The sequence below is a fragment of the Eucalyptus grandis genome, chromosome 2 (genome assembly GCF_016545825.1).
Source record: "Eucalyptus grandis isolate ANBG69807.140 chromosome 2, ASM1654582v1, whole genome shotgun sequence".
NCBI classification, from domain to species: domain Eukaryota; kingdom Viridiplantae; phylum Streptophyta; class Magnoliopsida; order Myrtales; family Myrtaceae; genus Eucalyptus; species Eucalyptus grandis.
This window is the reverse complement of record NC_052613.1, coordinates 654,811-725,463: the sequence shown is the minus strand read 5'-3', so window position 1 is coordinate 725,463 and position 70,653 is coordinate 654,811. Positions and strand designations below refer to the sequence as shown.

The 70,653-nt window shown below is 40.8% G+C and overlaps 7 protein-coding genes across 9 annotated transcripts; 5 read left to right on the top strand and 2 right to left on the bottom strand.

Annotated features, from left to right (window-relative positions):
- The first annotated feature begins 145 nt into the window (after window positions 1-145).
- Window positions 146-850, top strand: LOC104416980 (putative calcium-binding protein CML19). Its single transcript, XM_010028310.3, has one exon. The coding sequence runs from the start codon at window positions 352-354 to the stop codon at window positions 781-783; it is 432 nt and encodes a 143-aa protein (XP_010026612.1). The 5' UTR covers window positions 146-351; the 3' UTR covers window positions 784-850.
- A 17,013-nt stretch (window positions 851-17,863) lies between these two features.
- LOC104416970 (putative calcium-binding protein CML19) lies at window positions 17,864-18,603 on the top strand. Its single transcript, XM_010028299.3, has one exon. The coding sequence runs from the start codon at window positions 18,087-18,089 to the stop codon at window positions 18,516-18,518; it is 432 nt and encodes a 143-aa protein (XP_010026601.1). The 5' UTR covers window positions 17,864-18,086; the 3' UTR covers window positions 18,519-18,603.
- A 10,850-nt stretch (window positions 18,604-29,453) lies between these two features.
- On the top strand, window positions 29,454-30,218 carry LOC104416960 (putative calcium-binding protein CML19). The gene has a single exon (XM_010028292.3). It carries the CDS (start codon window positions 29,701-29,703, stop codon window positions 30,130-30,132), a length of 432 nt encoding a protein of 143 aa, XP_010026594.1. The 5' UTR covers window positions 29,454-29,700; the 3' UTR covers window positions 30,133-30,218.
- A 1,343-nt stretch (window positions 30,219-31,561) lies between these two features.
- Window positions 31,562-33,697, top strand: LOC104416929 (uncharacterized protein At3g27210). Of its 2 annotated transcripts, none has more exons than XM_039306546.1 (4): window positions 31,562-31,908; window positions 32,085-32,462; window positions 32,733-32,816; window positions 33,016-33,697. In XM_039306546.1, the coding sequence occupies exons 2-4, from the start codon at window positions 32,312-32,314 to the stop codon at window positions 33,327-33,329; spliced, it is 549 nt and encodes a 182-aa protein (XP_039162480.1). In that variant the 5' UTR covers window positions 31,562-31,908; window positions 32,085-32,311; the 3' UTR covers window positions 33,330-33,697. The 2 variants fall into 2 exon arrangements, with proteins under 2 accessions (XP_039162480.1, XP_018721668.2); XM_018866123.2 differs by having other exon boundaries at window positions 31,975-32,462.
- A 191-nt stretch (window positions 33,698-33,888) lies between these two features.
- Window positions 33,889-40,687, bottom strand: LOC104416942 (conserved oligomeric Golgi complex subunit 2). 2 transcript variants are annotated; one of them, XM_010028277.3, is made up of 11 exons: window positions 39,832-40,687; window positions 37,690-38,025; window positions 37,018-37,179; window positions 36,761-36,860; window positions 36,455-36,661; window positions 36,134-36,242; window positions 35,754-35,954; window positions 35,467-35,571; window positions 34,517-34,642; window positions 34,289-34,423; window positions 33,889-34,204 (listed from the first exon to the last, which is right to left on the bottom strand). In XM_010028277.3, exons 1-11 carry the CDS (start codon window positions 40,565-40,567, stop codon window positions 34,091-34,093), a joined length of 2,331 nt encoding a protein of 776 aa, XP_010026579.2. In that variant the 5' UTR covers window positions 40,568-40,687; the 3' UTR covers window positions 33,889-34,090. The 2 variants fall into 2 exon arrangements, with proteins under 2 accessions (XP_010026579.2, XP_010026586.2); XM_010028284.3 differs by having other exon boundaries at window positions 37,690-38,020; window positions 39,875-40,686.
- Window positions 40,688-41,213: 526 nt separating this feature from the next.
- Window positions 41,214-45,009, top strand: LOC104416910 (probable ubiquitin-like-specific protease 2A). The gene is made up of 7 exons (XM_010028246.3): window positions 41,214-41,475; window positions 42,748-42,832; window positions 42,915-43,082; window positions 43,174-43,302; window positions 43,418-43,505; window positions 43,592-43,705; window positions 43,787-45,009. The coding sequence occupies exons 1-7, from the start codon at window positions 41,418-41,420 to the stop codon at window positions 43,847-43,849; spliced, it is 705 nt and encodes a 234-aa protein (XP_010026548.2). The 5' UTR covers window positions 41,214-41,417; the 3' UTR covers window positions 43,850-45,009.
- A 2,416-nt stretch (window positions 45,010-47,425) lies between these two features.
- On the bottom strand, window positions 47,426-49,812 carry LOC104416919 (cytochrome P450 94B3). The gene has a single exon (XM_010028256.3). It carries the CDS (start codon window positions 49,421-49,423, stop codon window positions 47,879-47,881), a length of 1,545 nt encoding a protein of 514 aa, XP_010026558.2. The 5' UTR covers window positions 49,424-49,812; the 3' UTR covers window positions 47,426-47,878.
- Window positions 49,813-70,653: the final 20,841 nt, after the last annotated feature.

The window sequence follows — 70,653 nt, the reverse complement described above, 5'->3', positions numbered from 1 at the left end:
CAAGACAATCCGCACGTAGCGTAGACAGGGTTGAAATTCCATGATGCCTTTTTTGGCGGCCGCTTGAAAACCCATCGCCTTGTCAAGCTTGCGTCCGCACAGAAATCTATTCTGTCCTTCCTCTCTCCTTCTCTCTCTCTCGACTTTTTTTTTAAGGGAAATCTCACAGCAACTTCTGCGCTCTATCCCCGCTGCTCTCTCTTCCGTGCCTCACGCGGTACACTTACCATCTATATAAGCTCCATGCTCGACCATGCAAAATCTCAACTCCGCCTTCGCTCCTCTCTTCTCTTGGTTCTGTCTTTCTTAGTTCTAGCTGAGTAATCTCGCTTTTCGGTGTAACGTCATAACATGGTGAGGCTAGCTGAAGCTGAACAGTACGAGCGTGTGTTCCGGTGCTTCGACGAGGATGGAGACGGTAAGCTTTCGCCTTCGGAGCTGAGGCGACATGTGGGCTTGACCGGCGGAGAGCTGCTCCTGAAGGAAGCGGAGGTCACGGTCGAGTCACTGGACTCGGACGGCGATGGCCTCCTGTGCTTGGAGGACTTCGTTGGGTTCATGGAAGGTGGGGGCGAGGAAGAGAAGATGGGCGACTTGCGAGAGGCGTTCGGGATGTACGTGACGGACGGGTGCGGGTTCATCACGCCGAAGAGCCTCAAGAGGATGCTCTCTAGGCTCGGGGAGTCCAAGGCTGAGGATGACTGCAAGGCCATGATACGTCATTTCGATCTCGATGGAGACGGTGTGATCAGCTTCGATGAATTTAAGGTCATGATGATGTAGACATTTCCCTGTACATGAGCTCGAATTATTGTTTGATTTCATATTATGGAACATCCGTTCATATTGAGCTGTTCTTCTTGCTTCATTTAAATGAGTTTCTCCGACATTTACAGTTCAGGCAATTTGCTAACTACCCACCATCTGAACAGCTAATATGACTGTTTTTGTTGGAATATAATACGCGAAAACTACATGATCTTACAATTTACGTGAACACAAAATTACCAGAGAAATAAACGAAAAAAATAATAAGGATATCATAAATTTATGTGATTCGGTCCGAATATCGGTACTTACGTTCATGGGAGAGCTAGCAGCAAATAATCCACTATAATAAGATAATCAAAGTTTACAATCGTTCACACGCTTGGGTATTTCTCACATCTAAATTTAACTCCAAACCCAATGTATTTATAAATAAACAACTCACTTAGATATAAATTCACTGCATAAAATTACTGTGCATTCAAGCTCGAAACAAAAACACGCGCAACTCTCTTCAGCTTGACATGTGCGGGTTGCGGCTCCTTTTCCTTATTCTACTTTCGTAGGGCTTCGGCAGCACAACCTCTTGGAGACGTTTGCTTTGGAGATGTTTGCCTTGTATATATGTAAAAGTCAAAGTCTTGACTTGGGCTCAACACCCTTTTTTTTGGGCTCCACGTGCAAGACTTCCTACACGCAGCTCTCTTTTCTCTTGTAGGGTTTCAGCCGCTCTACGTGCGGCTCTCTTTCATCAACGTGGAATATGTGCGCCCAAAGTCAAATATTTGACTTTGGCCCCAACCATGGATAACTTGCACGAATTCAACTCCTCTGGATAGAAGAGGAAACTTTCACTCATTTTATTTAATTTTCCTCGTTTGTACAGCTATAAGGAGTCCAAGAAAAATAAGGGTTTCTTCATCCAATTTTAAAATCTACTTGAAAAATCTGTATTAACAAATTCGATTTAACAAATCGTTATCTGAATTCAAACTCGAGACATTAATTTAACAATTCTCCACATTCACTCGATGTTTGAAATCAAGTTATAGTGCTCATCATCCATGCCGTTCTCCCAACACCTTGATGAGCGCTCATTCTCCATAGACGCTAATAGAGCTCAAGCAGAGCTTGAGCTTCACCAAAGAAACAGACGTAGTCATTATGTTTGTCGGGTTATTTGCTGTAGCAATCTTTTTAATAATAACATTACCCTTAGTTAAGACATCTCGGATGAAGTGGTACCTGATATTGATATGTTTCATTTGCTCGTGATAAACTAGATTATATACCAAACATATCGCACCTTGGTTATCACAGTGTATATCCACACTTTTTTTTTTCGGTAAAGGTAAGAATATATTGATAAGCTTTGGACAAATGTACACAAACGGCACCAAAACTTACACTCTAAATGCAAACAAAAGAGTGGAAGGGAGCCGCGCAAAAGCCTCAAGAGGCAAGGACAGAAAGAGCGCAAACAACAGACACAGCCTAGCCACCAGATTCAGCCACCAGACCTCCATGGATGCCTGGGAAAAGGCGTAACGTTGAAAATGAAACCCAGAACATCCGAGCTGGAGATGACCGAGCAGGATCAAAGGATAGAAACCCCTAAGGGTTAAGTGAAGATAATTGGGTCAAGATCCCAACCCCTCTGAAGACGCCGATTCCTTAGAGTGCTAGGGACATCCTTGTAGGTAATTGCTTTATCTTTAACCATCTTTATCAAATGGTTCTTCAAAGTGGGAATATCAAGAGATTCCCCTCGGAAAATCATAGCATTTCTCTATTAGATAGCAAAGAGCTCTAAAGGAATAGCGGAAAAGACTATGAAAGAAGTCCTTACCAGCAAGGAATTTCATAGCCCAAGCAAGGTTTTTCACCCAAGTGCCGTTCCTCCACGGCAAATTGCACCTAGTTTCCCAAAAGTAAATAATGGTATTTGAAATATTGCAATCAAAGTACAAATGGTTGGTCGAGTCTGGCTGAGTATTACAAAAAGTGCAAACCGAGTAATCAATCCTTCCATATGAGAGAAGAAGTGACTGCGTTGGCAAGCGGTTTTTAGTAATAAGCCACAAAAGGAATTGAAACCAATGGGCTAAATCCTTATCCCACACAAAAGAAGTCCAAGGTGCTTTGGCTTTAGAAGCTCTGATGACGTTCCAAGCAGAAGCTACGGAGAAGGCCCCCGAAGAATCTTGACGCCACACAAAACGATCGCTATCAACCGAAAGAGGAGGAAGCGAGAAACCACAATTCTCCAACCGCAATTTACAGGATCTTCCAGCATAAGAATATAAAGAAGCCACAGTCGCCTTTGCAGGAATGTCAGGGTCCAACAAAAAAGATTGAGGAACTTGTAGATGAAGAGGGCCACAAGGCAACCATCTATCGAACCACAATGAAATAGATCGGCCGTCACCGACCTCCCAACCGAAGGATTGTCTACAACAGCCCCGAAGTTGAAGGATCTTCTTCCAACTCCATGCACAAACCGAAGGCTGAGGGGCAACCCAGAAGTTATGTTTCTTTAAAAAGTTGGAGTGGATCCAACGGCACCACATAGATTCCTTATCCGTAAAGAGGATCCAAATAAATTTCAACATTGAGGCTTTATTACAATCCTTGATAGACCGAATACCCAGGCCCCCTTCCTCCTTAGGCAAACAAACATCCGCCCATGAGACTTTAGCACCTCCCTTATCCAAGGAGGTGCATTTCCAAAGAAATCTATGAAGAATGCTTTCAATCCCCAGGATAACTGAAGAGGGCAAAGTGAAGACACTAGCCCAAAAAGACTGAATAGCGTGAAGCACTGACCTTATGAGCTAAAGTCTCCCAGCAAAAGAGAGGAACCTGTGGGACCAGGAGCAGGCTCTCGCGGTAATGCGGTCAATTAACTGAGTACAGTCAGCCTTACTCAACCTCTTTGAGATGATCGGCACTCCAAGATACCGAATCAGGAGTTTACCTTCCTGAAAGCCAAATGCTAGGAGGATTCTGTTGCACAAAGCAGGATCGCCTCTCGAAAGAAAGATGTCGCTCTTATTTTTGTTGGGGAGAAGACCACTCCATGAAGAGAAAATGTCGAGGCTTCTTTTAAGGATCACAGCCGATTTCCAATCTGCTTGGCAAAAAAGGAACACATCGTCTGCAAAAAACAGATGAGTAAGCTTGGGAGACTTACATCTCCAATAACATTTAAACTCTTTAGCCGAAGACCTTTGGTTCAAAATTCCCGAGAAGATTTTCATGATCAATGTAAATAGATAAGGTGACATTGGGTCGCCCTGCCTAAGGCCTCTGCCTCCTGGGAAGAAGCCATGAAGCTCCCCATTAATAGAGATAGAGAACACCGGGTGTGCGTACACAAGCCATAATCCGACGAATAATCCACGAGAGAAACCGGAAGGCGGTAAGAGTAAGCTCTAGGAAATCCCGAAGTCCACGGTGTCATAGGCCTTGCGAAAATCCACTTTGACCGCACATCTTGGGAGGTATAGGTCTAGGTGGAAGCCTGCAAACAGCTCTTGAGCCAATAAGATATTATCCCTTATTCTTCTTCCCTTTACAAACGCATTCTTGGACGAACTAACAATATCCTGAAGTACAGGTGCAATTCTATTGGCCAAGATCTTGGTGATAAGTTTATAGATAGTATTGCAGCAAGCAATCGGTTTGAAGTCGTTTACTTCACAAGTATTCGGCACCTTAGGAATTAGAGCTAGGATAGTCGCATTAACTTCTTTAAGAAGACAACCTAAGGAGAAGAAATCTTTCACAGCTTCTGTAACTAAAGAGCCCACGATATCCCAGTTACTTTTAAAAAATTCTGCTGTAAAACCATCTGGACCGGGGGCTTTTCCCTTCGCAAGCGAGAACAAGGTCTTCTTAACTTCCAAATCAGAGACAGGCGAAGCTAGGGAACATACCTGGCTATCGGATAACGACTTTCGAATAAGAGAAGTAAGCTCTTGAAGATCAGGCTTAGCTAAGCCAGCTCGAGAAGCAAGTAGATCCGAAAAGAAAGATAGAAAAACTTGGGGCACCAAATTAGGATCCGAGACCACCGTACCTGCAGTTTCTTTGACATAGAGGATTCGGTTATTGAGATGTCTAGCTTTAACACAATTGTGGAAGAATCTCGTTTTGCAATCTCCTTCATTCAGCCATCTAATTCTTGATTTTTGCTTATAGAACGATTCCTCTTGACCACGAAGGTCTATAAAAGCACGGCGCTGCCCTTTTTCAAGTTCAGCTAGTGGAATATTTTCAGGATCCAACTGAAGGAGATGCTGAGTACAACGCAAGGCTTCCCTCGCTTCAAGAGTTCTCAGAGAAATATCCAAGAAAGCCTCTAGATTAAGATCCTTGAGGCGAGATTTCAACAATTTCAGCTTTGAAACTAGTTTAAACATGGGAACTCCCCAAACTTGACTATCCCACACCTGCAAAACCATAGAGTGGAAGTCCGGGTGATCAACCCAGAAATCAAAGTACTTAAAAGGCTTCCTCCTTGGACGTAGATCCACAACCCTGACAACCATAGGAGTATGATCAGAAATTCCAGGATTGAGAAACGACGCCTCCGAGTATGAAAAGTCCATTCTCCATTTAGAGTTGACAAGAACTTTGTCAATTTTTTGCATCTTCCTAGTTGCACCCGCCGAAGTCGACCAGGTAAACCGAAGGCCAGAGTACTTGAGATCCTCAAGTTCCATTTGGTCCAGACATAGCTTGAATTCATCAAAACAGGGGATCCATGCATTAGAGCTACCAAAGCGATCAAAAGTGTCCTTGATTGCATTGAAATCTCCCGCTACTATCCAGGCATAGTCTTGAAAAAGATCGTCACAATGGATAAGATCAGACCAAATAGACCTCCGCCGCACAAAGGAATGCTCTACATAGATAGCAGAAACACAACAAGTAAAATTAGAAGATAACCCCTTCAAGCACCCATGGATGGCTTGGTCATTCGAAGAGATCAACTCAAAACTGACGGTAGCTGGATCCCATCCAATCCAGACTCTACCGCGCGGAGCAAAATCATAGTTCGCAATCCAATTCCAGCCTCTCAAAATATTGGAAGATATGGAACCAAACAAAGGCTTTGGAACTTTAGTTTCAAAAAGCCCAATAAGGCAAAGCTTATTTGCAATAGCAAACTTTCTAATCTCCACCCTTCTGACAAGGTTCATAATACCTCTAACATTCCAAAAACCAAAAAACATAGAAAGCAAAAGGAGAGAATTACTTCCGCTTGGCGCTCCTGCACCTAACTCTAGTCGCTTTCAAGTCCTCCGCAGGAGAAGGTCCCAGCGGGTCAGGCAGCAAAAGGAGAAGCTGACCTTGGCTCAAACCAGCCCCAGTAGGTTCCGAAAGACCACTCAAAGGAGCGGGTCTAGGCGTGTGGCCACCGTCTTCATTAGATGAAATTGAATTGCTGGTATCATCTTCCTGGTCTCGAGACGGCATAATAGAATCCGGTGCCAAGTCAGAAGCTTGAGAAGAGAGGCCAAAACTGATTTTCAGGAGTGGTTTAGCAGGGACTTTAGGAGACTTTTGGCCAGGCACAGCTTCCTTCAGGTTGCGAGGCTGCCCCTCCTCCAAGTATGGTGTCAACGAAGCATTCAGATTCTGTGGCTTCTGCTCCTTCTCTTTGCCTTCAACCTGATTCCCATGCTGAGCAAGGTCACTTTGGTGCGATGGAAGAGGTTCCTCCAGATCCGCAACCTGTTGAACAAGAGGAGAGGAGCCACCAGAGGAGCTCCTGGTCTGTCCTGCATCAATTGCATATTTCGGAAGAGGGACCAAAGGTGCACCCGAAGACATTCCCCCTTGATCCTCAGACGCCACCGAAGATGGTCTGGTTTGCTGAGAGTTGTTCCCACTTGCGGCCTTGCTATGAGGTTCAGACTCCTCTGAAGAAGGACCAGCATCAGGACGTTCTGTTCCAGGTCTACCAGGCCTAATAGCCGTTGCACAATTGTGGCAAAAAATGCCACATCCAGCACAGGCAGTGGGTCGCCACTCAAACTCCACTCCTATTTCACACTTCGTACCATATGGGTTGTCTCAATCAGTTTACAATCAGGTTGATCAGCAGTAATTTCGATGCAAACCCTAGCAAAGGTAAGGTTGTTCACCTGCTTTGTTCTTTTATTCACATAAAGGGGTTTGCCAAGCGCACTTGCAACTCTCCCGATAAAGTGGGCGAACCAGCACGAAAAGGGAATATTCGATAGTCTAACCTAAACAGGAACCACACGGTGGGTCTCCCTTCTCAGCTCAAGACTAGGGGTCCATTGCTGTAGAACAAGTGGTATTCTAGCAACCGTCATCCGACCACTTTCAAGGACACTTCGATAGAATTCCCTATCAGGAATGCGAAACATAAAGAGACCTTTGCCATTTGACATGACTTCAGCAAGGTTCGGCCCTCACACTTTCTTCATGGCCTCCTCAACTACCTTAAAAGGCATTCGGCGACCAATGAAGTAGCCCATTAAGTATTCAAACATCTTGGGATCTGCAGCTTCCAGATCTTGATCAGTGATCTCAATCACAGGTCTATTGTTAACCATAGTCGGTGGAGTATACACCAGATCGTAGCCCTTGGCCACGGTTCTTGCCACCGCAACCCACGATTTCCCTGATGAATTCTTAGAGGTATCCATGCCCTGAGGCTTAGTTGAGCGGGACCTTCCTCGCTGGACAGGTCGCGCCCCACCACTTGTGCGAGGAACTCGTGATTCGTTCGGACCAGACGGAGCGGTGTCCGAACTCAAATTTCCTCCCATAACAGTCATCAACGAAGGTTCCTTAGTCAGAATGGGAAGCCCACCATGGGAACTTGTCCCCTTCTCCTCATTTCGAGCCCTCATCGACTCCGTATCCATCTCAACTTACGAATCACAGCAGCAAGCAGGCGGGCGGAACCCTAGCCATAGATAGCCATGCGAATCGAGAAGAGAAGATGTACCAGGAAATGATGCTGGGGGTTTGAAAGAGAAGCAAGAGGCACCACTTTCCCCCAAAAAATTGGCCCAACAAACGGGCACCGCGTCTAGAATCAGCAGCTCGGATTGCAGAAGAAACAGTAACCAATCGCTCAAGAAGAGAGAACCGTGAACAGTAACCTGAGAAACCAAATGGCCAAAGCTAATAGTATATAAATAACAACATATATCCACACTTTTCTGTTCTAATCCAAAGTCCCAAAACAAATTTTGTAACAATATCGCCTCCTTCACTACAAATGTTAGTGCTATGTACTCTGCCTCAGTTGAAGACAAGGTAATGTGATTCTATAAGGACAATTTCCAACTAATTACATTACCCGCTAGCGTAAATACATACCTTGCTAAAGACTTGTGATCACTCAAGTTACCGGCGTGATCTAAATCCACAAAACTAGTGGTCTCATTGTCATTGTTGTTCATCTGGTATACTATACCCACGTCTGTTGTCTTTTTCAAATATCTGATGATCCACTTTACAGCTTCCCAATAAGCTTTACCATAACGTTTCATATAGCGACTAACCACGCTCACAACTTATGAAATATTAGGCCTAGTGCACATCATAGCATACATAATACTACTCATGACACTAGAATAAGGAACATGTGACATATGCTCCTCGTCCTCCTCAATTTGCAGTAAAAGTTTAAAGTATTTCGCTAAATGTGTACTTACAGATTTTGCCAACTGCATATTAAAACGTGCTATTATTTCCTCAATATATTTCTTCTGAGATAGACTTAACATTCCTACAACCCTGTCATGCAAAATCTTTATACCCAATATTTTCTTTACAGCACCTAAATCTTTCATCTCAAATTCAGCATTTAATCGCCTCTTCAGTATATCAATATCAAACATATTTTTAGTTGCTATCAGCATATCATCAACATATAAGAGTAGATAAATCAAAGAACCATTCTCCAATCTTCTAAAGTAGGCACATCTATCCATTTGACTTTTCGAATAGTCTTGACTAGCCATGAAAGTATTAAAATGTTTATACCACTGCCTAAGAGACTGTTTCAGCTCATACAAAGATTTCTTTAACAAGCAAACATGATCTTCCTTATTCGGAATAGCAAATCCCTATGGTTACCTCATATAAATCTGCTCTTCCAACTTACCATGAAGAAATGCAGTCTTTACATCTAGCTGCTCTAACTAGAGATCCTGCGAAGCAACTAAGGCAAGTAAAACACAAATAAAAGTATGTCTTACCATAGGAGAGAACATTTCATTGTAGTCAATGCCCTTACACTGTGTATATCCCTTCGCCACAAGTCTCACCTTATACCTCGCTACCTCAACACTGGGAATGCCATCTTTCCATTTAAAGATTCATTTACTTCCGACAATCTTTTAGCTCTTGGATACTTTGACCAGCTCCCATGTTTGATTTCGATGGCATGATTTCATCTCTTCGCGCATAGCCTCTAACCACTGTGACGACTCTGAACTAGCCACTACCTTAGAGTAAGACGAAGGCTCATTTGTCTCCACCTCATTACCTACAGTCAATGCATAAGCAATATTTGTATAACTATAACGTACCGGTGATTTAATGTGCATTCTTTGTCTATGTACATCTATAGTGTACTCGACTTTGCTGGTTGTTCACTATCACCAACTTCAGGAACTACGGCTTCATCTGCAGTCTCAACTTCTGTTACCTTCGAGGTCTCTGGAGTCTCCACCTGAAGCTCCACCTCACCAATGATACCATGATCTGTCTTCTCTGCTGGTTATGTCTCAAAACTCCTCCGTTGAAGCGTTGTAGTCTCGTCGAAGATCACATTTTTGTTGATTAGAAAATCGGGTGATCTAAGATCAATGCATCATAACTGGTAGCTTTTCACTTCATGTGCATAACCCAAAAATATGCATTTCTTCCCTCTCGGCTCAAGCTTATCATCACTCACATGAGCATACGCAAGACATCTGAATATACGTAATGCGGAGTAATCAACAGGTTTCACTGACCATACTTCCTCAGGAGTCTTCCACTTGATAGCATATGATGGAGATCGATTAACTAGGTAATATACCATGTTCACTACTTGGACCCAAAATTCCTTGCCAAGTCATGCATGTGAAAGCATGCATCAAGCTCGCTTAAGCAAAGTTATGTTCTTCCATTCTTCCGTTTTGCCACGCCATTCTGTTATGGTGTCCTAGGTACTGTGTAGTGTCTCACAATACATTCTCTCTCGCAGAACTTGGTAAAATATTTACCATAGAACTTCATGCCATTATCAATTCTCAGGCACTTGATTTATTTATTTGACTGCTTTTCAATCAATGCCTTAAATTTCTTGAACCGATCAAACACATTATATTTGTATTTTAGAAAGTATACCCATACCTTTTTCGAATAGTCGTCGATAAATGTCAGCATATATCGGGCACCTCATTTCGAAGGAACCGAAGACATTCCCCAAACGTTTGAATGAATATATTCAATTGGTTGTTTGGTCGAACGAGTAGCTGTAGTAAACTTAACCCGGTACTACTTCCCAAAGATGCAGTGCTCACATAAGTCTAACTTCCCTGTCTTTTGACCCTTCAACAACCCCATTTCATTTAATATCATCATACCCGCCTCACTCATGTGCCCTGAATGCATATGCCATAATTGAGTCAAATTAGAATCCGACTCATCTAATGAAACTGCAGCGATTCTAGTCATGGTCTCTCTCAGTAGATGATAGAGTATTCACTTTCTTCTCATTCATCACTGTCATGGCACCTTAAGAGATTTTCAGTACTCTATCTTCAGCGGTGTACCTACACCTGATGTCATCGAGTGTTCCCAGAGAAATGAGATTCTTATTAAGCTCCGGTATATGCCTCACATCTGTCAATGTGCACACTACCCCCATCGTGCATCCGAATCCAAATTGTCCTTATCCCCATAGCCTTAGACTGTGTTATTCCCCAAAAAAACTCTACCACCATTTGTAGTCTGGTAAGTAGTAAATAATTTCTTATGAGGCGTCATATGATAAGAACACCGTGAATCTAGCACCCATTTGTCTCATGACGAAATAGTAGTCACACATAAAATAGCTTATGTATCACTATTGTTCTCCTTGGCAATGTTTGCCACATTGCTTGTGGCATTCTGCCTATCAGCTTTATTCCTCCGTTTTGGACAATCTCTCCTAATGTGCCATTCCTTGTGACACTCAAAGTACTTCACGTGTCCCTTGGACTTTCTATGACTTGATTTTGATATGCTTTTACCTATGCTACTACTAGGCCATCGATGTTGCTTTCTACCTTGAATCGTCAATGCTTGCGCTACTCCTTACATTAGACCGTCATCTCGCTACTTTCTTTGCCACTCCTTAGAGAATAATGCATACTTTACCTCTTCTGAGGTAATTGTAGTAAGCCCCTACAACAGCGAATCAGTAAAATGCTCCCATGACTCTGGTAAAGAGGCTAACAATAGCATGCTATGTTCTTCATCATCAAGTATCTTACCGACGTTCTTCAGATCTATAATGAGTTTATTAAATTCATCTAAGTGGGTTCTGATAGACATACCCTTAGTATATCTAAATTGAAACATCTTCTTTAACATGTACAAGCGATTGTTTAAACATTTCTTCACATAAAGTGCTTGAAGTTTTGCCCATAATGCTACGGCATTCTTTTCCTCAGCAACTTCTATTAAAACCTCATCCGACAAATTTAACAGGATTGTGCTCTTTGCTCTTTCCATTAACTCTACCCTCTCATAAGCTTTCATTATAATAGGCAACTCATCTTCACCATCAAGTGACTTAGCCAAACCTTGGGTTGTCAATAAAGCTCGCATCTTGATGCTCCATAACACAAAGTTGTTGTTCCCGTTAAATTTCGCAATTTCAGATTTCCTCTCAGACATAATTGCAATAACAGAATTTCCAGATAATAATTAGGCAAGCAAAAACTCCAAATCACAATCAAGAAATTTGATCCCAAGCTTTGATACCAATTATTGGAATATAATACGTGGAAATGACAGGATCTTACAATTTACCTAGACGCGAAATCACTAGAGAAATAAACGAGAAAAATAATAAGGATACCAGAAATTTACGTGGTTAGGTCCGAGTATCGGTACTTACGCGGGGAGAGCTAGTAGCAAATAATCCACTATAATTGAATAATCAAAGTTTACAATTGTTCACCACCCGCGAGGGTGGCTCCGCTGGTAGGCTCCAGGACTTCCACGCTGGAGGTCGGAGTTCGAAGCCCCTGCGACGCAAGTGGCAGGGAGGTAGGTGGAGACACTTGGCGACTTACCCAGGGTGTGTGGGTGGTGGTTTCCTACGTACCTCCCCAGGGGTTTACTCCTAGCCGTTGGCTGTGCGGAGTTCCCCTGGGTCACAAAAAAAAAAAAAAAGTTTACAATTGTTCACATGCTCAAGTGTTTCCAACACCTAGATTTAACCCTAAACCCAATGTGTTTATAAATAAACAACTCACTTGGACATAAACTCACTGTACAAAATTACCGCGTCTTCAAGCTTGAAACAAAAACGCACACGACTCTCTTCAGCTTGACGTGTGCGGCTTGCGGCTCCTTTTCTTTCTTTGCTTTCGTAGGGCTTTGGTGGCACAACCTCCTGGAGACGTTTGCTTTTGAGATGTTTGCTTTGTATATATGTGTGCCCAAAAGTCAAAGTCTTGACTTGGGGCCACCACCCTTTTTTTTTTGGCTCCACGTGCAGGACTTCCTACGTGTGGCTCTCTTTCCTCAACAAGGAATATGTGTTCCCAAAGTCAAATATTTGACTTTGGGCCCCACCATGGATGACTTGCATGAATTCAACTCCTCTGGATAGAAGAGGAAACTTTTGCTCCTTTTATTTAATTTTCCTCCTTTGTACAGCTATAAGGAGTCCAAGAAAAATAAGGGCTCCTTCATCCAATTTTAAAATTTATTTGGGAAATCTTTATCAACAAATTCAATTTAACAAATCGTTATTCGAATTCAAATTCGAGACATTAATTTAACAGTTTTATCAGGTTGGGGGACTAGATTCCCACCTTGGATTGTCTCGTCAAACCTCTAGTCAATTACCCGTGCAGAATGTACCGTTGGATGGGATTTGTTTTGAACTATCATTAAAATTTTAGGAGAAATTGAGTTAAAATGTCTAACCTCAAAAGTTTAAATTGATAGGTGGAGGAAATCCACTCATGCATAAAGAGCATGTGGACCTCATTGTATATTTCAACACATTCTCTCAATTGCAAATTGGATTAGGAATGATATGTGAAATTTGACTATAAGACTAGACACGTACATGAAAATGTAGATCGTGGGTTGTGATACCATGTTAAGAGTTATGATATAAAAGAGAAAAATGTAATGTTCTATGTATTATCAAATGAAAAGGACAAGACTCATATATAGAGAGAGAATGCAATTCAACTTAATTATAACCGTAAACCCAAATATAGAGAGGGAATACATAAGATGGTGAAAATGCATTCTTAAGGTAATTGAAGACAACATGGAAATAAGTTACACGAAGGTGTAAATACTAACCAGGAGCAAAGGCTGGCCTTAATTCTTATCCAACTTCGATTTTTTACATAACCAAATTCAAGAGGTGTCTTCACTCGCACGTTGTGCAGATGTCAGATGGAGTCAATGCATATTATCTTGAACAACGCCAATTGAGAGTAGTTGCAAATGTTTTCTCCCCTTAAGAGAAAACTAACACAATCCAAGTGAAATGTGATTGTATCAAATGCAAGAGTTATCATATTTGTTAGTGATATTTAGAATACTTTTGAAGATTTTTTGTATCTCTCTATTTGATTATGCGTATCTTTATTGAAATATTAGGGAAAATTTCAAATAAGGGATTGAAATGCCTTCATTTCCTCAAATAAGGTCTTGAAATGAACATCGTGTCAAATAAGTGTCCGAAGTGCCTTTATTTTCTCAAATAAGTACTTGAAATGGATATTGTTTCAAATAAGGGCATGAAATAATGATAGCAGTCTCAAATAAGGGCTTAAACTCACTAGTTTCAAAGGGCAATTTCATCTTTTTAATTTTTTTCCTTTTATTTTTCTATTCTTTCATAAAAAAAAAACTAAATAAATCTAAAAATTAATATATATATATATATATATATATATATAAAAGGAAAAACACAGGCCATCGCCAAATTGTTGATGGGTGCCGCGACGATAGCTGACCAGGGTTGACGACCCCCTTTGACCAGAGACCAAGTGACCCTCTCCTGAATCTAGGCAAGGTTTGCTAGCTGGGGGTATGCATGATCCAGGCGGGCGGTTCCCAACCTAGAACCAAAAATCGCCCCCTAAAAACTAGTTACAAAAAATTGGAACTGGAAACTACCCACTAGTTGAATGGATCCATCTGGGAACCGAACCGCTAATCCGGTTCGATTCCCAAGTGGATCCATAGAATCGGTCCAACCTTCACACCTTCCCCTTTTCGCCTTCAACCCGTCGCGACCCTCACTCCTCTTCCGTCCCAAGCACCACCACCATCTTGGCCACCGCCTCTATCGTCTCCCACTCCTCCCTCGAGACTGACAATGTGGACAACGGGGACGATGAGCCATTCTTAGACCTAGAGTTTGCCCGTCCCCGAAGATGAGGATGATGGGGAGAAGCCTAAGGAGGGGGATGAGGAAGAGGGGAGGTAGAAGCGGGACGAGCCCAACAACGAATAGGACGATAGTGACACTAAATGTGGAGGTGGCAATGACGTGGAGAGAGAGTTTAAGTTCAAGGGAGGAAAAGAGAATTAACTCATTGTTTCGTTAAATTCGGACTAAGACTCAAAGGGAGATAAGTTGATCCGGAGATAAATTAGAGAGGAAGAGGGAGCTCGGGGAGATTTTGAACTGAAAGAGACGAAATGAAGTAGGAGAGTAGTGAATTAAAGACAAAATGGTGATTGGAGCCATAAATTTTAGATTTGCTAATTTCAAATTATTTTAATATTAAAAATTAATATATTATTATAATATAACCGGTCCAGTCCGATCTGGGTGGGCGGATCCGCCCATGGAACCGGGAATCGAACTAGTTCCCTTAAGAACCACCAGTTTCGGGCGGTTCCGGTTCGGTTCTGAGCAGTCCGGGTGAGTCTCGATTCTTTTGCACATCCCTATTGCTAGCCCTCACGTTAACCTAGCAGCCCTCACCCAGGGCCCTTCAATCTCGTCTCCTAGGTTTGGGGGCGCTAAGCAAGGGTCGGCAACCTTTGCCCAAATTTGGGAGAGGGTCATCGCCCTCTCTTATTTGGCCTTCGCCTTTTGTCAATGGGGCTCACCGACCCTTGCCCAAGCATTGGCGACCTCACTAGCAATCGTTGGGTGATGGGGTGGCGGCCATAGGCTGGAGGGCCTATGTGTCCCCCCCCCCAATTTTTCAAAAAAAAAAAAAGATTTAATACAATTCAATTTAAATTTAAATTGTGTTGGACAAAAATATCCTCGATCGGTTAGAATTTTTTGCTCATCGGTGAGGCTAGGCCTTTATTTGAAATAAAATCCATTTCAGACCCTTATTTGAAAAAATGATGACATTTTAGGCTCTTATTTGCAATTTTCCTAAAATATTATTTTATTTAGTCATTTCATAATTTATTATGATATATCGAAATATACTAAAGTTTCTTGATTCTCTCTTCCGCAATATGATTTGTCAGCTTAGTGTCGGAGCTAGTGGATCTTAAAGTGCATCGGGTGCACTCCCAAGTGCCCATCCGGAGCTCATTTAGCTTTTGCTTCTTCCTCTTTTTGCTCGATAGGACCTATTATCCTTCGGTCAATGTTGAATCCAATATTACTTTTGTTGCATAGTCTGCAGAGCCCTCTCATATGAGGAAGTGCTTGTGGTCATGCTTTTAGCTTTTGCTTCTTCCTATTTTTCCCCAATGGGACCTACTATCCTTCGGTCAATGTTGAATCCAATATTACTTCTGTTGCATAGTCTGCCGAGCCCTCTCATATGAGGAAGCGCTTGTGGTCGTGCTTATGGTTGTGTTTTAATGCCAACTACAATGGCTGCATCACCTCGTCGAGCCTTTCACGAAGCTGGCTTTTCTTTTTATACTAGTTGTCCTAGTTGTATATGTTGCATCGCTCGGTAACTAATTTTACAAGCCAATTGTATAGGTTGCGTCGCTCATTTATTGTTTTGCAAGCTAGCTGCATCGGCCACTTTCCATTTCTCCTTCGGTTCTCAACATTTCGCATGTCATTTTGAGAAGCGATACTATCACTAGACTCACCACTCTTGGGCCAGCTAGATTGGGAAGTTTTGTCATGAATAGTTGCTGAACATCACCTCACCCACCATGTCTTAGCTGTTGGACACCATTTAGATTAGCATTTAGACTCAAGTTGACATCTTCAATATACCTTGAGTTTGAGGGAAAATATTAGAGATTTTAAGATGATTTTGATGGTTATCTGTATCTCTCATGATAGTGTGAATATATTCTATGATTCTACGTATTGTGATCGATATGTTATCATATTTTGTCATTTCATAAAGTTTATAAATAGGTTGATGTAATATTCGTTATAATATATTGAAATATACACAATTACTCTCTTCCGCATATCTTTCTTATTTCTCCACTTGGTTTAGTTGAAAAATAATATTGTGAAGGAGAGAATCAAAGAACTTTAGTATATTTTGATATATAATAATGAACGTTACATTAGCCTATTTATAAGCTTTATGAATGATTAAATAAGATAATATATCAATCAAGATACACATAATCAAAGAGAAATATGCGCGCAATTTTGAGAGGTACAAAAAATTATTAGATTTATTCTAAATATTTGTAACATCCCCTCAAATTTAAAGTGCATTGAAGATGTCAACATGAGTTTGAATTAATGTTGAATAGTGCCACAAAAACTTGTTTCTCTAATGACACCGCAGTGCGTCGGGGTTGTTGATTCGTGGAGTGGTGGTGTGTTAGGTAACATCTTCCAAATTTGGCTCGTTTGAGCGTGGCAATCTAGTGGTGGTGTTGACTTCTCAAAACGACATGCAAAAGGTCGAGAATAAGAGGGGAAATAGCAAGTGGCTAGTGCGGCTAGCTTGTGAAATAGTAGCTGAGTGACGCGGCTTATACGACTGACTTGGAAAATAGTTATTGGGATGCGGCTTGTGCAGCCGGCATCGAAAGAAAGTGACCTCCATGAAAAAGACTCGATTGAACGATGCAGTTGGCTTGGAAAATAGTTACTAGGATGCGGTTTGTGTGGCTAGCATCGAAAAAAAGCCATCATTATGAAAAAGGCTCTACCAGACGATCTGGTTGATGCGATTAGCGTCAAAACACGACTATTATAGAAAGGACTCGATTAAATGCTTCCTCATACGAGACTTGTGTACATGAAGGGAACACTATTGAGAGGCGATGATGGGGATGGATTTATTTGGATGTGCACTTGGGTGCACGGTGTGCACTTAGGTTTCTATGGGATTGAAAGCTCTGATTCCAAGTTGAGAAGTAAGAAAGATATGCGGAAAATAGTAATTACGTATATTTTGATATATCATAATGAAGATTACACTAGCCTTTCTATAAGTTTTATAAAATGGTTAAATAAGATAACATATCAATCTAGAAAAGTACGATTATAGAGGACATTCATAGAATTTTGAAAGATATAGAAAATTATCAGAATTATTCTTAATATTTCTAACATTACTAAATGTACTTTCCTTTAGTATTGTCAACAAGTTTAGAAAGATGATTTGCATCTTCTTTTATTTTGAAATCATAATGATTTCTATATAAATCTCGATTTTTTTTTTTATATCATAATGATCTCATCTTACTGTTTCATCCAATTGAAGATTCCTCCCACCCAGTGCTTTGCGGAACCGTCGACGAAGTTTCCTTGTAATCAAGTGGAACAAGAAAATCCGCACGTAGCGTAGACAGGGTTGAAATTTCATGATGCCTTTTTTTGCGGCCGCTTGAAAACCTATCGCCTTGTCAAGCTTGCGTCCGCACAGAAATCTTTTCTGTCCTTCCTCTCTCCTTCTCTCTCTCTCTCTCGACTTTTTTTAAAGGGAAATCTCACAGCAACTTCTGCGCTCTATCCCCGCTGCTCTCTCTTCCATGCCTCACGCGGTACACTTACCATCTATATAAGCTCCATGCTCGACCATGCAAAATCTCAACTCCGCCTTCGCTCCTCTCTTCTCTTGTTTCTGTCTTTCTTAGTTCTAGCTGAGTAATCTCGCTTTTCTGTGTAACGTCATAACATGGTGAGGCTAGCTGAAGCTGAACAGTACGAGCGTGTGTTCCGGTGCTTCGACGAGGATGGAGACGGTAAGCTTTCGCCTTCGGAGCTGAGGCGACATGTGGGCTTGACCGGCGGAGAGCTGCTCCTGAAGGAAGTGGAGGTCGTGGTCGAGTCGCTGGACTCAGGCGGCGACGGCCTCCTGTGCTTGGAGGACTTCGTTGGGTTCATGGAAGGTGGGGGCGAGGAAGAGAAGATGGGTGACTTGCGAGAGGCGTTCGGGATGTACGTGGCGGACGGGTGCGGGTTCATCACGCCCAAGAGCCTCAAGAGAATGCTCTCTAGGCTCGGGCAGTCCAAGTTTGAGGATGACTGCAAGGCCATGATACGTCATTTCGATCTCGATGGAGACGGTGTGATCAGCTTCGATGAATTTAAGGTCATGATGATGTAGACATTTCACTGTACATGAGCTTGAATTATTGTTTGATTTCATATTATGGAACATCCGTTCATATTGAGCTGTTCTTCTTGCTTCATTTAAATGAGTTTCTCCGACATTTACAGTTCAGGCAATTTGCCAACTGCCCACCATCTGAATTGGAATATAATACGTGGAAATGACAGGATTATCAGAGAAATAAACGAGAAAAATAATAAGGACATTATAAATTTACTTGGTTCGATCCGAATATCAGTACCTACGTTCATAAAGAGCTAGCAGCGAATAATCCACTATAATCAGATAATTAAAGTTCATAATTGTTCACACACTCAAGTATTTCCCACACTTAAATTTAACTCAAAACCCAAAATGTTTATAAATAAACAACTCACTTGGACATAAATTCACTACACAAAATTACTGTGCGGTCAAGCTCGAAATAAAAACACACGCGACTCTCTTCAGCTTGACATGTGCGGCTTGCGGCTCTTTTTCCTTATTTTGCTTTCGTAGGGCTTCGGCGGCACAACCTCTTGGAGACGTTTGCTTTGTATATATGGATGCCCAAAAGTCAAAGTCTTGACTTGGGCCCACCACCCTTTTTTTTTTGCTCCACGTGCAGGACTTCCTACGTGCGGCTCTCTTTCCTCTTGTAGGGTTTCAGCCGCTCTATGTGCGGCTCTCTTTCCTCAATGTGGAATATGTGCGCCCAAAGTCAAATATTTGACTTTGGCCCCCATCATGGATAACTTGCACGAATTCAACTCCTCTGGATAGAAGAGGAAACTTTTGCTCCTTTTATTTAATTTTCCTCATTTGTACAGCTATAAGGAGTCCAAGAAAAATAAGGGCTTCTTCATCCAATTTTAAAATCCACTTGGGAAATCTTTATCAATAAATTCGATTTGACAAATCGTTATCTGAATTCAAACTCGAGACATTAATTTAACAATTCTCCACCTTAATTCGATGTTTGAAATCAAGTTATAGTGCTTATCATCCATGCCGCTCTCCCAACACCCCAACGAGCGCTCACTTTCCACAGACTCCAATAGAGCTCAAGTAGAGCTTGAGCTTTGCCAAAGAAACAGACTTAGTCATCATGTCTACCGGTTATCTGCTGTAGTAATCTTTTTAACAATAACATTACCCTTAACTGAGACATTTCGGATGAAGTGGTACCTAATGTTGATATGCTTCGTTCGCTCGTGATAAACTGTATTATATGCCAAACATATCGCACATTGGTTATCACAGTGTATATCCACACTTTTCTATTATAACCCAAAGTCCTAGAGCAAATTTTGTAACCATATCGCCTCCTTCGCTACAAAGGTTAGCGCTATGTACTCTACCTTAGTAAAAAACAAGGCGATGTGATCCTGTAAGAACGATTTTCAACTAACTACACCACCCGCTAGCGTAAATACATACCCTACTAAAGACCTTCGATCATCCAAGTCACCGGTGTGATCCGAATCCACAAAATTAGTGGTCTCATTGCCATTGTTGTTCCTCCGATACACTATACCCACGCCTGTTGTCCTCTTTAAATATATGAGGATCCATTTTACATCTTCCCAATGAGCTTTACCAAGACGTTTCATATAGCGACTAACCACGCTCACAACTTATGAAATATCAAGCCTAATGCACACCATAGCATACATAATACTACTCATGGCACTAAAATAAGGAACACGGGACATATACTCATCCTCCTCTTTAGTTTGTGGTGATAATTTATCTAAAAGTTTAAAGTGTTTCGCTAAAGGTGAACTTACAGATTTTGCCAACTACATATTAAAATGTGCTATTATCTTCTAAATATATTTCTTCTAAAATAGACATAAAATTCCTACAGCCCTGTCACGTAAAATCTCCATACCCAATATTTTCTTTACAGCACCTAAATCTTTCATCTCAAATTTAGTATTTAACCGCTCATTCAGCACATCAATATCAAACATATTCTTAACTGCTATCAGCATATTATCAACATAGAAGAGTAGATAAATCAAAGAACCATTCTCTAATATCCTAAAGTAAACACAGCTATCCATCTGACTTTTCGAATAGTCTTGACTAGCCATGAAAGCATTAAAATGTTTATACCACTACTTAGGAGACTATTTCAATCCATACAAAGATTTCTTTAACAAGCAAACATGATCTTCCTTACCTGGAATAACAAATCCCTCTGGTTCCCTCATGTAAATTTGCTCCTCCAACTCCTCATGAAGAAATGCAGTCTTCACATCTAGTTGCTTTAACTTGAGATCCTGTGAAGCAATTAAGACAAGTAAAACACGAATAAAAGTATGTCTTACCATAGGAGAGAACATCTCATTTTAGTCAATGCCCTCACATTGTGTATATCCCTTCGCCACAAGTCTCACCTTATACCTCGCTGCCTCGACACTGAAAATGCCATCTTTCCGTTTAAATACCCATTTATTTTCGACAATCTTTTAGCTCTTGGGTACTTTGACCAGCTTCCATGTCTGATTTTGATGGAGTGATTTCATCTCTTCACTCATAGCCCTAGCTACTGTGACGACTCTGAACTAGCCATCGCCTTAGAGTAAGTCGAAGGCTCATCTGTCTCCACATCATCACCTATAGTTAATGCATAAGCAATATTTGCATAACCATAATGTACCGGTGATTTAATGTGCATTCTTTGTCTATCTATGGTTACAGTGTACTACGGCTTTGCTGGTTGTTCACTATCACCGACTTCAGAAACTGCGGCTTCATATGTAGTCTCAACTTCTGTTACATTCAAGGTCTCCGAAGTCTCCACCTGAAGCTCCCCCTCACTAATGATACCATGATCTGTCTTCTCTGCTGGTTGTGTCTCAGAACTTATCCGTTGAAGCATTGTAGTATCGTCGAAGATCACATCTTTGCTGATTAGAAAATCGGTGATCTAAGATCAATGCACCATAGCCGGTAGCCTTTCGCTTCATGTGCATAACCCAGAAATATGTATTTCTTCCCCCTTGGCTCAAGCTTACCATCACTCGTATAAGTATACGTAGGACATCCGAATATACGTAATCCGGAGTAATCAACGGGTTTCCTCGACCATACTTCCTCAAAAGTCTTCCACTTAATAGCAGATGATGGAGATCGATTAATTAGGTAACATGCCATGTTCACTGCTTTGGCTCAAAATTCATTGCTAAGTCCTGCATGTGAAAACATACATCGAGCTCGCTCAAGCAAAGTTCTGTTCTTTCATTTTGCCGTTCTGCCACGCCATTATGCTGTGGTGTCATAGGTACTGTGCGGTGTCTCACAATACATTCTCTCTCGCAGAACTCGGTAAAATCTTTACCATAGAACTCCATGCCATTATCGGTTCTCAGGCACTTGATTTGTTTATCTGATTGCTTCTCAATCAATGCCTTAAATTTCTTGAACCGATCGAACACATCATATTTGTGCTTCAGAAAGTATACCTATACATTCCTTGAATAGTCGTCGATAAATGTCAACATATATCGAGCACCTCATTTAGAAGGAACCGAAGACAAGCCCCAAACGTTTGAATGAATATATTCAATTGGTTGTTTGGTCGAATGAGTAGTTATAGTAAACTTAACTCAGTGCTGCTTCCCAAAGATGCAGTGCTCACATAAGTCCAGCTTCCCTGTCTTTTGACCCTTCAACAACTCCTTTTCACTCAGTATCGTCATACTTGCCTCACTCATGTGCCATGAACGCACATGCTATAATTGAGTCAAGTTAGAATTTGACTCACCTGATGAAACTACAGTGGTTTTAGTCATGGTCTCTCCCAGTAGATGATAGAGAGTATTCACTTTCTTCTCATTCATCACTGTCATGGCACCTTGAGAAATTTTTAGTACTCTACCTTTAGCGGTGTACCTACACTCGATGTCATCGAATGTTCCCAAAAAAATAAGGTTCTTCTTGAGCTTCGATATATGCCTCACATTTGTCAATGTACGCACTACCCCATTGTGTATCCAAATCCGAATTGTCCCTATCCCCACAGCCTTATAGAATGCGTTATTGCCCAAAAGAACTCTACCAACATCTGTAGTCTGGTAAGTAGTAAACCAGTTTTTATGAGGCGTCGTATGATAAGAACACCCCGAATCTATCACCCATTTGTCTCCTGATGAAGTAGTAGTCACACATAAAACATTTTCTGTATCACTATTGTTCCCCTCGGCAACATTTGCTACACTACTTATGGCATTCTGCCTATCAACTTTGCTCCTCCATTTTGGACAATCTCTCTTAATGTGCCATTCCTCGTGACACTCAAAGTATTTCACGCATCCCTTGGATTTTCTATGGCTTAATTTTGATATGCTTTTACTCTGCTACTACTAGGCCCTCGATGTTGTTTTCTACCTCGAATTGTTAGTGCTTGCGCTACTTCTTGCGCCAGATCGTCATTTCGCAACTTTCTTTGCCACTTCTTAGAAAATAATGCAGACTTTACCTCTCCTGAGGTAATTGTAGTACGCTCTTGTAACAACGAATCAGTAAAGTGCTCCTATGACTTTGGTAAAGAGACTAACAATATCATGTCATGTTCTTCATCATCAAGTATCTTACCAACGATGTCCTTCAAATCTATCATGAGTTTACTAAATTGATCTAAGTGGGTTCTGATAGACATACCCTTAGTATATCTAAATTGAAACATCTTCTTCAACATGTACAAGTGATTGTTTAAACCTTTCTTCACATAGAGTGCTTGAAGTTTTGCCCATAATGCTGCGGCATCCTTCTTCTCAGCAACCTCTATTAAAACTTTATCCGACAAATTTAACAGAATTGTGCTCTTTGCTCTTTCCATTATCTTTACCCTCTCATAAGCTTTCATTATAATATGTAACTCATCTTCACCATCTAATGCCTTAGCCAAACCTTGGGTTATCAATAAAGCCCGCATCTTGATGCTCCATAATACAAAATTGTTGCTCCTATTAAACTTCTCAATTTCAGATTTCCTCTCAAACATAATTGTAATAACATAATTTCCAGATAATAATCAGACAAGCAAAAGCTCCAAATCACAATCAAGAAATTTGATCCCAAGCTCTGATACCAATTGTTGGAATACAATACATGGGAACGACAGAATCTTGCAATTTACTTGAACGTGAAATCACCAGAGAAATAAATGAGAAAAATAATAAGGACACCAGAAATTTATGTGGTTCGATCCGAGTATCGATACCTACGTCCACGGGGAGAGCCAGCAGCAAATAATCTACTATAATCGGAGAATTAAAGTTTACAATCGCTCACATACTAGAGTGTTTCCCACACCTAGATTTAACCATAAACCCAAAGTGTTTATAAATAAATAACTCACTTGGACATAAACTCGCTGCATAAAATTACCGCGAGTTCAAGCTCGAAACAAAAACGCGCATGACTCTCTTCAGCTTGACGTGTGCGGCTTGCGGCTCCTTTTCTTTCTTTGCTTTCATAGGACTTCGGCGGCACAACCTCCTGGAGACATTTGCTTTGGAGATGTTTGCTTTGTATATGTTTGCCCAAAAGTCAAAGTCTTGACTTGGGCCCACCACCCTTTTTTTTGGTTCCACGTGCAGGACTTCCCAGGGGCGGCTCTCTTTCCTCTCTTGTAGTGTTTTAGCCGCTCTACGTGCGGCTCTCTTTCCTCAACGTGGAATATGTGCTCCCAAAGTCAAATATTTGACTTTGGGCCTCACCATGGATGACTTGCACGAATTCAACTCCCCTGGATAGAAGAGGAAACTTTTGTTCCTTTTATTTAATTTTCCTCCTTTGTACAACTATAAGAAGTCCAAGAAAATCAAGGGCTTCTTCATCCAATTTTAAAATCTATTTAGGAAATCTTTATCATCAAATTCGATTTAACAAATCATTATCCGAATCCAAACTTGAGACATTAATTTAACAGTTTTATCAGGTTGGGGGACTAGATTCCCACCTTGGATTGTCTCGTCGAACCTCTAGTCAATTACCTATGCAAAATGTACCATTGGACAACTATCATTTGAAATTCGGGAGAAATTGAGTTAAAATGTCTAACCTCAAAAGTTTAAATTGATAGATGGAGGAAATCCACACGTGCATAAAGAGCATGTAGACCTCATTGTATATTTCAACACATTCTCTCACTTGCAAATTGGATTTGGAATGACATGTGAAATTTGACTATAAGGCTAGACACATACATGAAAGATGTAGATCGTGGGTTGTGATGTCATGTTAAGAGTTATGATATAAAAGAGAAAAATGTAATGTTCTGTAAATTATCAAATGAAAAAGGACAAGACTCATATACAGAGAGAGAATGCAATTCAACTTAATTATAACCGTAATCCTAAATATAATACATAAGATGGTGAAAATGCATTCTTAAGGTAATTGAAGACGACATGGAAATAAGTTACGCGGAGGTGTAAATACTAACCAGGAGAAAAGGCTGGCCTTAATTCTTATCCAACTTCGATTTTGTACATAACCAAATTCAAGAGGTGTCTTCACCCGCGCGTTGTGCGGATGTCAGATGGAGTCGATGCATATTATCTTGAACAACGCCAATTGAGAGTAGTTGCAAATGTTTTCTCCCCTTAAGAGAAAACTAACACAATCCAAGTGAAATGTGATTGTATCAAATGCAAGAGTTATCATATTTGTTAGTGATATTTAGAATACTTTTGAAGATTTTTTGTATCTCTCTATTTGATTTGCGTATCTTTATTGAAATATTAGAGAAAAATTCAAATAAGGGCTTGAAATGCCTTCATTTCCTCAAATAAAGTCTTGAAATGAACATATGTCAAATAAGATGTCAAATAAGAGTCTGAAGTGCTTTCATTTTCTCAAATAAGTACTTAAAGTGGATATTATTTCAAATAATGGCATGAAATAACGATATTAGTCTCAAATAAGGGCTTAAACTCACTAGCCACGAAGGGCAATTTCATCTTTTAATTTTTTTCCTTTAATTTTTTCCGTTCTTTCATAAAAAAAACTAAGTAAATCTAAAAATTAAATATATATATATATATATATATATATATATATATATAAAAGGAAAAACACAGGCCATCACCTAATTGTCGATGGGCACCGCGATGACAGCCGACGAAGGTCGACGACCCCCTTCGACCAGAGACCAGGTGACCCTCTCCCGAATCTAGGCAAGGGTCGCTAGCTAGGGGTGTGCATGGTTCGGCCGGGCGGTTCCCGACCTAGAACCGGGAACCGCCCACTAAAAACCAGTTCTAAAAAATTGGAACTAGAAATCGCCTACTAGTTGCATGAATCCATTCGGGAACCGCACCGTTGGTTCGGTCTGGCTCCCAGATGGATCCATAGAACTGGTCCAACCTCCACACCTTCCCATTTTCGCCTTCAACTGGTCGCGACCCTCACTCCTCTTCGTCTTGGCCACCACCACCATCTTGGCCACCGCCTCCGTCGTCTCTCACTCCTCCCTTGAGACTGACAATGAGGACAACAGGGATGATGAGCTGTTCTTAGACCCAGAGTTTGCCCGTCCCCAAAGATGAGGATGATGGGGGAGAAGCTTGAGAAGGGGGATGAGGAAGAGGGGAGGTAGAAGCAAGACAAGCTCAACAACAAAGAGGACAATAGTGACAGTGAATGTGGAGGTGATGACAACGTGGAGAGGGAGTTCAAGTTCAAGGGAGGAAAATAGAATTAACTCACTATTTCGCCGAATTCAAACTAGGACTTAAAGGGAGATGAGTGGATCCGGAGATAAATCAGAGAGGAAGAGAGAGCTTGGGGAGATTTTGAACTGAAAGAGATGAGATGGAGTAGGAGAGTAGTAAATTGAGACAATAAGGTGATTTGAGCCATAAATTTTAGATTTGCTAATTTCGAATTATTTTAATATTAAAAATTAATATATTATTATAATATAATTGGTCCGGTCCGGTCTAGGTGGGCAGATCCACCCATGGAACTGGGAATCGAATCGGTTCCCTTAAGAACCACTGGTTTCAAGCGGTTCCGATTCGGTTATGAGCAGTCCAGGTGAGTCTCGATTCTTTTGCACACCCCCTATTGCTAGCCCTCACGCCGGCCCTGTGGCCCTCATCCAGGGCCCTTGAATCTCGTTGCCTAGGTTTGGGGGTGCTAAGCGAGGTTCGGCAACCCGTGCCCCAGATTTGGGAGAGGGTCATCGCCCTCTCCTATTTGGCTTTCGCCTTTTGTCAATGGGGGTCGCCGAGCCTTGCCCAAGTGTTGGCGACCTCACTAGCAATCGTCGGGTGATGGGGGTGGCGGCCATAGGTTGGAGGGCGCCTATGTGTGCCCCCCGCTTTTTTTTTTTTTTTTTAAAGATTTAATATAATTAAATTTAAATTGTGTATGGACAAAAATATCCCCGATCGGTCAAAATTTTTTGTTCATCGGTGAGGCTAGGCCTTCATTTGAAATAAAATCTATTTCAGGCATTTATTTGAAAAAATGATAACATTTCAGGCTCTTATTTGCAATTTTCCTAAAATATTATTTTATTTAGTAATTTCATAATTTATTATAATATATCGAAATATACTAAAGTTTCTTGATTCTCTCTTCCGCAATTCTATTTGTCAGCTTAGTGTCAAAGCTAGTGGATCTTAAAGTGCATCGGGTGCACTCCCAAGTGCCCATCCGGAGCTCATTTAGCTTTTGCTTCTTCCTCTTTTTGCCCGATAGGACCAACCATCCTCCGGTCAATGTCGAATCCAATATTACTTTTGTTGCATAGTCTGCAGAGCCCTCTCATATGAGGAAGTGCTTGTGGTCGTGCTTTTAGCTTTTGCTTCTTCCTCTTTTTGCCCAATAGGACCTACTATCCTCCGGTCAATGTTGAATCCAATATTACTTCTGTTGCATAGTCTGCAGAGCCCTCTCGTATGAGGAAGCGCTTGTGGTCGTGCTTATGGTTGTGCTTCAATGCCAACTACAATGGCTGCATCACCTCGTCGAGCCTTTCACGAAGGTGGCTTTTCTTTTTTTATACTAGTTGCATATGTTGCATCGCTCAGTAACTAATTTTACAAGCCATTTGCATAGGTTGCGTCGCTCAATTATTGTTTTGCAAGCTAGCTGCATTGGCCACTTTCTATCTCTCCTCCGGTTCTCAATATTTCGCATGTCATTTTGAGAAGCGATACCATCGCTAGACTCGCCACTCTCGGGCCAGCTAGATTTGGAAGTTTTGCCATGAACAGCTGCCGAACACCACATCATCCACCATGTCTTAGCTGTTGGACACCGTTTAGACTTGCATTTAGACTCAAGTTGACATTTTCAATACACCTTGAGTTTGAGGGGAAATATTAGAGATTTTAGGATGATTCTGATGGTTATCTGTATCTCTCATGATCGTGTGAATATCTTCAATGACTCTACATATTGTGATTGATATGTTATCATATTTTATCATCTCATAAAGTTTATAAATAGGTTGATGTAATATTCATTATAATATATTGAAATATACACAATTACTCTCTTCTGCATATCTTTCTTATTTCTCCACTTGGTTTAGTTGAAAAATAATGTTGCGGAGGAGAGAATCAAAGAACTTTAGTATATTTTGATATATAATAATGAACATTAGATTAGCCTATTTATAAGCTTTATGAATGATTAAATAAGATAACATATCGATCAATATACACATAATCAAAGAGAAATATGGGCGTAATTTTGAGAGGTACAAAAAGTTTTATTCTAAATATCTGTAACATCCCCTCAAATTCAAAGTGCATTGAAGATGTCAACTTGGGTTTGAATTAATGTTGAATAGTGCCACAAAAACTTGTTTCTCTAATGACACCGCGGTGCATCGGGCTCGTTGATTCGTGGAGTGGTGGTGTGTGGGGTAACATCTTCCAAATTTGGCTCGTTTGAGCATGGCAATCTAGTGGTGGTGTTGACTTCTCAAAACGACATGCAAAAGGTCGAGAATCAGAGGGGAAATAGCAAGTGGCTAGTGCGGCTAGCTTGTGAAATAGCAGCTGAGTGACACGGCTTATACGACTGACTTGGAAAATAGTTATTGGGATGCGGCTTGTGCAGCCGGCATCGAAAGAAAGCGACCTCCATGAAAAAGACTCGATTGAACGATGCAGTTGGCCTGGAAAATAGTTACTAGGATGCGGTTTGTGTGGCTAGCATCGAAAAAAAGCCACCATTATGAAAAAGGCTCGACCAAACGATCCGGTTGGTGCGATTAGCGTCAAAACACCACTATTATAGAAATGACTTGATTAAATGCTTCCTCATACGAGACTTGTGTACATGAAGTGAACACTATTGAGAGGCGATGATGGGGATGGATTTATTTGGATGTGCACTTGGGTGCATGGTGTGCACTTAGGTTTCCATGGGATTGAAAGCTTTGATTCCAAGTTGAGAAATAAGAAAGATATGCGGAAAATAGTAATTACGTATATTTTGATATATTATAATGAAGATTACACTAGCCTTTCTATAAGTTTTATAAAATGGTTAAATAAGATAACATATCAATCTAGAAAAGTACGATTATAGAGGACATTCATAGAATTTTGAAAGATATAGAAAATTATCAGAATTATTCTTTATATTTCTAACATTACTAAATGTACTTTCCTTTAGTATTGTCAACAAGTTTTGAAAGATGATTTGCATCTTCTTTTATTTTGAAATCATAATGATTTCTATATAAATCTCGATTTTTTTTTTTTTTATATCATAATGATCTCATCTTACTGTTTCATCCAATTGAAGATTCCTCCCACCCAGTGCTTTGCGGAACCGTCGACGAAGTTTCCTTTAATCAAGTGGGACAAGACAATCCGCACGTAGCGTAGACAGGGTTGAAATTTCATGATGCCTTTTTTTGCGGCCGCTTGAAAACCTATCGCCCTGTCAAGCTTGCGTCCGCACAGAAATCTTTTCTGTCCTTCCTCTCTCCTTCTCTCTCTCTCGACTTTTTTTAAAGGGAAATCTCACAGCAACTTCTGCGCTCTATCCCCGCTGCTCTCTCTTCCATGCCTCACGCGGTACACTTACCATCTATATAAGCTCCATGCTCGACCATGCAAAATCTCTACTCCGCCTTCGCTCCTCTTTTCTCTTGTTTCTGTCTTTCTTAGTTCTATCTGAGTAATCTCGCTTTTCGGTGTAACGTCATAACATGGTGAGGCTAGCTGAAGCTGAACAGTACGAGCGTGTGTTCCGGTGCTTCGACGAGGATGGAGACGGTAAGCTTTCGCCTTCGGAGCTGAGGCGACACGTGGGCTTGACCGGCAGAGAGCTGCTCCTGAAGGAAGCGGAGGTCGCGGTCGAGTCGCTGGACTCAGGCGGCGACGGCCTCCTGTGCTTGGAGGACTTCGTTGGGTTCATGGAAGGTGGGGGAGAGGAAGAGAAGATGAGCGACTTGCGAGAGGCGTTCGGGATGTACGTGACGGACGGGTGCGGGTTCATCACGGCCCAGAGCCTCAAGAGGATGCTCTCTAGGCTCGGACAGTCCAAGGCTGAGGATGACTGCGAGGCCATGATACGTCATTTCGATCTCGATGGAGACGGTGTGATCAGCTTCGATGAATTTAAGGTCATGATGATGTAGACATTTCACTGTACATGTAATTAAATTGTTCTTTGATTTCATATTTATGGATCATTCGTTCATATTGAGTTGTTCTTCTTGCTTCATTTGAATTTCTCCTCCACTTTCTGTTCACACAATTTGCCAACTGCCCGCCATCCGAACAACTAATTTGAGAACTTGTCAGAAACTGTTTTATCAGGTTTGAGGACCGGATTCCCATCTTGGATTGTCTCGTCCGACCGTTAAGATGGTTAATTACCGGTACAAAATCTACCCGCCAGACGGGGTCTCGTTTGTAGAATATCATCTGACATTTCCGACAAGTTGGAACTATTAACAATTTTTCTTGACCTATTGTTAACACCAGACCCAAATTCTAGACCCAAACCTAAAAAAATCCAAATTGCCAAAACTGGGCCACGACGATACAATTAAGTTTCCAGTGGTATGACTACATGATGCGTGGCGAGGATTGATTGACTCAAAATATGCACGATAGTTAAATAACCAGTCAATGAAGATCCATTGAATGAGGATAATCGTAGCTATGGTATCAAGAATAGTTACGAATCATCTCTAGCGGTCATATATATATAGAATGACGTCATTTTTTGAGTGATGTCTTGTTTTATATGTAATTAAATTTATTAACGGATTTTGAGAAGCATAAACATTTATTTGTACTTCAAAAATTACCAATCGGTTCTATAAGTTACCAACATTTATTTTTGTAGCTTAATTACATAATGACATTTCTAACTTTTATGCGAAATTACCAACCTTTAGTTTAGTGATTCACTAACATTTCTCCCGTTAAGATACTAATTCTATATTAGCAAATAATACTAGAGTCGCTCACCAACTTTTATTTTACTATTTCAAAAGTAGTACATGATGGCGTCATAATCTACCAACATATCACCGACATATGAAGCTAATTGCTCGTGCATATCACCAAATTTTTTTTGGTAATAGTTTAGCATGTCTGTAACCAACTCAATTAAACGTGTTAAGCTATTGGAATGATATGTAAATCGGAAAATTTAAATAGATGTTGGAAAGTCAATTAAATTAAGATTAGTAGTTTCGTACAAAAATTAGAAACTTCAGCGCTCTGGTAAGCTACGAAAACGTTTGGAAAGTTTGTTAGGAATGGTTGGTAATATGAGAGGATCAAATGAAATTTTTCTAGAAGTGTTAATGAGCATACAAGTGACTAGTCAAGCAACCTGTCAGTCAACTATCTTGTTACCAGAGAATTGATAGTTACACATTTTCACGAATTTACCAAATGGAACAGTGTATTTTTGCCTCGCAGAGGACTAAAATGTTCGTGGACATGGACTCGGATTTGACACTCATACTTTTCGGAACAAGAATATGTCTCGTCCCTTACTCATTTTACCAATAATGTGATGGACAAACAAAACCAATCACAAAATAGGAGTTTACCAGCCCAGGAAGTCGTGATTTCTATGTCCGACGTGCCGTGCTGGTCCCGCTTTTGTTCGGGTTTTGCAGCGTTTCTCGTTTCATGATCAGCTAGGTCCGGTGGAACGAGTTTATATATGATGACTGCTTGTGGCTGGGGATACTGTCACTGTCTCAAGACGTGCAAGCATGGTTCTCTTCCTTTACATCCGTGCAGGGACGTCCGTGCTCAACTGTAATAAGAGGAGGATAGCTTCAGTTGGTGGAATATGAACTTGCGTATTTAATGGGATTAGTCCCTCTGAACGTTTGGCAGGTTTCTGAGCAGACCCGGAACAGGAACCTTCTCTTCAAATGACTAAAGTAAGGACATTTTCTCTGTTTTATATTGGTCAAAATGCACCTCCCGATCTATGTTTTCTAGCGCAGGCCTCGGGCATATTTAATTCTGGATTATGCTCTGGCTTCGGAGTTTAACACTAGAGCCGGTTGTCCTTTTCAACGACAAAGATGACGAGACAATTCTTCTTTTTTTTAAGGAGAAGAAGAAGAACAAGAAGCAGAATTATATAATAATGACAGCCTAGATGGGACCCAGATAGAGATTTGCAGGTTTGTCAATGAAGCAACCAGATTTAGAACCAGTTTTCAAAGCTTTCTGCCCACCTGATTCCAGCTCCACTTGTCATTCTCCCTTCTCTCTCTCTTTTTTTTCCCCTTGTGGTCGAGGTGGATCAAGAGAGGGATCGGGAAATTCCCGTCGCTGATGGGTGCCTGTGTTTCGATCGATGATGATGCTAATGGGAGGGTGGCAGAGACGCGCCTGATTCGGTCTCCTTCTCAGCTGGATGGGGCCTTTGTTCCCCAAAGCAAATTCGGTTCTCAGTATTCGATCACATCATCATGGACGACTACAGGTTCGGCTCATACAAAGTGTTTGTGAATTACTAGCTATCCATCCATATCAATCGAATTAAAGATTCTCACAGGAGTAGCCCCCTTGGACAGGCATGCCAGATGCTACCAGCTTTGAAAATAATTATGCTGTCATGAATCATGTCGTGATGTGTAGTTAGCACAGATATATGCCTCCTGTTTTGTGAAATACTAAGACGATTCCGTAATTATATGCACAATCAGACTTGCACTGGATCCATTCATCGCATGCTGCTTACCAATTGCTGCAGGTAGTAATAAAGAGGAGACGTTTTACGATGCACGAGCATGGCCGGATTCCAGCTCTGAGGATGATTTCTTCAGCGTCAACGGAGGTACTACCGATTAATCTATTTTGGTACGATCGCGGCGTAGATTTAGTTGCTGTCTTTGAATGTTGGAAATTGCTCCTGTGGCAAAATTCATGCCAGATATGAGGCATCTCAATCCGTTGGCTAAACCTTCCATATCCTCCATGTGTTGTCCTTGCTTATTTTCATTATCAGATTTTAAAGAAACACTTTCCCCCTGCAGATTTCGTTCCATCTGGTGCAAGCAGTCCGATTCATCAGAGAAGCTTCGCTGGCTTCCCACCTGCAACCAGAACTGTGTCTTTGAGCAGAAGCAGCTTTTTCAAGCGTGAATTGTCATCGTTTACAGAGAAAAAAGAGCCCCTCGATCACGGCAATGTCCTTCCCGACCCCAAGTACAAGAAGGAGATACAGCTGGTTCAGTTCTTCCAAGACAGATTTTGGACCAATCAGGCTGGACAACTTGATCATGACAGCCACCCTCACAATCGAGGCATAACCCGTGGCAAGTCGATGTCAATGCCAAAAGGTCGTTAAATGCAATCTCCTAGGGCTGACAAACATACCAAATTTTACATGTCTTAGGTGACACGGCATCTGCTCGAGAGCTAAAAGTCGATGATGCTTGGAGTTGGAGAGAGCTCAGATGTCCCGCCGCATGCCATCAGAAGATGTGTGAGTTTTGACAATCTTGTATGAGTTACCAGCTCCTACATTTGATGCATCCTGCGCCATTATTGGAAGTTCATAATTTTTTGAATTGATGAGAGATCAAAAACGAATTTGTTTAGCATGTCCTGGTTGATCTCTAATTTGTGGATAGAGTATTGTCCTCCCACAACAGCTTTTTGTGTGTAAAATTGAAATCTTTCACGTAAATTCAGAAGCTTTTTGAGTTGACAGAAGTGAATACACTGGCAATCTGAATACAGACAAATTGGCATCTGTACATGTCCAAAAGTGCTCGGTCATACCAAAACCAGTTGGGTCTGTAAATCATCTAAGAAGCTTGTCTTTGACGGTTTACCGAGACAAAGACAGCGGATCCACTGCCAGCGATGCCATTTCATGTATTCTCGAACACAAAGGCCGACAGTTTCTACTACAAGATTTTAAATGATCTTCATTGTATACGAACGAATGAAACATCCAGTGTGCAAAACTGTTCCCCTCTGTGAAAGTTTTTAGTCCCTCAAGTATAGATCCACAAGAAGCTGTTCTCAATGAAAGTGAAAAAGGCAACTTATTTTACACGATATAATCCAACTTTGCACCCAGAAGTCAAATGCCTAAATGATCTAGAAACTGATCACATTTTGCCTGTCCGGAGGAGCAACACACTGCCATAAGGAACGATACGCTGGGATATCAGCTGCTTCAACTCCGAGCACAGAAAGGTTGCGCCCATACTCCTGCTCGAGAAAAACTTGGCAGTTATCATAATTTGCTAGTGAGTAACTCAGAAATATATCAACTTTAGATAGAGGGAGACAAACCTGAATGTCCAGGAATAACTGCATACAGATCTTATCCGTGTCAGACACATTTTGTTCTGATACATCCGAGCTTGCTCCAGCTCGTCTCTGTGCACCCTGACGTATTCTTTGAAGCGAAGATTCTGTTTTCCTAGCCTATATTGACAAACAGAAGATTGATCTCTACTTTGAAAAACAATCATGTAAAATTGGACATTTCAGGGGGAAAAATCAGCAGAAAGTACTTACCACATTAACAAGGTCAGAGGCCAATTCATTGTAGCGGCCGGTAACCTCAGTTGCAGCACTCAGTAGCAGTGCATTTCTAACATCTGTAGTCAAGTATGCATTTGCACGCTCGCCTTCCAGAAAAGTCTGTAAGATAAGTGGTTCACCATAAAACACCAGAAGAAAATTGTCTCATTTATGCATAGAGCCAAACATCAAGATAGAAATACTAAAACAAAACACATTATTCTCCCATGAGGAAATAATCAACCCATGCTAGGAGATATGCTAGTGTGTATCTCCTATGCTTCATTATCATTAATGGGCCGTGGAAATTACTGTGGGACTATTCATATTCGAAAAGCTACATATGACATCAGCAGTTCAACATGCATGCAAAAAATTGCTGCTCATTGAGAAACCATTAGCTTAGATATTCAATGGATCGCACTCTTTGTTCTTCATTTTTCTCCCTTTCTCCCATCCCTTCTCAACTTTAGGCATGTCTCCCCAAAAATAAGAGAACATAGAGCATGTATGAGTCTAAAACTTGATGCCCCACTCCTCACACATACATGATTTTTTCTTTCCCCACACAGACTATTTAGATTCTTTTCACGTCTAAACCCTGTATTTGACAAATTTAGCACAGGAAAGCAAGTATACTTTGCCGATGTGAACAACATCAAATAAAATAATGTGAATATAGTGAAAATCGATTCCATAGAGGAGATCATTTGGTCCTAGACAACACTTGAGTCCAAATAAGAGGTTCAAGGAGAGAGGACACCAATCTCTTTCATCTAAACATGACTTAAATTGTTGCTCTTTCATCAGTCTATACCTGCTGGCTTTGTTATCAAAACTGCTAGAAAGTTCCACTACACTTGGGGCAAGACAGATACATCTGGAACATCAAATGCTGGAGTAAGATGAACAAAGTAGAAGAGGTATAATAAGGGAGTGCATACCTTCAGGGGACGCAACACGCCTGCTACGTATGGTGAATGCCTGACAGGAAGAGGTTTATTCGTCATCCGGTAAGTCGCTGTTATCCCCTTCAGCTGCCTTAAGTCCTGTATATTTTCATAAATTTTTATAAAAAGTTTCAATAAACGCATTTGATTAGACAAATACCACATGACAAATCGCTACAAGTCAAATCACCCAGTATCATCTATTGTGTTAGGACGACTTGAACATGAAAAAAGAAAAAGCAGATTCAAGTACTTCTAATAAAAAAAATAAGACGAGGCACCTCAACAGACTTCTCAACCAGAGCTTCCACAATTGCATTGATGATTGAAGGTACAATGTCATTCAAGGATTTTCCTCCCTGCAAAATGCTGTCTTTCACAGAATCATGAACTTCGGCAGAGCACGAAGAGAGATGCTGAAGCACAAGGCCCAGGTAATCACCACAGACTTCTCTTGCAAGAAAACGTACATCATGAATAACCTGAAAATCGAAAATTAAAATAATTCTTAAAAGCAAGTAGGAACTGCACTGGATAAGCTAGGCCATTGAAGCTTCTTTGAAAAACTGGACATTTACTCCTTGATTATCAACTCACAGAATAAATATGACTTGAATGAATGAAAAGGTCTCATCAAAAAGAAAAAAAAAGAGAGGCATACATAGATTAAGTCATCGTGCGAAGCAGCGATAGCCCACTCACATCCGGGATGCGACCCCGTAGCACCCATCTTGCGAGCGGCAAGTCCAGATGACAACCAATTAGAATACCTGTTATGCAAATCTATGCAGTGAATAAAGAGATGCGTTTAACAAACTAATCAACTCATGCAATGCACAAGTACAATTCTCCTTGATCAAACGAAAAAAAACAATTCACAATAATCTTAATATTTTCCAAAAGGACTTGACTCTATGATATATATAGATCTTTTGTATTCATGGATTGACATGGTACTATTAACAGGGAGTTAACTTCTGACCTGGAAATAAGCTGCAAAGATAAGCGCAGAAACTTGTCAGAGCAGGAGAGAATGAGAACATCATCTCTCCAGCAGGATTTGAGGCTATCCAACAGTGTAACACTTTGCTTCAACGTCAGACTTTCTTTGTCAGGACTTAGATTCTGAAGTGGTACAAGACTAGTTGTCGTAAGTGCTGAATCTAATGCCCCTGCTATCTCCTGCAATCTGAGGTAGTAATATCAGAAACGATGTCCCATTTTAGAAATGTCAAAAGTCATTCTCTGAACATTGGTAAAGGAAGAAAGATGTGAAGCTTGTGCTAACCTTAACGAAAAGTAAACCCCAATATTCCATTGCTTCATGAACTCTAGATAGATTGCTTCTCCACGAAATTTAGCAACAGCAGATCTGGATGGACAGTAGCCTTGCATGACAATTGGATGTTTCAACAAAAATGAGCAATCTAGTTGCTGTCTACTCAGAGTAATTAAGATGCTTAGCAGATCAATTCAAGATTTATTATTTATTTTGAAGTCTAACATCTAGTGTGAATTAAAAAGAGAGGAATGGGGAAGCCCTACCTTCCAGATGAGCTAAAAAATCGAGACTTGAATTGTAGTTTTTTAAGAATTCTGTGGGTCTTCCTGGAGAAAAGGCACCGGGCTTTGCCTTTTGAATAGCAACCAGAACCTCTTTAAGGATTGAATTAGCCAAGAAATCAAATACATGTAAGCCGGAATTTTCTGCACATGGCAACAACAGAATACTCATCAGAATCTACTTACTGTATAAGATCCAGATGAATAGATACAAAATACATTGAGAAGGGAGGTTGAAATCACACAGAAACAATGCTACTGTCGTGTAACAGATTGAGGTCACAGGACAAGTGGATTTGTGGTGCCAGAAGAATGGTTATGTCCATGTTTGAGATCTTTGACAAGAATAAGTACACTCCACTCTAACAAGCAAACAGAAAATTCAGATCTAGTCTGAGTGATCTAATAAAACAATTAGGTGCAGCAGCCATAAGGACAGAATTATATGGTTTGATACCCAAAGGAAAACCAAGGAGACAACTGGTTCGGCATATCAGACAGAAGATTGGATAGGAGAAGAACAAGCAATATATAACCAAAGGCAGACCAAGTAAAACCAAGGAGACAACAGATCTAGCAAGTAAGCAAACTGTTATCGGACAAAAGATCAGATGACAAAAGAAGAAGCAATAAAAAACCAAAGGCAGACTGTACCTGTGGAAGCAATATCCAGTAAAAATTTACAATCTTCTCTTATACTTTGCTTAATTGATTGGTAATCACTTTCAAGCGCATCTCCTGATGCTGCCACTCCGGACTGTCCATATGGAATAATTTTCTGTATCACAGGAGCCACGACAGTGGTCCGGAAAATTTCTTCAGCACTAGTGGTGTTATCGATAGCAGCATATGCACGTAGACAATTGTAAATTGCATTGGCATCTTGATGCTCCAACCCATCTACAAAACAATGAGCCAAGCTTGCATCAAGCAGCCTGCTGGCATTCTGAATCCTCTTCTCCATGTTCTCAACAAAAGGTAGGTCCTGTACTGGCAATAAAGAAACAAGAATGAGTAGAAAACAGACCTATATAAAAAAAAAGGAGCAAGTAGAAAGCATAGAGCAGTTGTTGAAAAATGATAAGCAATAAATGTACAGAATTTGCTGTGGCAACTCCATCATACAAATCGTATCTCTGCATGGGAACTGCACCGTATTATTACAGTGACAAGCAATCTTTAAAGAGGACTAGAACTAATGCACAGAGGTACTATGCAAATAAACTTAAAGATTGGAGACAGCAATAGTGCTGGGCTTTATTTTTTGGGGGATATTCATTGGATTCAGAAAGGTACAGCAACAAGGGTTTGCATTTAGAAAATAACAGTGAAACAAGTGTTAAAAAGAAAACAGAGGCACACTTAGCTCACTCCCCACTATATTTTGGTAGGGATGGAACTGTGAAAACCTGGAGGGATCGAGTAGGCAAGCTCTACAGTGCAGCATTTTAGATGTGTTAAAGTTATTATATTAGATAGCTATAATTGCTAAATCCGGGGTAGCTTGGGCAGATTTTTTAAAATTTCTAGGCTGAGTGAGACGCCTTTGACTTCTTTTCAAGACGTGATTAAGGCAAGGGGTTTCCACGCAACGCACAACTTAGCTCTCAGAAGAAATACTTATTGCAATTAAAATAGAAAGCAGTTCTGTTTTTCTTTTTGCCTTTTTTCTTTCAATTTTTTTTGGGGGGGAGGGGTCAGAAAGGAGCAAAAATGCCCTTAAAAGTGCAATTGCGAAGCAATTCTGTTTTCTTGCTATAACATTAGCACACGGGAATAAATGGAAGCATTACATCTAGAAATGAAATACCGGAGATAACAGAAGCAGTCGAAAGAACAAATAACATATCAGCTTTTGATGCTGTAGTGTTATAAATACGTGATGTGCATATAACTTAGCCACAGTTTTTAAGTGCTTAGTGCTGAATTATTTATTCTTTTTGAAGAAATGGAGCATGGACATATGGACCTGATTTCAATGTAATAAATTTAGACTGCAACATTAAGACAATAACCAGCATACGTCAGAGCTGCCAATGCAGTTGAATTGGACAGCATTTATGCCATAGTTGAAGCTTCTATTTTTGCATTAAAACTGAAACAGGTATTATGCAGTGCTACCTCTTCAAACCTAATTGCATTCCTACATAGAGGGAGAACAAGACTTGTAAGACATTCCTCATGCACTATGCACAGTTCTATTTAATTTACTTTTACATGCAGATATACTAAGAACCAGAACTCCAATGAACATGGGTGCCAGAGTTAGTGATCTCCCAGATTCATGAGTCACACATGTAATCACAAAGTGAGTAAATCGTACTAAAAGAGTTCCATCATGTGGAATCAGCCAATTCAGCTTCATCCACTTCTTAACTCAAGAACTAAGAGGAGATTCAATAGGCTAGAGATCTGCAACAATGTTCAATAGAAGTGGGCATAAAATTGCAAAAGATATTGATTCCAAAAAGCTAGATCAGCAGCTAACTCTGATCGAGGTCCTATAAGCTAGTGTACGTCCTTAATGGTGTCGCAGTCCCAAGCTCACAGCAGCAAGGTATCAATGCAGCTAGATGTGTCTTGAAGTTTTGCAAAATTATGCTCTTTCCTGATTCAGTGTCAAAATTCTTTCCTTCAGAACTCAATACTTTCATCATGCAGATGTGATGGACGGGTTATTGGCTGCAGCAAACCCAAATTGGAGTCAAAGACTCCCAATTCATCGGATATCCAAACCACCATGTCACATATTTCCATAATTCTAAAGAAACAAGACCAATCCTCTCAAGAATTCACCTTGCCGATAGAGATAGACAGAGACACAGACAGAGAGAGAGACCTGTGCGTGAGCTATGTAGAACTTGAGCCGATTCATCTCACTGGCAATCCTCTCCAGAAGCATGCTTTGAGTCTCTCGTAGATTCGTTCCATTCTCGGCAGCATGACTCAAGGACACTCCGTTACTGAGGGGGGATCCGTTCTCCGCCGGATTCACATCCCCATTCGACCAATCGGCAGGCACGCTCGGGAGCTCCTTGATCAGCTTCTCGACCTTGGACACCACGTGGAACGTGTCGAGCAACAGCTCCAGCACCTCCCTCGCGGACGCGGCCTCCGACCGCTGCCTCAGGCCGTTGCGCAGGGCGACGAGCGATCCCTCCACGCTGCCCCGGAACCCCTCGATCTTGTCCCGCAGCTCCAGAAGCGGGGCCCGCATCCGCACGATCGCGGCGTCCACGTCGACGAGCTTGGTGCTGAGGTTGACGAAATCGTTGTAGTCGCGGTTGATGAGGTCGATGAGCTCGTGGTTGAGGGAGGAGAGGTGGCTCCGGAGCTCGGACCGGAGGGTGTCGAAGGGGACGAAGGTGCGGAGCTCGGAGATGTAGGACTCGGAGTCGAAGTCCCCGGAGAGGAAGGCGGAGGGCTTGAACCAGAGCGGGTGGGAGTCCTGCGGGTCCGAGAACAGATCCGCGGCCGATCTCGGCGCCGGCGCCGGGGGCGGCGGCGACGGCGACGGGACGGATTCCACCATATCGGCGCAGGGTTTTTGCCGGTGCTCAACCGTTCGAATCTCGGGCGAAATGCCGGCGACTGCGAAGATCTGCGACACTGCAGCCGGAGCCCGAAGAAGAGGAAGAGGAGGACGACGGCCGAAAATATTACTCGTCCTAAATTTATTATATTTTATTAATTCAATACTAAATTTTTCAATTTTATCAATTTAGTTTTAAATTTCTTCATTTCTTACCAATTCAGTTAATCTTAATTAGAAAACGTTGATTTGGCACTTTTTAATAATATTTTATTTTTCATGCTTTTTCTTTTTAACTTTTTTTAATTTTCAAATTCTAAAATTCTAAAAAATTTAAAATATTTAATATTTAATTAATTAAAAGTAAAAAAATTTTGGATTAGATTGACAGAATTAAAAAAATTTAGGATTAAATTGGTAATTGGGTAATGGTTTTAAGATTATTTGGACAATTTTGCTTGACAACGGACACCAGAAACGACGCCGCGCAGGACGATATTGGGCCGGGCCTGAGCCCAGCCCAATATTTTTTGGGCTGAGCCCGTTTCAGTTGAGCCCACGAACGCGGCCCATGAATCTGGAGTTCGGTCTTTTTTGGCTTTGGTCTGTTCTTACTAGGAGGAGCAGTTGTCTGCAACTTCTTCGCTCAACTGATTGCTTGAAGTGCGGTCACTTTCTGCTATCCTCTCTCTCTCTCTCTCTCTCATCTTCATCTTCATCATCTTCATCTTCATCTTCATCATCAGTGTGTTTGGGTTGATGCTTCGTGAATAGCGTCGGGGGTTCCTAGGTGGGTTTCTTCGAGTCGGGAATCGAGAAGGAGGGAGCCTCCCACCGTCCCCTTTTGGCAATGCCGAAGAGGAAGCAACGCGAAGTCCTGGTCGTCGACGATTTCTGTGCTGCTGCAGGTAATTCGTTCCTGCTTTCTGGTGAGACGGCGGACGAAAGTTTCGAGCTTCGCTTGCATGTGGGTCTTTCGTGATCGCGCTTCTCTTCTTTCCTCTTCCTTCCTTTTTTTGGGCTACGAGGGGGAGCCAAGGGAAGAGAATAAGCTAGTTCGACGAATCGTGGGTGAAGGAATTCTCGCTCGACCTGCGAGAAAGATGTTATCTTGACCTGTCTAGGTGACTCGAGAAGCTACTATCTGTCGCCTCTGTTGCTGCCCCTCTTGTGAATTCGATGTGATGACGACCTTTTTTAGCCAAAAAGGATGTCGTGAAGGGATAGCTGATCCCAGAAGAAGTATGGTATCTTGTTGTCATGGCTTGAGGCGTCTGTTTGCTGATTGCAAGATGGGATGCTTTGCGAGAAGGCCGATGCATCGGTGAATGAATGATCGCTTACGGCGGAATGGGGCTTGCGGGTTATTGCTTTTTACCGAGATGTCTTTACTAGTGAGGATGGGAATTATTCATCGGATATCTCAAAGCTTTTCTAGAAAATTGTTTGGCAGTTACTTCCGTGTTATGTTGTGGACCATACTGCAGAAACTTAGGGACGTTGTCGTGCAGCTTTGAAAAGTACCTCTGATTGAGAGCGTATGATGTTAAGACGCGAGAGATTTTCCAGTTTATGAAGAAAGTTGCGTCTGGACCTCTTTAGTCGCAACACCGTGGAAAAGCTTGATCAGACGCAATAGTAACTATTAACATTTGTTTTCGTGGTATATTGGAGGACACCCTAATGTGCAAGGCTTTAGCGTGAGGCTTTTGGGTAGTCAAATGCGTGATCACAGTCTGATTACAGTGATCGTGCATTTCAGATAAACTTCTTTTGGAGCATTTTTGTGAAAGTTGTCTCTATGACTTCATGCCTTTCTGGTACACCATACGTCAAGGCTCCTAGTTTGGCATAGATTATTCAAATTTCAAGATAGACAGAAGCAATCTTCCATTCTCAATGCACTGAAGGGGCGATTACATGATAATGGGTCTTACATGTTTTTCTTAAAATATGAGAATCAAGATAAGGAGAAGAATAATTCGAAGATGAACCAGAGTAATTTTATAGACAGACTTGTTTGCTAGAATGCTCTGAAAGTCACAGTAGCTTTATAGGGATATTTTTTAAAAAGGTGTCCTAATGTGTATATACAGAGGGGGCAAGTTACCCTGAAACTCTACTGCATCTAAATTCTGTTAATTGCTTATTTGGTTTCCTTTTCTCTTTCTCATGCTAAGGGACAAATAGGAGACGGAACCATAATTCTACCTTTTCCAAGCACCCAAATACGTTAGACACCGATAAGTTTGAGTGTTGTTTCAGGTGAGTTCTATAACCACTACTATCATGGGGGACGGCTTAGCTTCTCCTTTATAAGTGTATGACCTGAATTTTCGTTGTTAAGGAATATATGGCGGGATCTTTCAGAAGATAAGAAGGCTTCGTTCACTTTTATGGACAGCCTGTGGTTTACCCTGTACATGAGAGAATCATCAAGGGAAAAGGTGCTGAAGTGGATTAAGAAGGAGTGCATCTTCTCCAAGAAATATGTTGTCATACCCATTGTTTGTTGGTTGGTAATTTTTCTTTTCTGAGCTTTTCATGTCTGAATTTTATTTTCTCTGTGTGCTAAAGCTTCTAATCTGTCCGTGTCTACCCGCCAGGAGTCACTGGAGTCTCTTGATCTTATGTCATTTTGGCGAAACAAAATCAAAGGCCAGAACACCATGCATGATATTGCTTGATTCACTGCACATGGCAAACCCTAAAAGACTGGAACCTGCGATAAGAAAGTATGTTCTATGTGCAATTCCCTTTTATAATCCCATGACAGTTCAGCATCTTCTAGTATAAACTCTACTTCTGCATGTGATTTAAGCCTACCTTAATTTTCTGGATTCCACCCAGGTTTGTAGTGGACATTTATCAAGCTGAAGCCAAGGAGAGACCAGAAAAGAAATGGGCAATTTCTCAGATTCCGCTCTTGGTGCCTAAGGTGACATATGGCTCTTAGGTTGCTAAGTTAATCCATTTTTTTTCCCCATTTCTTCTTGTTTAATTGAATGGCAAACTATGAGTTAGGTACCGCAACAGAGAAATGGGGAGGACTGTGGCCGTTTTGTTCTTTACTTCACCAGTCTATTTGTTGAGAATGCTCCAACGAATTTCAGTACAGATGATGGCTACCCATACTTTGTAGGTTTCTTTTATTTTGTGGCCATTATTAATTATTATGAGCAACCCACTTTTTCACTGTGCTTTTGTTTTGAACTGCAGATGAAAGAGGACTGGTTTCGTCCTCAGGACTTGGATAATTTTTGCAGTAGACTTAGATTATAAAACTGAATATTGTGGATGTGGAAGACTTGGCCCATAGTGAATTATGTAAGAATGTAGCACGTCCGTAACAGGGAATTTCTTTTCTAGAATGTCTAGATTAGGTCTGATTGGATTGACAATATTATAGTGGTTGGATGAGTTACAGGCATGCCTTACTGGATGTGTTCTCTCTCACATAATTTCTATGGACAATATTGATGGCTATACTGTGATTTGACAGACCAATAATTCTTTGTTGCAATGTAAAATTCCTTGTCTATGCAGGACCACCTGCATGTGTGTTATTGTGGATTGAAATCGTGACAATCAGAATGCTAGTGGACACTTAATAATAATGCTGCTGAATCTCATGCTTTATGTTGCCTGTATCTGATATTCATTAAATGATACATTGTTGAAATTAGCTCCTCTTACATAGTAACTTAAAAGGAGGAAATGGGTGACGTGTTCCAATCAAGCATGTCTGTGCTCTTAACCAGAGCAAAAACAGTGTGGCATTATGCCTTATGCAATAATAGGCATTGAAACATCTTAAGGTGCCATTGTCTAACCATGATCTGGAGAACTTCCTTTTTGGGGAAGAGCAGTATATCTGTAATGATAAATTATAAAGGTGGATAAACACCCAAATTATATTTCAAAGGTAGATGCAAGTCATAGTTTGAAGATGTAGATTTTAGCAAACGTCCATGGGAAGAATCATCATTGGTGTAACTTAGGAGACTGGCATATCCCTATCCTGAAAGAGTATGGAGGAAGAGAAGATCTGAGTCATTTGCAAGATTATTCTGATCTATGAAGATGCATGAATATGGGCATGGATTGGTTGAGGAGAAATCGCAGCAGAAAGAGACGACTTGAATCCATTTTTACTTGAATCTCGAGTTTTCATCTATTGAACAGTTGAAGTTTCAAGAATTGCCTAGAAACTTCCAACTACTGTCAGCCACTTCATCAAAGAGAAACTTGAGGGTCTTGTTGTTCTTGCTAGTTGAACTCTTTAAGAAGTGACAGATTCATCAGTGAACATTGGATTGATTGGAGATATTGAGTTACATATGGCTTGTTGTGGGCTTCATATTTATGATCATTGTAAATCTCAGCATCTCTGGAGGTTCATTTTGCACTGTATTTTGAATGGATTCCTTATGTGCTTTACATTTTCTCTTCTAATTTGTGGAGACCGTTGCATGCTGCTTCCAGAGTGCCATTGTTGTTGTCTCCCATGACTTATCTGTGCTGTGTACTGTTGTCAATTTACCGGGGAATATGGACCATTAATGTAGACACAGACTGAGCACTGTCGATGCTGAAACCAACCCTCAGGTACATTGAATTTCTATATGGTTTCCTATGTTTTGCTGCTGTCCGTCTCTTAACTTCATCATGCTATGAGACTGTAGATTTCCAGTAGGAGATTCTGGGTTCAGTAGCCAGAGTTCTGGAGATGATATGATATGGGCATGTTGTTTCTACTTGTTCTTTGCCTCTATTCAGCTGGGAAAGTTATATTTTCCAATATAGCTGAGATTTCTATAATTAAGCTGTAATATTGGGATGAATTTTTCCCCTCTATAGCACATCTTTGTCACTTTATGAACCCCCATTTTAAGCATCATCCTGGGATTTTCTTTATTTTTGTTTGTGGTTTCTTAATTCAAATGCTGGTGTTCCCATCTGCATGTCACTCGTAGAGGACTTGATCTAGTGGTTATAGAACTGGAAACAGACGGTGCTTGAGTAGCATAATAGTATACATGCTTCTTCTTAGGAAATCGATGTTGGCACCTTGTAAATGTTCTGGTTACTTGGTAAAAATGCTCAGAATATCACTGCATCCACGTGAATCATAAGCAGGATACGCTAATCTACAATGTGGATGTAGGTTTTGGGTCTGAAATTCAGCTAGATGATCATATGGTTGTGTTGAGTTTTCTTTGCTTTCTCCATGTTTGTATCAGTCAACATTTGCTGTGATGACGGAGCTTAACTAAAAAGTTCCGGTGAAAATTGTTTTAAATGAGCTTTGCTGTATTTTCTGGTTGATTTGACAGAACCAATTTGCATCGCTTTAAATGTTCTGGTTACTTGGTCAAAATGTTCTGCATCCATGTGAATCATAAGCAGGATACGCTAGTCTACAATGTGGATGTAGGTTTTGGGTCTGAAATTCAGCAAGATGATTATATGGTTGTGTTGATTTTTCTTTGCTATTTCCATATCTGTATCCGTCAACATTTGCTGCGAGGACAGAACTTAATTAAAAAGTTAGGTACTTGCAATTTTCATTCTTGTGTTTACTGGAATCACTTGGGTGAAAATCGTCATAAATGAGCTTTGCTGTATTTTCTGGTTGATTTGACAAGAACCAATTTGATGGAAGGATGGAGAGTATCGTTTGGCATCAGTAACCTATAATATGCACTAGCAAAGAACGCATGGAGTCAAGACCAGTGGAGTGAAAATTGTGCCAGCTTCATTTTGGTAATATCCGGTCATAACTTTTGCATGCGCTTTTCCGTCTTACATTTTTGTCATGGCTTCGATCGCTCACATGCCATAACTTCAGGAAAATTGACATCCTCGAGATGAAACCCGATCCACAAGACTGGAGATTAAACAAAACGTGAAGTTAGGTGTGTCGTGTTGGCGTCTTCTATTCAATTCTTACTTTTGGCCTAATTTGACCCCAATCACTTAAGAAAGTCATTGTATTCACACAATGATACATCTTAGGTGTGTCGTGTCGGTGTCTTCTATTCAATTCTTACTTTTGGCCTAATTTGACCCCAATCACTTAAGGAAGTCATTGTATTCACACAATGATACATCTATTAGAAGGAAAAATTCCAAAAAAGGATCCAAAGTTTCTTCATTTCTTTTTATATAATTAAGGCCCAAAGTAGATCTTATTTATTTCTTAAATAAGGTTGTGAAGTAAATATTGTTTTAAATAAGAGTTTGAGGTGATTATATTTGTTTTAAATAAAGGTCCGAAGTAGCTATGTCTATTTTAAATAAGAACTTGACTTGTTTCAAATAAAAACTTGACTTGTTTCAAATAATGACTTGACTTTATGGCAGTCAATGATATTTTTGTCATTTATCATTTTTTGTTTTTTCCTCCTTTTATTTTTTTGGGCCTTCAAACACAGGTGATGTCCACATAGGGTTGGGCGAGGATCATTGTTGCCCGATTCAACGAGGGCCACCCACGTTGGCGCAGGTGAGGGATGGGCGAGGTGACCCCTTGCCTTGAGGGAAGCTACCCCTTGTGACCATCCATAAGGTTGGCTCTCACCTACCAGATGCTAGCAACAAGTCACTAGCGAGGTCGACCCTTGTCAGATTTGGCAAGGGTGGCCTCGCCTGCGACCGACACAAGGGCCCTTCCCAGCAGTCGGTAAGGGTCGCCGAGCCCTTCCCGAGCTTTGCTAGTGGCCATTAGCCAATGTGGGAAAAGAAAAAAAGAAGAAAAGAAAATTTGGATGAGAACGTCCTTGACCAATCAGAAAGGTGAGGTCAAGTCCTTGTTTAAAACAACCATAGCTACTAAACAACCATAGCTACTTTAAGCTGTTATTTGAAACAAACAAGGCCAATTAAAGCCCTTATTTAAAAAATAAAGTGCACTAGGATTCTTATTTAAGAAGGCATTTTGGGTCTTCTTTTTTTTTCTAAATTTTCCCTCAAAGGATTCTTAGGGGCACTTAGAATCCAAAATGTCCATAAAAAATGGCTTTGGATTCCTTCAGGTCACTAGGATCTAAAAACCCTTATTCTCTACCGATTTTATGTATTGGTGCATATGGTCCGTTCTCCACAAGGCTGTATTATGGGGGTAGATATTCATGTATCGAGGCAATGATATGAGTAGGCATTTTGTCCGCATGAACACTACTTCATTAATCTTTTCATTGAATCATTTGAGGCTTTTAAAACTACAAAAACGACGAGCATTGTTATGCTACCAACCCTATCTTATGTACCCTCCAACTCCTTTCGTTGCAACACCTTGGTAGCTTCCCATTAGGTCCTTTTCTTGACCGCCACCTTCAGCCCTCCGGCCATGTGCGCGGTCAACAGAGGAACAAAAATGGGCCCGTTCTCGAGAACCGGTCTGATCTCAAACCTCCTCAAGATCGATGCCACGACATACTTCATCTGGATGAAGGCCATCTCCTTCCCGAGGCACACCCTTGGACCGGCCTGAAAAACCGGGTACTTGAACGGACTCACCGCTCTCAACCCCCCCTTGGCACCATCTTCCATTCCTGGTCCCACCAGCCACCGGTCCGGTTTGAACTCGAGCCTGTCCTTGCCCCACAGCTCCTCCATCCTCCCCATCCCGTAGGGAAAGTACGTCACTCTATCGCCCTTCCTCACCGGGGTCCCATCCGGCAACACGTCGTCCACAGTGGCGTGCTTTGAGTCCCATGCGATCGGCGGGTACAGCCTCATTGATTCACAAAGGCATGCCTTCAGGAACTTCATCTCCTTCAAGTTTTCGAATTCCAAGAACTTGTTGCAGCTCTGGTCAAGAATCGAGTCAATTTCACTTATGATCGCCTGCTCGGCATTCGAGTTCTGAGCAAGCAGCCAGAAGAGCCACGTCATCGCTGCCGATGTGGTATCTCTCCCGGCCATCACGAAGCTTATCACCATGTCCCGCACCATCTCTTCACTGTGCCCGGCGGCAAGAAACCGAGACAAGAGGTCGCCGTCGTATTTTATCTGCTGATCGCCATTCTCCTGGAGCAGCTTCTTCTTCCTGTTCCGGATTATATCAAGTATATCGCCATGCACGAGCTTGACAGCTTCAGCAAGCTTCTTTTCGGACCCGATGCTCAATGCCCTCTTGATCTTCCAGACCAGATAAACTGGGGAGGTGGCCCGCATTGCGCATATCCTGGAAGCATTTTCGAAGGCAGTCACCAGAGGAGGCAGCGGGCGCGAGAGGTCGAGGCAATCCGGGTCGGTGCCTAAAGAAACCTGGCACACAGTGTCGAAAGTGAACCTCTTGAGCAAGTCTTGAAGGTCTAGGGTTCGATCAGTGTCGGCATAGTCTTGGAGAAGCGGCAAGAGCCGGTTCTCGACTTCAGCTTCAAGCATCCGCAGGACAAAGTCCCTCAATGAATGGGTGCTGAACTCATGGCTGGCAAGCTTGCGCTGGGTGCTCCAGAGAGGACCGTCAACGTTGAAGATGCCGCAGCCAAGTAAGTCGCCAAGGATGCTGGTGAAGGGGACGCCCTTGGGGTAGTTGTGGAAGTTGGCCTTGAGGACGTGCTCGACGTTGTCAGGGTTGGCAGTGACGACCGTGCGGCACGCGCCGAGCCGGTGAATCACGATGGTCTGGGTAGGGGATCGGGACAGGAGGTCGGTGTACCAGTCGAGAAGGCGGGAACGGTTCCGGTAGAAAGAGAGGAGACACCCAATGATGGGATAAGAAGGAGGGCCGTGGCTCATACGAAGTGAAGAGGAGGAGGAGGAGGTCTTCTTGCTGAGGTTATGGTGAATGAGGGAGAGGAAGGCATACAAGATCACAGAAAACCCTACAAACAGGAGAATAGACATGATGGGTTTGCAGTGCGGGATGTGAGGGATTATGGGTGATGTCTAAGTGCGAATTCGAGGGAGGAAGAAACGAAGAGCTCATGTATATATAGATATAGCTACGTACATCTTCTGGGGAGTTCTTTTTTTTCTTTTTTTGGCGGTTGGACTGGAGAGAGTTGAATGGAGAAGAGAGAGATGGAGGACTAAAGAAAGAAGGGTTGAAGTCGTACTAAATTTCTACAACGTGTAATAACTGTTGGAGAGATAATGGGGGTCAAACCGTGGTGATGGATTCAATCCGATGGGATGTGCGGACGGACATGGAGCGGTTGATCGCGGCTAAAGACGAGGCAGGCAATCATGACTTCCCCATTTCGTTCTCACTTTTTACACGCTTTGACTTGAAAATAAATAAGCAAGTTCCTAATCTTCTATAATCCCCTATTATTCAGCAACACTTATCTACATGAAGTTATAGATCTGAAAATATCGACTCCACTTTTTGGCAAATACATGCTAATGTCAATAATCTCGTCACCTAGTGAAGGCTTTCTTTAATAACAAGTGATGCCCGCCATCAACGACTTCATCGACAAGTTGATAGTTGTTATGTTCATTTCATTAGCGACATGTGCTTTTACCAAACTCCGCTCTCATGAACTGATTTTGTTACTCGTTGATAATAATCATAAGTTGCTTTTACCAAACACAGCTCTTATTTCATTAGTCACATAATTCTTTCGTTGATAAAATATTCAAGCGAATAATTGCCGTGCCGTTCTCCCAAGAGAAAGGGCTACAATAGTTCCCTACTATCAGCCAAAGTACGAATAGACAAAAACCAAAATGCTGATTCCACGGAGTTACCCGAAATGAAAATGGCATATCAAAGTAAGCTTTGGCTTTGTAAATGTTTCGTTGTTGAAGGCCGCCTTTACTTGGTAAAAAGCCGAGGGAGAAACTCTCTCTGTGGTTGCATTATCATGCATATAATATGAGATAAAGCTTTTTGTGTGGGAATTTGACAAAGCATATTTGTGGATATTAGGTATTTCCTCATTAGGTTGCTAGAGATAACATTAGATATTAAGGAAATTATTTGGTATTTCGTTACTTTTTAATATTGGTAATTTTTCTTATTAGATTATTTTATTTCTTATGCATATTGTTTAGGTATCAATACTCTTAATTCTAATGAGGCAAATGTCAAGCCAATTGAGTAAAGATGTGATCATTATTGGTTCTTTCTCCCCCTCTCTCTTGAAAATTGTAGAATATATACAGAATTAAAAGTAGGGTATATGAATGACCTAAGCACGGACATAATTTGCTCGCTCTATGCGTGGGTTGCACACCTCTCACAAGAATTATCAATTTATAATACTCTTTCTTCCCGAATTAGGAGACAATGCAGGATAGAGAAAGTCAAACGTTTGATTTGATCAATACATGTGAAAAGGCAATAAGCTTGGTTTCCCCATTGCTCAACTCCAGATCTATTCATGGTGTTCTTAGTCAAGGGGCTTGATTCGAGTGGGGTTCAGTAATTCTTTAATTGGGAATAGTGTGTGAACTTGCATGTGATTGGGACCGGGGCATTAGGAGAACACAGAGGAAGAAACCAAAAACGTGCATGGAAAGAGAGTAGAATGTGCAAGTGCGGATTACAGGAAAATCTTATAAATGGCACAAGAAGGCTATCTAAGTATTAAGATATTCAAACTATCGTAATGTGATTTACAATATCAGTTACCATCAATCAATGACATACATAATCAATGAGAATTCAAGTATTTCCTAAGTATCTCTAACCCATGTTTAAGAATCTGAAATAGAACACTTGGTCTAGGCTCGGCGATTGTAATTCAAAATTGCGGCTGTTGTTGAACGGAACGGGTCACTTTTCAAACCACGTTCTTCTTAAAAACCTTGCAAGTGTCCTGATGTGCCTTTTTTAACTACTTTAAGTAATCTTGATTGGGCTTCTCCTTTTGTTAAATAGGCGACATGCAGCTTGCTTCTTTCAATTCTAAAGTTTTTCCCAAAAAGAGAAGAAAGAAATCATCGCTATGCCTTCCAATAAAGGAAAAGTTGTTACATGTAACATCTTACAAATCAATTCATTTGATGGGAGGGGTGGTCTCATCAGTTTGTGTAAAATACCGAGCAATTCATAAGTCATTACAATCTCAGCTTTGATCACAAGAAGAAATATTTTACTCTTCTACGTGCACGCAAGAGCCATTTGACGTGTCGAAATGGTAAAACTCTACAACAACACATGGTCAGTACACGAGCGAATCGAATCAAGGCTTTGCGGTGACCAAGAAAACCGAAGTTGGTCAGCGATGGTGGCGGGAGCAAAAACGAAGTGGACTCTTGGAGAAGATGGGTCAGGCGGAAAGCGATCGAAGGACGAACTCCATTGGACACGCACGACATGGACGTCTCATTTCCATAAGGAAAAATATTCTTTAAAAAGAGACGAGAGGTAAAATCTCTTGGGGATAGTGCTGGTGCAGTTCGCTTTTCTTCTCTCTTGTGGCGTCGATTTAGAGCACGTGAAGAGTGAAAACCATGTTTCTCTTTCGCGTCCGAACGTGGGACCTTCCTCCTCACCTGCTTCTTCATGCCCATTGGATCAGTGTTGTTTGGAGGCGATGGCGGATCGGCTTTGTCGCGATCGAAAATAGCTGTCGTCCTGCCATTTGCTGGCTTGGTCGTGAACGGAGAACGCGTGTTTTTATATCAAGTAGTTGAGACAAGGAATTTGTTCAATACGAGGAATTCCCCCGCGTTTTGGAAAATAGGCGTCCATCTTAAATTCCGACGTTTGAAATTTCACGCCCGTTTGTCGGGGACTCGCCGTCATTTTTATCTGGATTCCTCGACGATTCTGATGGGCCGGTCAAGTCAATGTGATGGTCACATCGTCAGTTAGCTTTTTCTCTTCTTCCTCTTCCTCTTTTTCCTTCCCCTTTAGGGTTTTCACCGAACGAGTCACGTGCAAAAAGAAGGAACAGCCGCGGCTGACAAGAAGCAAGAAACGAAAGGGTGGCTCTTCCAAATCTACAAATCGTCATCGTCCTCGTCATCATCATCATTGTACGACCCGACTCAAAATCATTTTATTTTATCTTTTAAATGATTTTTTTTTTTACTTTTTTCCATTTTTTTCTTTTCTTTTTTTTCTTTCTCTCTTCTTCAAGTGGTTGATGATCTCATCGGAGCGGTACCAACTCTCGGCGAGGCCAATCCCCATCAACCCAGCCTCGTTGGTAGCCAGGCAAGCCTCGCTGGGGCTAGGTATCAAGCCTCGAACCTCGGGCACATACACATTCTTTGACGGTTGACTAAAATTTGCAATGTTCTCAAGATATATTACCGACCCATTCGTTTTATACACATATAGAAACAAACTAGTAATTACTCAACCAATAAACAAACACATGGGATAGTGAAAACATGCTAACACATTTTTCATAAATCACACTTTATAACTAAACCAAGTTAGCCCCATAGAGTTCTATATAAACCGATAACGATTTTGTTCTTGGGAATAAGTTTTTATTTTTTTTGTTTCCAAAAGTAGATTTAGAACAAAATCAAGAATAAAAAAAAAAAAAAAAAAGTTGATTCTTGCTATCGAGAAAAAAAAATCTAAAAATCAAGCCATTTTCTTCTTCTTCATCTTCATCTACCGCCACTACCGCAGTTGCCATCTACTGATGTCCGCTATATGCCACCCACCACCGCTGGTCACCAGCAATCAGTCTGGCGAGCTCGTCGAAGGCTTGCCAGGCTAGGGCGAGGTCTAGCGAGCTCGTTGAGGCAAGCTTAGCCACCAGTAAGGTTTGGCCTCACCAAAGGCTGACAACACTTCGATGAGGTCGCCAACCCTCGTCCAACGACCAGCCACTTAAAGAAAAAGAATAGGAGAGAGAAAGGAAAAAAAGAAAAGAAGAAAAAATGAAAAAAGTAATAAAATTATTTAAAAATTAAAAGAAAATGATTTGTAGCATAAATTTTGAGTGTGGTACAAAATGTAATTATATTCCAAAATAATAAATTTTGAACAGTTACCAAATGACTTAAAATATTTATAAATTGTTTCCGGAAACAAAATAAAGAATTATTAAAAATTGTTCCCGAGAACAAAATCGTTAGTAAATGCGCCTTTAGAGATAGGGTTATTTTTGCTAGAATGCTCTTAAAGTCATGATGGCTCTTCTTTATAGGGGTTAGTCTTTAAAATGGTGTCTTATAATGTGTTATGCACAAAGAAGGTAAATGTGCGTTTGGTAACGATTCTCGTTTCCGAAAATAGATTCTTACCAAAAATGATTATTTTTTATTATGTTCCCGAGAACCGATTATGAGTAAAAAACGCGTTTGGTAACTATTCAAAATTTCGATTACGTAATAGAGTTGCATTTGGTACCGTACTCATTGATTTTATTCCAAATAAATTTCTTTTAATTTTTAAATAATTTTTTTACTTTTTCATTTTTTCGTTCTTTTTTTTTTTTTTCCTTTTTCTCCTATTCTTCTTCTTCTTCTTCTTCTTCTTTCTTCTTCTTGTGGCCAGTCGCCGAACCGACGACCAGCCAGACAAGGGCCAGCGACCTCATCGGCGTTGTTGGCCCCCGGCGAGGCTGGCCCTCGTCGAGCAAGCCTCGCCGGTGGCCAAGCCGGCCTCGCCGAGGCTGGGCGAGGCCTGCCTGGCCACCGGCGGGGCTAGGCGAGCCTCACCTGGCCACCGGCGGGCTGAGTGAGCCTCGCCCGGCCACCGGCCGGGCTTGCCTCCGGCGAGTTCGCCGGACCGGCAGATGGCGACGGGTGGAGGTGGACGACGGTTGCGAGATGGCTAAAGAGAAGAAGAAGAAGAGTTGGTTTTTGATTCTCAAATTTGTTCTTGGAACAAGAATCAACTTTTTTTTTATTCTTGATTCCACTCCCAACCTGTTCCCGGAATAAAAATTTTACCAAACGTGATTCTCGGCTCAAATTGATTATGGGAATAAAAAATCAGAATTTGGCTATGTTTGGATAGTTATCAAATAGCGCCTAAGTTACCTAAGAACTCTTACCGCATCTAAATGTTAAAATATTAATAAAATTGATTGTTGTTTTGACAAATCTTCTATGAAAACTAAAAGAAATCAATAAACGTGAACTGTGTGAATTATATGAACTCAAGAATGAAGATTTTTATGTAAAGATCACATTAAATGCTAGCAAGCGAATGATGAAGACGAAGACAAAAGATACAAGCATTTAATGAAGACAAATGTCATTGAAGAGTTTTTCCATGAAGGCTTGCTTTTCAAATGCATTCATGGTGTGCGTTTTTTGTATTGACTTTGTTTGTGTACTTTTATTAGCTTCGTAGATTTTTTTGTTGCTCACTTAATGTTGTCAGAAGGAGTGCCGAAGACTTCGTGGCTCTTTTAATACGTGTTTTGAGTGTGTGGGATGATTGTCTTCTGTCTTGTAGATGTTCTACTATTATATAAGGACGTGAGGACGAGAATAGTAATTAGAAGCCACCACAAAAGACTAGGGTATATCATAAATGTCAAAACTTGACGTGTGTGAATATTTACGTGTCAAAAGTTTCAAAATATATATTTAAGTGTTAAAATTTTCAAAATTTACACTTAAGTATCACTCTTTAAAAAAAAAAAAATGGGATACTTAACTACTAGCCCTAGCAATAGTAGCCAGAAATCCTAAATAGCTTATTTTAAGAATATATGTAGTCTACATAGCTTGTGGGAGTTGTCTACTCAACGATCAATGTGCAAAACAATGTTATTTTGTCTCAAAAATTGATTTTTAGTATAAATATTAATTAAATTGAAAAATAACTCTTTTTTTTTTTTTAAAAGAGAAGGGATAGCAAATCGGTGAGGGCCTTTTTGTTAATTTAGTTTTTTAAATTTAATTTAATTAATATTTCTATTAAAAAATCAATTTTTAGGGACCAAACGGCATCATTTTGGGACAAGCTAGCCATATTAGCGCCATGTGGATAATTTTTTTGCCACATTGGCCAAAAAGTCACTAGAAAATGCCAAGTCAACATTTTGGCTGGAATTTCTCCCCGCTAGCACTTGAGTATCCATTTTTCTCCGATTTTGATATTTAAGTGTATCTTTTGGAAGTTTTGGTACTTAAGCATCAACTCATGTCAAGTTTTTGTACTTAAGGCTGCGTTCGTTTAACGGAAAATTGGCCATCTCCGGAAAACATTTTCCCGAAGTCATTTTCCAGGAAAATGGCTATATTTTCCGGTGTTCGGCTAAAACTTAAATTTTGAGTAGAAAACATTTTCCACCGTTCGTTAACTAATTTAATTGTTTAAAAAAATTATCAAAAAATTGAATTTTAATATTTTTAATTGACCAAAAATATTTGTATTTTTAAAAAATACAATTTTTATCATCTTCCACTTGTTCATTTATTTTTTCTTTCTTTTTCTTTTTATTTTTTCCTTTTCTTTTCCTTCTCCTTCCTCCTTCCTCCTTCCTCTTCCTTCTTCCTCCTCCTTCCTCCTTCCTCCGCCGCCGCACGCCCGACGATGGCTGATCGCCCGGCGGGCGACCTGATCCGGTCGCCGAGATCCGGCGAGCTCGAGGCTCGGGCCGATCTCGCCCGAGCTCGCTGGAGGTTGGTCGGGCTCTAGCGAGCTCGGCGAGGCCCAAGCCCCACCCAACTCGCCGGATCTGGCGAGGCCCGAGCTCGCCGAGCTCGAGCGAGCTGGGCTTCCACAGATCGGGCTAGGCGGAGCCTCGCCGGCCCGGGGCGAAGCTCGAGCTGGCTCGCGGCCGGTCGCCGGCCGCTGTCGGGGCTGGCCACTGGCCAAGCTAAGGAAGAAAGATGAAAAGGGAAGAAAAAAAAAAAAGATATAAGGCAAAGAAGTTATGGAAAATGTTTTCCACTTTTCAGAAGTGGAAAACATTTTCCTTATATTTGAAGGTGGTTTTTACTATTGAGGAAAACATTTTCCTTAAGAAGTTGATTTTCCGTGAAATGAACACCGGAAAATCCGGAAAACATTTTCCTAGAAGTCATTTTCCGTGAAACGAACGCAGCCTAAGATGTCAACACTCTACGAGAAAAGTATTCTAAGAAAATTTCTCCATTCAACTTGTGCACTTATTCCAAATTTCCAAAGTTGCCATTATTTTTTTTTTTTTTTGGTTCCAACACTGAATTTTGTTGATTTTTTTGTCTCCTTCTCTCTTTCTCGGGAAATTACCCAAAAAAAAAAAAAAAGTCATAAATCTATTGACCCTGTATTAATTCAATTCTAAGCTTTTTAACTATTTGTCAATTTCGAACGATTTGTCAATTTAGTCATAAAATTTTCAAATATACCAATTTATCCATAAACAGTTTAATGATTTGTCAATTTAGTCATTCTGACCAATTTTAATTAGAAAACGCTAACATGGTGATTGATTAGTGTCGATCATCGTATGCCACATGACTGGCACTAATGTGGACAATTTTTATAATTTTTCTATTTATCTTTCTCTTCCAACTCTTCAATAACCTCGTCAGTCAACTGGGAAAAAGAAAGAAGAAGAAAATAATAAAAAAATCAGAAAATTTTAAAATATTGTGCACGCTAGTGTTGCCATGCTAATAGGATGATTGGCATTGACTTAGGCCATAACTTTAGCATTTTTCAGCCAAATTGACTTGAATGACTAAATTGGCAATTGTTAAAATGTTTATGATAAAATTGACACAATTATCGTAAGATTTAGAACTAAATTCATACAATTGAAATGTTTAAGACTATTTTAGCAAATTATCATAATATTTAAGACTGAATTAGCAAAAATGTAATAAGCGTAAAGCCTTTTTTTGATCATTTTTACTCTCTTTCTCATGTTGATAGATAAACGGGAGACGTAACTATGATGCTACCATTTCCAAGCACCTGAATAAGTTAGACACCGATAAATTTGAGGGTTGTTTCTCGTGAGTTCTATATCCACCGCCATCATGGGAAAAGGCCTAGCTTCTCCTCTATAAGTTTGTGACCTGAACTGTTTACGTTAAGATATTTTCTTTCAGAAGATAAGAAGGCTTCGTTCTCTTTTTTGGGACAGCCTGTGGTTTTCCCTGTATATGAAAGAATGGCATCGAAGTAAACGTGCTGAAGAGGATTGACAAGGAGTAGGGGTGATCGGGTCCAGGGTGGGTAGGGTCTAGACCTGGACCCTGTACCCGACCCTGTTATAACCGGTTCTCTTTTTTTGGACCCTGTTCCCGACCCTGTTTGCATTGGACCCTATTCCCGACCCACCCTGTTTTTCCGGTCCGGGAACAGGGTCGACCCTGTTTATATTAGAACCTGTTTTGCATAAAAATTGCCGTATCTTTATATTAACCGGACGAGAACAAATAATTCACCAAAATGACCATGTGGTTGAATGAATCGGCTAATATTTGGCCAAGCCAAAGTAAAACTCGGCAGCGTTTGTCAAGAAACACAATTCGACAAAAACACCATAACTACATATAATCCACATTTTGACGCTGGGGAGGGAGGAAATTTACCAGCTCTGTCATATATTCATTCTAGCCAAACAACCCATCCTGACATTTGCCCATTACCAAGCTAAGAAAAGAAACACGCTTCAATCAAACGCCAAAAACAATTTTAGAAACACCTTACCCTGTTTGTAAAAGTTTGAGAATTGCCCCAAGATCCGCAAATCCCAACTCAAAACCATCAACCCACAACCTTAGAGCACCAACCCAAAACAAACAATCGCTGAAGAGCATCGGAAGCAAGTCATGACGAAACCAATGCAATCATAACAATCCTACTTACACCATACAACGCCACCCCAAAGAGATTCTCTTGAAGCCAAAAAACACGAAAACATTGCCCTCAATCGATGGAATGTAAGGATCAACTGATCAACCCAAAATGCCGAAAAGATCTCACGCAGTGCAATTCAAAAGCTTTTTCCGGAGACGCTAAAAACCCAGAAACCAAGAAAATAAAAAAGGACCTTTACCAAACAAAACCTGCGTTTCTTCTCGCTTCTCGCTCTCGCTCGAGCGCGCGTGCTACCGATGGATCTGCCGGGCAACTTTTTCCCCAGATCCCACAAGGAGCGACCAAATCAGAAAAGGGATCTTCAGACCTTGAGAGAATCAAATCCCTTTTTGCTCCTCTAGCCAACCGCTCTCTGGTTTCAGATGAAGAAAACCAGAGCAAAGGGAGCCCCGGGAAGCCTCTTTTCAACCTCTCCGGAAACCTGCTCTCTCTCCGACGGCGAGGATGGCCGGGACTAGGATGGGGGCCCTAATCTGGAGGACGGTGGGTGAGCGGAAGCAGCGTCAGCGGCGTAGCACTCGAATGGATCGGCGGAGGTGACTGTGAGAGCTTGAGAGTAAAGATAGACAGTCAGAAACGAATTAGGGTTTTGTCTTAAAAATCGGTTCTCAAACTGGTTCCCAAACCGGTCCGGTTGATCCGGTTCCCGGGTGGGTATTCCCTCGGAACCGGTTCCCGGACCGGTTCAAACAGGGTCTAAACTTTGAGAACCGGTTCCCGGACCGGTTTTAACTGGAACCGGTTCCCGACCTTGTTTTTCGGGTGGGCCGATCCGGGAACCGGGTTGACCCGGTCCGGTTGCACACCCCTAACAAGGAGTGCATCTTCTCCAAGAAATATGTTGTCCTACCCATTGTTTGTCCATTGGTAATTTTTATTTTCTCAGCTTTTATGTCTGAATTTATTTTTTCTTTGTGTACCAAAGCTTCTAGTCTGTCCGTTTCTACTTGCCAGGAGCCATTTGAGTCTCTTGATCCTATCATTTTGGTGAAACAAGATCAAGGACCGGAACACCATGCATGATATTTGCTTGATTTACTGCACATGGCAAATCCTAAGGTTGCATTTGGTCGTCCAGATTTCTAAATAAGATAAGACTGAATAGGATAAGATAAGAAATCCATAGATTTCTTCATATCATATCCACTATTTGGTAAACTACGGATTTAAAATCAAATATTCTCAAATCATATCCTATCCACTATTTGGTAAACTACAACTTTAAATTTGGATATTTTCATAAATAATTATATCCTTAAAAAATTAATAAAATTAATAAAATTAGGAAAGCACAAACTAATAGATTAGATTATAGCAAAATCATCCGATAAGGATTTTTTTTTCAAATTAACACAAAATCTCAAAAATCAATCCATGATTATGCATTATCTGCGAAATGCATAAAGAATCAAAAAGCGATATTGCGTATGCTAATATGAGATGAGTCAATTAAGACTAACACGAGAGCATTAGAAATATGAACGGATGAGAAGTCAAATTGCATTGTAGCATATTTGAATGGCAAATGCTAATATATAATGTTCGCAATAAGTTGCACAAATATATGTATGTGTGTGTGTGTGTGTATATATATATATATATATATATAGCAAAAAGCATGAGGCCGACTTTAATAATTGTGGTTAGTGTCCTAAAACTGTCGGAAATTAAACCACAGAATACACAAACTGTTTGTTGTAATCAAAATATCAATGTAAAGAAAACAATAACAGCTATATAATATCCTTCTTTTTATGTAAACTTACAACTCTTGGAGAATAATAAAATAAGATATCATTGAAAAATAACATAAAATTGGAGGTGAGGTACGGATAACCGAATCTCCTTAAGGTGATTAGTTCCTGCCAAAGGTGCTCCGCAGATTCACGAACTATGCCTCTCAAGATACAACATCTCGAACATGTTTGAATTAGCACTATGCAAACAGGACTCAGTCGAACCATTCAATTGAACCAGCACACTCAGGAAAAACAGAAGAGTAGAAAAGTATATCAAAGTCTTTTTGGAATGGATTAAGAAAAACCAAAACCAAAAACCAAAACCCCCCATGAAGCTCTATGTTCCTATCTATATATAGAGTTTTTTAGTTCATGTACTAAAGAGATACATGAATTAAATAGACGCGTGTATCCACAAGATTCATGAATAAAGAGATACGTGAATCCAAGAGATTCATGTATCCAAAGATACGTGAATTCAAGAGATTCATGAACTCAATAAATACATGAACTAAACGATACATGAATCTAAGAAATTCATAAATTCAATAGATACGTGAACATAAAAGTATAGGAAATTCATGAATCCAAAAAGAGATACGTGAACAGAAAAAACATATCTTAATTTATTGGCTTCCGTTGATCCATTAACCATAATTATAACCATAATTACAACAATCCCCCACATTAATGGATCAACAAAACATTTTTTACTCGAAGGAATATGAGCATGCCTGTTGAAATAAACCGCATCAAGATAGGTAGCTTTCGCTTTGAACCTTCTTTAGTGAAAGCTTATCGGACTTACTTAACTAGTCGATGGACTAAGCCTTGAATCGCCAGTTGTTTGTGTAAGCCTAGACAATAAACCTCACACGGAGTATTTCCAATTCAAGATTGGTTCTCGGTTGTGTTCGTTCTTTCGGCCCTGAACCTCTCGGGATTCATGCGTGCTATAGAAAATCTAGCATTTAAAGATTTTCATAGAGTCGGCCATCTCCACGCATATAGGTGCATTCCTATTAAAGATATCCTACCATATCTTATTTGAATGTTATTTGGATGTTACATTCCAAGTTATATGAATCATTAAACGCATAGCGTACCCTTAATAACGTTGTAGGAAAGCACTGTTGCATCATAGGAATGGGAGACAGTGCTTACACTAGAGTTTCCAAAATTTACGTTGTCTTATTGAACCTAGTCCATGGGATCTCCAATCGCATAGGTTAGGTTTCCACCCTAGAATCTCTTTATTGGGTTAAGGCTCTTAAACCCATTCCCCTCGATGCGCAGTTTATCTACTCTCTTGACAAACATTTTGTCAGCGAATCCGCAATATTTTCTTTTGACTTTACAAAGTCTAAATAAATGATTCAATTTGAGAGCAACTGCTTACGGTCTTGTCTACGACAAATGTGTCTAGACTTACCGTTATAAATCACATTATGCACCCCCACACTTTAAGAAAATTGTAGGATGGCAATTTTTCATTTCATAATTCGTATGGAATTTTACCTGTCTTTTTGTGGGGTATTTTATTAAGAATAAAATTTACAGTTAAAATTGTCTCCCCCCACAAGTTTTGAGGTAAACCTGAACTCAAAAGCATGGCATTAGCCATCTCCTTTAGTGTCTCGTTCAATCTTTTAGCAATGCAACCTCCTTACCAGATGTAAACTTCAAGATCACTTTTCCACTTCCGGCAATCTTTGCCGATGCAGAGTTAGCCATATAAAGCTTCTCATTTTCTTCAGCCTTCTCATAAGATGAGAACATGTGTTTATCTATACAAATGTGATTCGTGGCACCTATATCTAGCCACCAGCCACTAGTGTTTGACACTAGAGATGCTTCGAACATCACCACAGCAGACAATCTCTCATTAGCTGTAATTGGAGGTGTTGTCATCACAGTAGGCAAGGTTCGTTGAACCATCCCTCTAGAAACAGAGCCAAAAGCCATTTGGCCTATACTGTTCTGAAAAACAGTCCCGGGCATACCAGCCTTATGACTTGTACCCGCACCACCAAAATTGGTGTTAGCCCAAGGGCCCGTAGCATTGGCTACTACAAATTCAAACCCTGAGGGTTGAACATCTTCCATAGCAACGGTCAAATCGACCATAGGAACGTCTCCTGAAACATTATGGACATTGAATGGCACTTGATTGTTTTCAACCATCTCAATAATCTAACAAGAACAACAAACAATGAGTGATATAACCGCCTTAAGATTGTTGGAAATTAAACCACAGAATACACAAATTGTTTGTTGTAATCAGAACATCAATGTAAAGAAAACAATAACAACTATATAATATCATTCTTTTTATGTAAACTTACAACTCTTTGGGAAGAATAAAATAAGATATCATTGAAAAATAACATAAAATTGGAGGTGAGGTACGAATAACCGAATCTCCTTAAGGCGATTAGTTCCTGCCAAAGGTGCTCCGCAGATTCACAAACTATGCCTCCCAAGATACAACACCTCAAACCTGTTTGGATTAACACTATGCAAACAGGACTCAGTCGAACCATTCAATTGAACAAGCACACTCAGGAAAAACAGAAGAGTAGAAAAGTATATCAAAGTCTTTTGGAATGGATTCAGAAAACCAAAACCAAAAACCAAAACCCCCATGAAGCTCTATGTTCCAATCTATATAGAGAGATTTTTAGTTCATGTACTAAAGAGATACATGAATTAAATAGACGCGTGTATCCACGAGATTCATGAATAAAGAGATACGTGAATCCAAGAGATTCAGGTATCCAAAGATACGTGAATTCAAGAGATTCATGAACTCAATAAATACATGAAACTAAACGATACATGAATCTAAGAAATTCATGAATTCAATAGATACGTGAACATAAAAGTATAGGAAATTCATGAATCCAAAAAAGAGATATGTGAACAGAAAAAACGTATATTAATTTATTGGCTTCCGTTGATCCATTAACCATAATTATAACCATAATTACAACAAAAACATGTGTATATCTACCTAGATTGTAGACGGTTGTCGGTGGAGGAAGTATGGGCAAAAGATGACCAAAGGAAACCCATGCCCTCCAGCTTATTATCATTGTTAAATGTGCATTGCACTAATCATAGATTGCATGCTTCGGTTGTTGGCATGGCTGTTTTCATGTGCTTCCTTATACGATTTTCTAAAGTCATTTCATGTTGTTTAAGTACTCTCTAGATTGTGCTCTTGAGTTTCAATTTCAAGGAGATTTATGATGCGCATGGTATTTCAAATTTATACATGAAAAATATATGTAATGTTTGCAGTAAGTTATATAAGGAAAAGTAATAAAAAGTTTGACTACAGTCTTGAGATCTGATTTGAAGATTTTGTGGACGAAAGGTCTACCCAAAAAGTAGCAAAAGCACTACTAGAGCACTCCATCAACAAACATATTGAGGAACAATATATTATTGAATTGAATTTAACCACCATCGGAGACAAACTTAAGCATAAAAATAGCAACACGCTCTCAAGTTTAAGATGTTTCGTGTACCTAAAAGTCCCGAATAAGACTCAGTATGACTATAAAGGGATTACACAAGAAATAACACCTTAAGAAAAACATATGATTCCAATAAACAACAAAAAGAATAATCTTCGATGTTTGAATCCATTGCAACTCATCACTCCAAGTCATCACTCGCTGTCTTCTCTCATCTCTTGGAAAAGTAGTTCCACAAATGCCTTCCTGTCATCTCCTTGAAATCCCCAAAAAAGATGACTATTCTCAGGATCCTTCACAATATATCTATATATTTTTATTTTATCCATTATACCTAGAAACATTTGAAGAAGCTCCTCATTGATTTTTTTGCTTGTCATTATCCAAATCTTTAGCATGTCCAAATGCAACTACCGATCATCTCCATCCTCTCGATAGCTTTTTTCCAAAAACTAGCCAAAGGTTCTTGACATCTCAACTAAACCAGCAACCCATTTGTCATTTGCTTTAGCTCTTTTTCTTCTTGAAGAATTAGAAATATTTTGTGTTTGAGAAGATAATAGTGGCAGTATATTTTGACTTACACCATTAGTTTCCACAATCATCATTATTTTCACTTCGTTCATGATCTATAGCCGCATGAGCTTTCGAAGGATTTTTACTGAGATTTCCCTTGATCTATTCCAACTATGGTTGCTAGTCGATCATATTGAGGGAAAGACTTTCCTAAGCAGTCCTAGATAGACCTACAAAGAAAATATGTTGTTTTGTTAAAAATGAAACAAGTATTAAAGAAGAAAAATGAGAAGAAGTGACACAATCCTTGCAATGTTTTTGCCAACTATCTTCTGAATAAATATTAATAAAATGGTTTTCATGATTCCACCCAAAGCCACTTTGATCCTTCAAATCAAATATCTGATTGTATAACTTTTTCAAGTTTTTCATCTTCGACTTTATGTGAGGATTACCCTTAATGCAGGAACCGGGAAATTTTTCTTCAAACCATTTCTCTAACATAATCATGTAACTTCTATTGATGTTGTTATCGGCTTTCATTCCTTGCGCAACTATTTCTTCAAGACCATCTAAAAGTTCATTTTCTTCATTTATTGTCCATACACATTAATCTCTCTCTGTTCCCCTTTCCATGAGTTTGACTGAAATCACTACCTTCCATTCCTAAACATCTCGTTTAAATTTTAGGAAGTTTATTGATAGAGAATAGCACAGTGGAGAAAGTATAATGATAGAAAACATAGTACTGAATATTTAAAATGACGAAGTCATAAAGCAAACACTAGCCATGGAAAATATGTCTCGATAATGAGAAACCGGCATCATATTACACATGTCTAATAGAAACGGAGAATTAAAAACATATCACAACACAAGTCTTGCAACAATGGGAAACAAATGAATTTTTCTAATAACATCAAATCATGCAACTCCTCCATGTCGTCAACTTGCATTCCACTCATTAAACATTTGTCTTGCCAAATTTTGCCTCCATGTCGTCCAATGATCTAATAGCTCAATAACATCAATTGTTTCCACATCCTCAATAGTGTTGGCTACTTCATCTAATTGTGCCTCAATTGAATCAATAGCCATTTCTCTTCTTATCAAGTTGTGTATGAGGCAACAAGCTATGATCATTCGGCCTTGCATTCTAATTGGGTAAAAAGATGGACTCCTAAGAATAGCTCATCGTAACTTGAGTAGACAGAAGCATCTTATACCCATTAGACAAAACTGTATCAAAAAGATTTAGTAGCCGTTAAGTGATAGAAGCAGAATCCTTAGTTAATTTTGATTGCCTATACAAATAGAATCTTGATTTTCATAAGTAGAACTTTTATGTTTAGAAAGTTTTTGTTTTCAAGATACAATTGTCAATCAATTAGATTGAGTCAATCAAATCTATCTTAATGTAGAATCGAAACCAGATAACTAGCCATTATACATTTAAGGATTGTGTTACATTCTGTGAAGTTGTTTCATTATGAACTTGTCATGTTCAGGATCACATTCTATACTTGTGTCGTTTTGAACCTATCACGTGCTGGACCCATCACATTCTAGACCTGTTTTGTTTGAAATATATTTTACAATCTAAATGTAAGTTTGAATATTTTCATCATTAAAGTTTGCATTTAATTCTTTCAAGTATAATCATTGACAATGTCATTTACATGTTCTATCATCTGCATAGTAGCTTGTGCGTCTTTCACCTAGTTACTTAATTATTAGACACGTTAGTAAACTTTGATTTATTTTATCATCTTCAAAACATTATAAGAGATCTTCCTAATGAAGAACACATGGAGTTGAGATCGGGGAAGTGAAAATTATGCCAACCGCATTTTAGTAATGCCCAGTCATAATTTTTGCAATGCGCTTTTCCCTCTTACTTTTTTGTCATGGCTTCGATTGATCACATGCCGTAACTTCGGGAGAATTGACATCCTAGAGATGAAATTGCCCAATGCACAAGACTAGAGATCAAACAAAAACATGAAGTTAGGGGTGTCGTGTCGGTGTCTTTTACTCAATTCTTACTTTGGGCCCAATTTGACCTTAATCACTAAAGTAAATCATCGCATTCACACAATGATACATCTATCAGAAGGATTCTTAGTGGCATTTAGAATCCAAAATGTCTATCGAAATGGCTCTGGATTCCTTCAGGTCACCAGGATCCAATAACCCTTATTCTCAACTGACTTATGTATATGTGCATGTAGTCCTTTCTCCATTGGGCTGTGTTATGGTGTCTATTCATTAGAGGTGGCAAAATGGGTCTTAGACCCATATATGACCCATTTAAATTATAAATAGGTCATATATGGGTCACTTGTTTTTTTGACAAAAAGTAGTTAAATGAGTTTAACAATTACAGACTTTGATAGATGGGTCTGAAGTGGGTCTTATATGGGTTGGATTTAGAACCCATTTTCACCCAAAACCTCCCAATCTCTCTCTTCTCTCTTTAACTTTACAAAAATATTTCTTTTATTTATAAAAGCTGAAATTATAATTATTTTTTTATTCTAATTTTCTTTTCTTTTTCTTTCTTCTCCCTCCAATCACCAAAGACGATGATGGCCGGCGATCGACCGCGAGCCTCGAGCTCGCCGGATCTAGCGACGTGGAGGCCTTGCCGACACCCGGCAAGGCTCAAGCCTCGCCAATCTGGCGAGACTCAAACTCGCCGGCGTCGGGCGAGGCTTGAGCCTCACCAGATCCAGTGAGGGGCAAGCTCAAGCCTCACCCGACGTCGGCGAGCCTCGAGCTCGCTAGATCTCGGGCGAGGCAAGGCCTCATTGACGTCCAGTGAGGGGCGAACTCAAGCTCGCCAGATGCCGCCGAGCCTCGAGCTCGCCGAATTTGGCGAGGCAGGCCTCGCCGACGTTTGGTGAGGCTCGAGCCTCGCCGATCTAGCAAGACTCAGAGCTCGCCGACATCGGCGAGCCGGGCGAGCTAGAGGCTCGCCCGTAGCTGGTCCACCGGCGGTCGTCTTGGTCACGGCCAGCCGAAGAAGAAGAAGAACATAAAAGAAAAAGAAAAAGAAAAATTATATTTTAAAAATAAAAATAAAAATAATTTTAAATTTAATTCAAAAAATAATTAAATTTTGATTTTTTTTTAAATAATTATTTTAAAAATTATAAAAATTGTCCATTAAATTTGTGTTGTATAAAACTATTTTAGCAATACCATATATATATATATATAAGAAATAAACTTTCTTAAATTTAGTTAAATAGATATGGTATGAGTCGGTATTGGTCAAAAGTTTTGCATTGCAATAAATGGGTCATAGACGGCTTAAATGAGTCGATTTGGGTCGGACCATTTATGACCCAATCTAAACTCAACCCGACCCACCCGTTTAATTGGTCTACTATTCATGTAATGAGGCAATGACATGAGAAGGCATTTTGTCCACATAAACACCGCTTCAGTAATCTTTTCATTGAATCAATTGAGGCTTTAAAACTACAAAAACGACAAGCATTGTTCTGCTACCAACAACCCTATCTTTATGTACCCACCAACTCCTTTCGTTGCAACACCTCGGCAGCTTCTCGTTAGCTCCTTTTCTTGACCGCCACCTTCAGCCCCCCGGCCATGTGGGCGGTCAACAGAGGAACAAAAACGGGCCGGTTCTCGAGAACCGGTCTGATCACGAACCTTTTCAAGATCGACGCCACGACGTACTTCATCTGGATGAAGGCCATCTCCTTCCCAAGGCACACCCTCGGACCGGCACGAAAAACCGGGAACTTGTATGGACTCACCGCTCTCAACTCCCCCTCGGTACCACCTTCCATTCCCGGTCCCACCAGCCACCGGTCCGGTTTGAACTCGAGCCTGTCTTTCCCCCACAGCTCCTTCATCCTCCCCATGCCGTAGGGAAAGTACGTCACTCTGTCGCCCTTCCTCACCGGGGTCCCGTCTGGCAACACGTCGTCCGCCGCAGCATGCTTCGAGTCCCATGCGACCGGCGGGTACAGCCGCATCGATTCGCAGAGGCATGTCTTCAGGAACCTCATCTCCTTCAAGGCTTCGAAGTCCAAGCAATTCTTGTAGCTCCGGTCAAGAATCGAGTCAACTTCGCTCACGATCGCTCGCTCCGCATTCGAGTTCTGAGCAAGGAGCCAGAAGAGCCACGTTATTGCGGCCGATGTGGTGTCTCTTCCGGCCATCACGAAGCTTATCACCATGTCCCGCACCATCTCTTCACTGTGCCCGGCTGCAAGAAACCGAGACAAGAGGTCGCCGTTGTATTTTATCTGCTGATCGTCATTCTCTTGGAGCAGCTTCTTCTTCCTGTTCCGGATTATATCAACTATATCATCATGCACGAGCTTCACAGCTTCGGAAAGCTTCTTTTCGGACCCAATGTTCAACCCTCTCTTGATCTTCCAGACCAGATACACTGGGGAGGTGGCTCGCGTTGCGCATATCCTCGAAGCATTTTCGAAGGCAGTCACAAGAGGAGGCAGCGTGCGCGAGAGGTCGAGGCAATCCGGGTCGGTGCCTAAAGAAACTTGGCACACAGTGTCGAAAGCAAACCGCCTGAGCAAGTCTTGAAGGTCCAGGGTTCGATCAGTATCGGCATAGTCTTGGAGAAGCGGCAAGAGACGGTTCTCGACCTCAGCTTCAAGGGTCCGCACGACAAAGTCCCTCAACGAATTGGTGCTGAACTCGTGGCTGGCGAGCTTTCGCTGGGTGCTCCAGAGAGGACCGTCGACGTTGAAGATGCCACAGCCGAGAAAGTCGCCAAGGATGCTGGTGAAGGGGGCGCCCTTGGGGTAGTTGTGGAAGTTGTTCTTGAGGACGTGCTCAACGTTGTCGGGGTTGGCGGTGACGACAGTGCGGCACGCGCCGAGCCGGTGGATGACGATGGTCTGGGTAGGGGATCGGGAGAGGAGGTCGGTGTACCAGTCGAGAAGGCGGGAACGGTTTCGGTAGAAAGAGAGGAGACATCCTATGATGGGATGAGAAGGAGGACCGTGGCTCGTCCAATGAGCAGCCGAGCATGACGTCTTCTTGCTAATGTTGTGGTGAATGAGGGAGAGAAAGGCATACAAGATGACAGAAAACCCTACAAACAGGAGAACAGACATGATGAGTTTGCCGTACGGGATGTCAGGACTTATGGGTGATGTCCAAGAGCTTATGTATATATAGCTGTGTTGAATGGAGATGTATGTACATCTTCTATAGAGACAGAGAGAGAGAGAGAGAGAGAGAGAGAGGACTAAAGAAAGAAGGCTTGAAGTCATCATAGTAAATTTCTACAACGCGTAATAACTGTTGGTGAGATTAGGGGGGTCAAACCGTGGTGATGGGTTCAACCCGATGGCGATGTGCGGGCGGACATTGAGCGGCCGTCCGCAGCTAAAGCGGGATCACGCTACCAAATGACTTTTTGATCAGCACACATCATCTTCGGGGGAAGACGAAATCAATTCGAAGCTCACATGGTTCTCGAGCTTCAAAAAGGACGGGATAGCATGCGGAATTGCAAGAAAGATGAATTGATTGAGAGGCGTGTTTTGCGGCCGGTGAGTGCGTCCTGAATCACAGCGCTTGCCTCCAGAAAAGAGGAGGAAAAAAAAAACATGGGGCCAAACAATAAAAGACGAGGCAAGCAATCATTCTCCCCAATTTCGTTCTCGCTTTTTACACGCTTTGACATGAAAGGAGGATTATAACTACGCCAGCCAAGAGTTTAAAACATTGAGATTGTGTGAAATGTGAGGACATATGGAACATCACATGCATGTGGTGACAGTGTACTAGCCCAAATGATAAATCCCAATGTCAAATCTTAATTAGTCATAGTTTCATTCCGTTGACAATATGGATAATCGACATGAATCAGCAAAAGTTATGATGATTGTTGCTTTTGGATGGGAAAATAATGGATAAGGAATTTAAAAGTCTGAACATAGAGAATAATGTCACCCACAATGTAAATTGTAGGAAAGTAAAGATAAATATAAATTTGCGAAGAATACAATGTGGGTAATAGCTTCCTAATCCTATATGTAATTATGAGAAGTTAATCCACAATTTCCTATCATTCAGCAACACTTATTTGTGTGAAGATACAGATCCAAAAATATTATTGACTCCACTACTGGCAAATACAAGCTAACGTCAATAATCTCGTCAACTGGTGAAGGCTTTCTTCAATAACTAGTGATGCCCGATATCAACAAATTATCGGTTGTTCTGTTCATTTCATTAGTGACACATGCTTTTACCAAACTCAGCTCTCATGGACCGAGTTTGTCACTTGTTGATAATAATTGGAAGTTGCTTTTACCAAACATAGCTCTCATTTCATTAGTTGCATAATACTTTCGTTGATAAAATATTCAAGAGAATTATTACCGCGGCGTTTCCCCGAGAGAAAGGACTACGACAGTTGCCTAATATCAGCCAAAGTCCAGACAGACAAAAACCAAAACGTCGATTCTATGGAGCCACCCGAAATGAACATGGCATGTCAAAGTAAGCTTTGGCTATGAGTGCTGCAGATGGTGCAATGAGAGGGATCGAAGTGATTTAATTGCGATCTGTTTTAACTTTAGTGGGATGTCTGCAATGTGAATCCCCGCGATGATTCGGTTTCACTACTAA

Bases quoted from the DNA above. Each gene is read 5' to 3' on its own strand.
- LOC104416980 (XM_010028310.3), top strand. From the start codon at position 352: ATGGTGAGGCTAGCTGAAGCTGAACAGTACGAGCGTGTGTTCCGGTGC.
- LOC104416970 (XM_010028299.3), top strand. From the start codon at position 18,087: ATGGTGAGGCTAGCTGAAGCTGAACAGTACGAGCGTGTGTTCCGGTGC.
- LOC104416960 (XM_010028292.3), top strand. From the start codon at position 29,701: ATGGTGAGGCTAGCTGAAGCTGAACAGTACGAGCGTGTGTTCCGGTGC.
- LOC104416929 (XM_039306546.1), top strand. From the start codon at position 32,312: ATGGGTGCCTGTGTTTCGATCGATGATGATGCTAATGGGAGGGTGGCA. The intron at 32,463-32,732 runs GTTCGGCTCATA...CAATTGCTGCAG, and splicing joins ATCATCATGGACGACTACAG to GTAGTAATAAAGAGGAGACG. The intron at 32,817-33,015 runs GTACTACCGATT...TTCCCCCTGCAG, and splicing joins TTTCTTCAGCGTCAACGGAG to ATTTCGTTCCATCTGGTGCA.
- LOC104416942 (XM_010028277.3), bottom strand. From the start codon at position 40,567: ATGGTGGAATCCGTCCCGTCGCCGTCGCCGCCGCCCCCGGCGCCGGCG. The intron at 38,026-39,831 runs GTGAATTCTTGA...CTTTATTGCCAG, and splicing joins TGTCTATCTCTATCGGCAAG to TACAGGACCTACCTTTTGTT. The intron at 34,205-34,288 runs GTTTGTCTCCCT...TTTCTCGAGCAG, and splicing joins AGTTATTCCTGGACATTCAG to GAGTATGGGCGCAACCTTTC.
- LOC104416910 (XM_010028246.3), top strand. From the start codon at position 41,418: ATGCCGAAGAGGAAGCAACGCGAAGTCCTGGTCGTCGACGATTTCTGT. The intron at 43,083-43,173 runs GTTGGTAATTTT...TCTACCCGCCAG, and splicing joins GTCATACCCATTGTTTGTTG to GAGTCACTGGAGTCTCTTGA. The intron at 43,506-43,591 runs GTGACATATGGC...ACTATGAGTTAG, and splicing joins TTCCGCTCTTGGTGCCTAAG to GTACCGCAACAGAGAAATGG.
- LOC104416919 (XM_010028256.3), bottom strand. From the start codon at position 49,423: ATGTCTATTCTCCTGTTTGTAGGGTTTTCTGTGATCTTGTATGCCTTC.